General features: G+C 43.8%; 4 protein-coding genes and 2 long non-coding RNA genes across 8 annotated transcripts; 4 read left to right on the forward strand and 2 right to left on the reverse strand.

Annotated features, from left to right (window-relative positions):
• The first annotated feature begins 9,985 nt into the window (after positions 1 to 9,985).
• Positions 9,986 to 12,757, forward strand: LOC127346226 (probable E3 ubiquitin-protein ligase RHC2A). The gene is made up of 2 exons (XM_051372781.2): positions 9,986 to 11,357; positions 12,168 to 12,757. Exons 1-2 carry the CDS (start codon positions 10,192 to 10,194, stop codon positions 12,256 to 12,258), a joined length of 1,257 nt encoding a protein of 418 aa, XP_051228741.1. The 5' UTR covers positions 9,986 to 10,191; the 3' UTR covers positions 12,259 to 12,757.
• A 1,644-nt stretch (positions 12,758 to 14,401) lies between these two features.
• LOC139838676 (uncharacterized) lies at positions 14,402 to 24,058 on the forward strand. 3 transcript variants are annotated; one of them, XR_011756535.1, is made up of 4 exons: positions 14,402 to 14,621; positions 15,056 to 15,372; positions 15,458 to 15,687; positions 23,613 to 24,058. It is a non-coding gene; the product is annotated as an uncharacterized lncRNA (long non-coding RNA). The 3 variants fall into 3 exon arrangements; XR_011756536.1 differs by lacking the exon at positions 23,613 to 24,058 and adding an exon at positions 17,407 to 19,794; XR_011756534.1 differs by lacking the exon at positions 23,613 to 24,058 and adding an exon at positions 17,410 to 19,794.
• A 2,427-nt stretch (positions 24,059 to 26,485) lies between these two features.
• On the forward strand, positions 26,486 to 27,668 carry LOC139838346 (putative F-box protein At2g02030). The gene is made up of 3 exons (XM_071827755.1): positions 26,486 to 26,620; positions 26,673 to 27,020; positions 27,657 to 27,668. Exons 1-3 carry the CDS (start codon positions 26,486 to 26,488, stop codon positions 27,666 to 27,668), a joined length of 495 nt encoding a protein of 164 aa, XP_071683856.1.
• A 347-nt stretch (positions 27,669 to 28,015) lies between these two features.
• Positions 28,016 to 30,466, reverse strand: LOC127346225 (uncharacterized). Its single transcript, XM_051372780.2, has 5 exons — positions 30,177 to 30,466; positions 29,962 to 30,107; positions 29,691 to 29,852; positions 29,237 to 29,352; positions 28,016 to 28,336 (listed from the first exon to the last, which is right to left on the reverse strand). Exons 1-5 carry the CDS (start codon positions 30,349 to 30,351, stop codon positions 28,318 to 28,320), a joined length of 618 nt encoding a protein of 205 aa, XP_051228740.1. The 5' UTR covers positions 30,352 to 30,466; the 3' UTR covers positions 28,016 to 28,317.
• Positions 30,467 to 32,401: 1,935 nt separating this feature from the next.
• LOC127346224 (uncharacterized) lies at positions 32,402 to 40,053 on the reverse strand. Its single transcript, XR_011756537.1, has 3 exons — positions 39,504 to 40,053; positions 39,220 to 39,327; positions 32,402 to 33,163 (listed from the first exon to the last, which is right to left on the reverse strand). It is a non-coding gene; the product is annotated as an uncharacterized lncRNA (long non-coding RNA).
• Positions 40,054 to 40,476: 423 nt separating this feature from the next.
• On the forward strand, positions 40,477 to 41,907 carry LOC127346222 (transcription factor PCL1). The gene has a single exon (XM_051372778.2). It carries the CDS (start codon positions 40,719 to 40,721, stop codon positions 41,529 to 41,531), a length of 813 nt encoding a protein of 270 aa, XP_051228738.1. The 5' UTR covers positions 40,477 to 40,718; the 3' UTR covers positions 41,532 to 41,907.
• Positions 41,908 to 71,587: the final 29,680 nt, after the last annotated feature.

Here is a 71,587-nt window from a genome sequence, read left to right on the forward strand (position 1 = left end):
TTTCAGCTAGGCGCAGAAAGTGTGAATCAAGTATTATCAAGAGACGAAGCATCAACATCAATAGGTATCTTAGACGCTCCCTCATCTGTAGTGGTGCTAAGGGCTTTGTCAATTTTAGGCCTATAATAGTTTTTTGGCTTAGGCACTTTAGAGGCATACACGAATTTTTGCTCCTTACCCACATAAGCTTTCTCCTTAAACTTAAGAGAAGAAAAAGTTGAACCCAAGGTTTCCATAGCTTCTTCAAGTTCACTAATCCTATGGGTTCGATTATCATGAGTAGCATAAGTTTCTAAAACGGCAATTCTCTCATTAATTCCACCTAGAGATTTATCAAGTTTATCAGTGCTATTAAGTAATATTCCCAATTTAGTCTCAATACTTGGAAGATCTTTCTCTATGGCTTCCAACTTTTTCATGACATCTTCAAGAGAGATTTCAATTTTAGCTTCATTAACAGGTGGTATTCCAACTAGACTCTCAATAATGCAACTAGCTTCTAAAGCAGGAGTGCCTAGGAAATTACCTCCCGCAAGAGTATCAAGAACATACCTATTCCAACTAGAGATACCAACATAAAAGTTCCTAAGTAGTATAATAGTGGAGTGTTTCTTAATGCACCTATGATGAGCATCGCTAATTCTATACCAAGCGTCTTTAAAACTTTCTCCCCCTTGTTGCTTAAACGAACGAACTTCAACTTCCGGATTACTCATTTTTAGTAATAGTAAATAAAACAAACTAGATAAAGTAAATGCAAGTAACTAATTTTGTTTTGTTTTTAATATGGAGAACAAGACAGTAAATAAAGTAAAACTAGCAACTAATTTTTTTTGTGTTTTTGATATAGAGAGCAAGCAAAGCAGTAAATAAAATAAAGTAAAGCAAGACAAAAACAAAGTAAAGAGATTGGATGTGGGAGACTCCCCTTGCAGCGTGTCTTGATCTCCCTGGCAACGGCGCCAGAAAAATCCTTGCTGTTGGCGTGGTAGTAGTTACACACGTCCGTTGGGAACCCCAAGAGGAAGGTGTGATGCGTACAGCAGCGAGTTTTCCCTCAGTATGAAACCAAGGTTATCGAACCAGTAGGAGTCAAGGACCACGTGAAGGTTGTTGGTGACGGAGTGTAGCGCGGCGCAACACCAGGGATTCCGGCGCCAACGTGGAACCTGCACAACACAATCAAAGTACTTTGCCCCAACGTAACAGTGAGGTTGTCAATCTCACCGGCTTGCTGTAAACAAAGGATTAGATGTATAGTGTGGATGATGATGTTTGTTTGCGAAGAACAGTAAAGAACAATTGCAGTAGATTGTATTTCAGATGTAAAGAATGGACCGGGGTCCACAGTTCACTAGTGGTGTCTCTCCCATAAGATAAATAGCATGTTGGGTGAACAAATTACAGTTGGGCAATTGACAAATAAAGAAGGCATAACAATGCACATACATATATCATGATGAGTCTATGAGATTTAATCAGGGCATTACGACAAAGTACATAGACCGCTATCCAGCATGCATCTATGCCTAAAAAGTCCACCTTCAGGTTATCATCCGAACCCCTTCCAGTATTAAGTTGCAAACAACAGACAATTGCATTAAGTATGGTGCGTAATGTAATCAACACAAATATCCTTAGACAAAGCATCGATGTTTTATCCCTAGTGGCAACAGCACATCCACAACCTTAGAACTTTCTGCCACTGTCCCAGATTCAATGGAGGCATGAACCCACTATCGAGCATAAATACTCCCTCTTGGAGTTACAAGTATCAACTTGGCCAGAGCCTCTACTAGCAACGGAGAGCATGCAAGAACATAAACAACATATATGATAGATTGATAATCAACTTGACATAGTATTCAATATTCATCGGATCCCAACAAACACAACATGTAGTATTACAAATAGATGATCTTGATCATGATAGGCAGCTTACAAGATCTAACATGATAGCACAATGAGGAGAAGACAACCATCTAGCTACTGCTATGGACCCATAGTCCAGGGGTGGACTACTCACACATCGATCCGGAGGCGATCATGGCGATGAAGAGCCCTCCGGGAGATGATTCCCCTCTCCGGCAGGGTGCCGGAGGCGATCTCCTGAATCCCCCGAGATGGGATTGGTGGCGGCGTCTCTGGAAGGTTTTCCGTATCGTAGCTCTCGGTACTGGGGGTTTTGCGACGAAGGCTTTAAGTAGGCGGAAGGGCGGAGTCGGAGGAGTCACGAGGGGCCCACACGCTAGGGCCGCGCGGCCAGGGCCTGGGCCGCACCTCCCTAGTGTGTCGCCACCTCGTGGCCCCACTTCGTTTCTCCCTCGGTCTTCTGGAAGCTTCGTGGAAAAATAAGACCCTGGGCGTTGATTTCGTCCAATTCCGAGAATATTTCTTTTATAGGATTTCTGAAACTAAAAACAGCAGAAAACAACAACTGGCTCTTCAGCATCTCGTCAATAGGTTAGTACCAGAAAATGCATAATAATGACATATAATGTGTATAAAACATGTGAGTATCATCATAAAAGTAGCATGAAACATAAGAAATTATAGATATGTTTGAGACTTATCAGCTGCCATGCTCCAGAGGTAACTTCAATCAATTTCGTATCGGCATCTTCATCTGTTTTCATTCGACGATATCATCAACTAATCAATAACTCATTTACTCATTTTTTCTTTGCCGGAAAGGGCTTGGAAACGGTTCATCAATACTGTTCCGGGTAAATGGAAACCGGAACTTACATTTAAGGATTACCCTGTAAGTAGTACTATATATATATATATATATATATATAGCTATGTCCATGAATCTCTTTGATATTTTGTTTCAATACGATGCTTGATTATTAATTAGCTTGATCGAATTATTTTTTCGTAAAGTGTTTGAAGCAGGAACCCGGGAATAAATTATGTGGATACTACGTCTGCGAGTTCATTCGTCAGATGGCCTGTCACAGGGATGCGGATGAGGCTATACACGTCACTCGTGTACGTGAACAATTTTTCACAATTAATCTTATTTTATTACCATCAATTATATTGAGTTCCATTCATATATATTGATCTTCTTCTTTTTATATAGATGATACGCCTGCGGGACACTCTCATAACGGAGGATCGCATACGAGCAATTTGAAGAGGAACTCGCGGGATTCTTTCTTAACGAGGCCCTTGCCCCAACTGGAGAACACTATCGGAAGTTCATAGATTTTGATCGCATCGTCGTTAGGCATATATGGGATAGATATAGTAAAGAGGTCCGACTTTATATTGTAAACATGCATTACGTGTACTGTATTTCATGACGATGTCCATATATTCATGACGATGTTTGTGGTTTCTTGAATGTATACATTGCAGAATTGAATGAATAATATAAAACCCTGAAACTCTGCCGCGATAGAGAAACACTGCTCCACCCTAAACCTCTGCCGCGGCAGAGACCCTCCAGTCCCAGTTCGTATCACGAACCGGGACTAAAAGTCCTCGACCACGAGTGTCCTGGCCGCACCACGTGGCAGTCCCTTTGGATCCGGTGCACATTTGAACCGGGACTAAAGGGCCCCCTTTAGTCCCACCTGGTTGGTCCCGGTTCGGGACCCGAGACTAAAAGCCTAAATGAACCGGAACTGAATCTCCTTTTTCCACTAGTGAAGGCCCAAATGAACCGGAACTGAAGCTCCTTTTTTTCCACTAGTGATGACAATCTAGCTATGCATGTTCCGTGTTCACGATCCAGGCTGAATTATTTTGCTTCCACGGTTTAAGCCTGGACATGCATGCACGTCTGTCGTTTGCAACAGCAAAATCCGACGAGTGATGAGTAAATCCGTGGTAGTTTCAAAATATGAAAAAAAATTCATTAATTGCAACGCGTAATTACCTTGGCTTATATTGTATTGACGGTGGAAATCCAATTACCCATGACATGACATGACATGACATGACATGCTCCTTGCACACGAGAAAGCAAAACCATTAATTGCTTAGTCGTCGTGCTCCGGTGAAGTAGAAGTATTACTACAAGATCAAAATAATGATAAGACCAAGCAAAACAGTCTAGAAGGTAGCATATATAGGAGAAAACATGACGCCCGTGTAATAGGAGAAAACAGCGACAGGGTGTCCCACTCCCAGCAACATTTCTTTAGTTATTACTAGTAAGTTTGCACGTGTAACGCACGACCTCTACTTAATTATCTCTTTTGAGCTCACTGCAGCACCCCTCACGCTGGCCTCCTCCACAATACCCAGATTGCAAAACCAACACACATTCCACAATATTAAGTTGTACTTGAACAGAACGTATAAAATTGTAGTAATACCACCAACTGAGTGACTCAAAACTGCCATCATCTTTCTGTTTGGAACATTTGACAACCAGCAGATTGTGTGTTACTACACTTGAATGATACAATTAATAAATTATCGAATCAATGAACCACGACCTATAAAAGTGATTATACACATCTATAGAGGGAAGAACACACCAATAATTATTTGCACGGCACCATCATCGAGTACAGATGTGCATGGAACAAAATACCTGAGTTTATGTGTGTACGGGACGACACATCACTTGACAAACCGAACATCATCCATTATCACTGCTAACTGAGGTATTAGTGTATTACCTGTTGAATGCCTGACACAAGCTATGTTCCTGAGTGATTGATGGGAACAATTATTTAGATTTCTACTGCATAAAAATTACATATCTAAAATGGCTAAAAAAATGAAACATACCTTCAGGAAATATGGACACACTACCAACCTCGAAGTAGATTCAGACTTGCATATGGTCATTGTGCAGAATTATCAAAATGACACAAGATGGTCAGGCATTCTCGGCGAAACCTGAAGTATGAAGATATCAATATGTTCCCATCATTCTAGAAAGCCTAACATGACTTAAAAAAGATCAAGAAGAATCAGTACTATCTCGAACATTCCTTGTAACGATCTAGAAAGATGTGATTGAAGCGGGTAATCAGCAAAGCGACATCAGTGCTCACCTGCTCCCATACTCCCTAGCTTCAGCATTTGCATTGGACTGGTGGTCGACGGAGCTGGCGGCACCAGCTTCGGAGATATGAGAATGATTCCTGACATAGCTAACAAACCTTGCAAAGTGAAAACAATGAGATTACATATATACAACAGGGAGGTTTCTACAAAATCAGCCTTCTCTTGATCAACTAATATTTCAGATATGATCATGTAACCTGCATTTACATGCTCTTCCCTTCTACATGACAGGCTCAACTCGATTCTTCTAAAACCTTGGCTCTACCTGCAGCTCCACTGTCATTGAATCATCAATCTCACCCGAAGGAAAAATTATGTGAACCGTCCCAAGGAAAGTCCAAGTATTTATCAATAATTGCACCATTCAAAAACAATCTTAAATGATCTTCAAGTTTTAGCAGCATCCAAAATTGTGTACCATTGTCAGTTTTTATGACCTTCTCGCATCAGAACCAAATCTAACCATGAACAAAAAATTATAGACCCCAAATAGAAGGATTATCTGGAAAAAAAAAATGGCATCAGTATATTATATAGGATGGAAGACAAACTATACACAACCAACTCGATCAACAGCAAGAACATTACTTCGGTAAGCACTACTATCATTCACTTATAGCTTAAGGATATCCAATTTTCATAACAGAAAATTAAACTTTTTCACTAAAGAAGCAGTGTGACCTGCTGAAGTGGCAACCTAAATTTTATGTTGCAAGTAACAGAGGAGAAGAAATTAAACACCGCAAGTTGAATGAAAGGACATGAGCCAACAAAAAGTAAGAAATATACATCGGAGGTGGACAAGCTTGAATTGACCAAATGGGACATGAACTGCATATGAAACCATGGATAAAAGAAACTCCATGTACTCTTAAAAAATCACCCTGGAGAGGACCGTAAATAGACCTGAGTGGAAAGGCACTCGTCAGTAGTCAGTACATCAATTGCCCCTGCGCACAAAAACATGTATATTGATCATGGCCATCTAACTTCAGATGGTAAAAGCTAACTCTGAGGAAAATGAACACCATAATTTCTATTCAGAAAGATATAGTGTCAAATTCCTTGTTGGCTGTACTAAAATTCATAATTCAGACATCTGGACTTAAAATCTACGGATTAAAATTATGCAGTAATACTCAAGATCCAATATCCAAAAATAAAAAATATATACAACCATAACACACTGTCGCAACCTGCAGACTCCTAGGCACCAGGGGCATCGAAGTAATAATTGTATAAGTGCGGAGTAAGCAAGAATCTGCACACAGGATTAACAAACTCTTAATGGAATGACAGTAAGAAAGCAATGCGATGATTGCTCATTCTGTTTGTCGAACGCCATGCCATCACCGCCTGCAACATGTGTCTCAAAACAAAATGATCAAAGTAACTATTATATCTGACCAAAATAATCGCATTGCTTGATTGCTTCGACCTATTCCAGCAAGATGTCCGGCCTCCGCAGGGCGGCCGTGGCAGATTTTGCATCTCCTGCGTGGCGCTGGTTCATCCATCTAGGCGCAGGATAGTGTGCTGCAGGGCATAGAGGTGTAGGGCACGGAGGCCAACACACAGATTGTGGTCAGCTGGAGTGCACGCGGGAAGGCAGGCTCCCCGAGCGTGGGAGGCTGGTGTGCGGGCGTGGAGGCGCAGGTACGGCGCGGTGGGCGTGGGGTGCAGAGGAGGGCGGCGGCGTGGATCGCGGAGGGTGAAGAGTCAGAAGCCAAAACGCTTAGACGGGTGCGAGGAGAGCGAGATTGGTGGAGTCAGTTTTAATTAGATTGCGGTGACGGCGCGTCTGACGGAAGGAAGGGGACGGGGAGATCTTTTTTTTGCGGGAGGGGACGGGGAGATCGGAGAGATCGTGTCCGTACGATGTGAATGGATGTACGGAGCAGATGTAATTTTCCAACGGCACTTCGTGCCTTTATAAGTAGTAGAGATAGAGATATTAAGGAAAGTACTGGGCGTCCCCCGGGGATTTGATTTTCCAGTCCCCGGGTCCCCGTGCTGACACGTGTCCTTTTTGCTACCGGGTAGCAAAAAAATTCCCGATTTTGCTTCAATGTAGCAAAAAACGATTCATTCAGGAAAAGAAGAAAAAGGCTAATCTCGCCGGAGAACTTCGCCGGAGACCACGCCGGAGACTCGTAGCAATAAACTTGCACTATTGTAGCAAAAAATCGACACCGCCGTAGACATCGACACAGACTTCACCGGAGGCCTCACCGGAGACCTAGCCGGAGACCCCGTAGCAAAAATGCAGAAAAGTTGTAGCAAAAAAATAATCCCTATGTAGCAAAAATTAACAAAACGAAGACCTAATCGACCGAGACCTCACCAGCAGCCAACAACAACACCGCCCAAGGTTACAGCAGCTCTGTCCGCGTAAAACAGCAATGCTCGGAACCGCCTTTAGCAACGACGGACACCTAAGATAGCAAAGTCGGTAGCAAAAAAGCCTCCCTACGCCGGCAGCAATGCTGAACGCCTAAGGTAGCAAAGCCAGCCTCCATCGATAGCAACGCCGGACGCCCAAGGCAGCAGTACCCAGCCGCCAGCAGCAACTCCCGCGGAGACGCGTGGGGGCGGCACAGGGTGAGCGCTACGAGCTCGGCCTCCTTGAGCGCGACTCCTCCGACGTCTGATCTCGACCATGCTGGCGCTGTCGACGGTGCCCGCTCCGTGGCTGCAGGCGTCGCTCGAGGTTGAAGCAGGCGAGCTCCCGGCGGCATGGCGGACGAGCTACGGGCGGCGAGGCGGGGCGAGCTCCGGGCGGGAAAGAGTGCGCCCCGTGGCGCCGTCCAGGACGACGGCGCGGACAGCGCGCAGGCGAAGCTTGGCCCCAAACCTCCACGCCTGCCATCCCCACGCACCCCGCCGCCCCAACTCTGAAGCGCTTCGCCGCCACGGTCGTTCCCCGCTTTCCGGCGGCATATCCTCCCAGGGAGAGAGCCATGGACTGCGGGAGGAAGGTAGGATAAGGGGAAGAGATGGGCCGCCACCGCCGGATTGGAGGGCGACGGAGATGGGCCGCCACCACCAGTGTGGAGGGTTGCAGCATCGGAGATGAGGACAACGGGGATTGGTGGCCGGGAGGGAGAAGTGAGGACTGGCCTCGGGAGAGAGACGAGAAGATAAGATCGTGGTGTGGGGGCCACCCATGACGTGGGCTGCCAGGACAACACGCGCGTGGGCGCGCGATGTCGCTCATCCGACGGCCACGGAGCCGGAGGTTGGAGCGCGTCTTATCCCCGGGGGAATTGGATCATTTTCCTTACATTAAGCTCCAAGTCGTTGGCGTGTAGGGCCCACACCCTCTACCAACTGTACCAGGCTGTTCGCCCGAGGGTATTTCCGTCACTCCATCCAGCAAGGGGCCTTTGACTCCCCTCTCTTTCCGTTGCCTGCCATCCATCACGCCGTTAAGTTGGGCCACGTTCCTCTTTTTTTTTCCTCCTTCTTTTCGTCAACTTTTCTCTGCTTGGATCAAGTGCGGCACGAATGGAAAGATTGTTTTTTCATTTCATTTCATGGCATCTCCCTTTCCGCTCTAGAATCTGATCCATGTAATGCTCACCTCTCCTTTTTGTGAGTGCAACATTTTTGGGTTCCTACAAGTATTATCATGTACTGGTACAAATTAGTTGTTTAATTATGTTATTGTTCTATGACTGAGCACGACTAGTCCGCGTTATGTCGGGGTGGTGGTACATTTTGATTGGCAAGCGCGGAAGGAAAAGGAACAAACGGCGAGGGAGCCGATAGCGGTAGGTGATGAATGCTAGGAGGAGGAGGAGGAGGATCTGTCACCCAAGTTAGGATCGACTATATGAGAATCATTTTTTCTTCTCATCCTACTTCTTAGCTGGGAACTTGTTAATTTGTCCTTTTGATTTCCAATTTAGGTTGGCTAATTCTCAGTCGAGTCAGAAGTCTTTAATCAACCTCAGATAGTTGGTCCAAGATGAAACTCCAAACAATCTTTTGAAATATGATAACTAGCATCACATTTTGTTTGCACTATTTGAGGAACCTCATTACATCACCTCAAAAATTGTTTTATGTATACGTAAACAAATATGTGATCTCGACTGAGACTTAGTTGTTCTATGTCGATCGAGACTTAGACATCCCCGTAGATAAAAGGTTGTAAAGCAAATATTAAAGGATCTCACATTTGGAAAAGGAAGGAATAGAAAACCCTAGGTTAGATCTGGTCCTCTTAAACGTGTTAATCTCTCTTGGATACAATGTTCAACCTTCCTATGTCTGGAGGAATTCGAGTCTTTGGAAATGATTCTCTCGGGATCATGATGTCACTTGGTGGGGAAGGAATTCTGTATTTCCAAAGCTTATGCTCACTTCAAAATTTCTCATGGGCGCCCTGGCTATATGGAAGACAAGGAATGCCTTTATCTTCAACAATCAATCACCGATCGAGCTTATATAGAGCCTAATAATTTTTCAAGGATGGACTTGGGCGGCTGAAGTTTAGAGCTAAGAGAAAATCAAATCATGCTGGCTCTCCTTTTGCAAATTGGGTCGGCAATTTTATTTAGATTCATTTTTTTGGTTGGTAGCTTTGTAGGTCTGTGCATATGTATTTCTTAAACCAAATAATAACTAGCAGCAGCAAGGCTACTAAGGAAAAAAGAAAAACCCTACCTTGAGTGAGGAATTTTTATCATGTGCCTCTTTGACCCTGACACTCTCCCTTAGGTGTATTTCCTCTGGGCCAAATAAATTGTCTTACTGTATAATAATAATAATAATCTAGAAAGATGTGTTGGTAACATTTATGGGAGACCAATATAGTTTTTCTAATATAAATAAATAAATGAATAAAAATGTCAAACTGCATTGGAACGGCGTCGACTGGACGGTGACGTGGAAACGGAGGAAGCGTCTCCACTACGCCAATGCCAATGCCAATGCCACATCCCACCTTGGCCGCCGGACCGAAATATTCCCATTCCCATTCCCATTCCACTCGTCAGCAGCAGCCTCGCCGCCGGTTAAAACTCCACCACCAATCATCCTCCTGCTCCCGCTCCGCCGCCCACTCCACTTCTCTTTCTTCTACCAGAGCGCGCCTCTCTTCGCTGGATCTGGTCTCAGCCACAAACATCCCTGGTCCCGCGCGCTTTTTTCATGGATCGCCCCTCACCAACCGCGCCGCCCCCGTCCTACTGGTGCTACAGCTGCGACCGCTTCGTCTGGCCCGCCGCCGACGACGAGGGCAACCCCGCCGGGGTCGTCTGTCCCGCCTGCCACGGCGGATTCCTCGAGGAGATGGACGCCCCGCCGCCGCCGCGCAGGGCCCCCGCCTACCTCCGCCGCCGCAACGCCGATCCGGTCACCGCCGCCGCTGCCGCTGCCCCACTCCACCGAAGCCGCCGCGTACCACCATCCGGGGACCGCGCGTCGCCCTACAACCCGGTCATCGTGCTCCGCCGCTCAGCGGCCTCCCCTCCTCCACCCGCTGACGACGCCGCCGCCGCCACCAGCAGCTTCGAGCTCTTCTACGACGACGGCGCGGGCTCCGGGCTGCGCCCGCTGCCCGACAGCATGTCCGACTTCCTCATGGGCTCCGGCTTCGAGCGCCTCCTGGACCAGCTCGCCCAGATCGAGGCCGGAGGACCGCTCGGCGCCGCACGCCCCTACGACAACCCGCCGGCCTCCAAGGCCGCCGTCGAGTCCATGCCCACCGTCCTCGTCGCCGCGCGCCACGTCGGGGCCGACTCCCACGACTGCGCCGTCTGCAAGGACGCCTTCCAGCTGGGCGCCCAGGCCAGGGAGATGCCCTGCGGCCACATGTACCACCACGACTGCATCCTGCCCTGGCTCGCGCTGCGCAACTCCTGCCCCGTCTGCCGCCATGAGCTGCCCACGGAACTCGCGCCCAGCGAATCGGACCAGGGCAGCAACACCGGGGCGGAGGCTGGCAGCGAGGAGGAGACCACCGTGGGGCTCACTATCTGGCGGCTCCCCGGTGGAGGCTTCGCTGTTGGTAGGTTCGCCGGCGGCGGCAGGAGGGCTGGCGACAGGGACCTCCCGGTCGTGTACACTGAGGTGGATGGTGGATTCAACAATGGCGCTGCACCCAGGAGGATCTCATGGTCATCCAGAGGGAACCATTCCTCCTCCCAGAGGGGACCGTTCATAAGACGTGTGTTTCACAGCATGTTTGCGTGCTTTGGGCATGCCCATTCGACCAGCGCTCGAGCCTCGTCCTCGAGGTCCGAGTGGAGCTCTGTTTTCACCCGTGGGTTGAGGAGCCGCAGCACAAGCTGGACATCGCAAGATGCAATCGCCAGGTGATGATCACTGCATCCTTCGGGCATTAGGTGTCAGCCAGTCACACTGTTGCTGCTCTTCGCTTTCATTTCATCTTCTATCTATATTATACGTATATGAATCAAGAGAGGAAGGATAAAGGTTATTATTTGTTAGAGCACCAATTGGTGTCTTGTACATACACCACAACTAGAGATGTTGCAATGGAAAATGTCCTTGAGTTTGCTTGCACCTTCTGCATTATCTTCCTCATGCGTTTTCAGCAACATAAATTTGTTACTTGTATAAGCAAGCATTTTGATGGTCTCCCTGTTGCATTTTAGAGTAAGTATCAGCAACATAAATTTAAGCATTTCGTAGCACTTGATGATTTCCTTCACATTCCAATCTGCCCAATCTGACATGGGTCATTCTACCTATAACCTGTTGAGACTTGTAGATGATGCAGCAAAGCATCCCTCAAGATATTTGTTGAATTGGATATCATTCTACTGATCAAACTCATCTCATGTTTTCTTGCTTTCTTCACCTGAGACAGGTGGTTATGTTGTCCTATTCAACAAAGCCAACGAATTGACTGTTTCTCTATGCGCTGTTCCGATTGTCGCCATCCTTGCATTCTTGCCATACATTTTCTGGAAAGAAAACTGGTCACCATTTCTGAAATGTCTTCATCAAATCTGTTGACATATCTTCCAAAAGAGAAACACACAAGAACCTTTCTTTTTTTCCTCGTGTGAAGTAGAACTGCCTTGTACGATGTATTAATTCATTTCAGGTCCATGTGGTTGTCAACATTTTAATTCTGTTTTCCATTGTCTTCGAATTAGGAAAAAAATCTTTCGATGTAACTGCTGCAGAGTCCTGTGTTCCCCTGATTGCCTAATAATGGTTCGGGCCCTTTCCAAGTCCTGCCACTAGATTGGTGAGCTGCAATTTGCAATGTTCTGTCGGTGAAACGAAGATGCCAATTTGTGCTGTCTCTTGTACCGGTGCATGTGATGCCCAATCTGTTCTGTCTCTTGCAGCTGGTGCATGGGAAGATGACAAGATACCAACTATATGGCAAGATTTTTTTTAGTGTTCTTCTGTAGTATTTGGAGGGAACATTTCATTGTCATTTGCAGTTGCAGCCTGTCATTCTGTAACTAGCTTTCTCCAAGGACAGTTTCTTTTCACTCATCATGACCTGTGTCTATAGTGTGTGCAATGAAAATGGTTTTCAATCTGGTAAACGCTGATCTTGTTTCGGTCGGCATCGAAGGACAATAACAATGGCTGATTTTACTAACCAAATGGAGACTTTTGTATAGGAATGGCACAAAAGATGGGATTTATAGTGAAAATGGCACAAGCTGTTTCAGATTGTAGTAGGCCTTGAGCAGGATAATCTGGACAACAATATTTTTTTTAATCGGCATCGAACGGAAAGAACAATCTGATTTTGTTGGTTGATTGCAGATCTGATGGACCAAATCCATTTGACGTGATTGATTTATTTGTCGTTGCCAAGCTATACAGATCAGTGTGGTCTCCGATCATCAATCTTGTATCGATAGGCATTTGTGCTGATTTATTGTTCAAGTTCAGCTGTGCATTTTGGCTGCGATCTTGTCTATATTCATTCTTTTTTCCAGTGTCATAGAATGCAAATATACAAGTATTATTCTAGAAATGGCCCATGTAACTGCTGCAGTGTCTTGTGTTTGCTTGGTGGCCAATGTCCAGCCACGAGGTCTTCTATTGTGGTTGTTGAGCTGTGATGGCAAAATGTTCCGTTGGGTGGTCGGCGAAAGAAGATACCAATCTTCTGTGTCATTTGTAGCTGGTGCATGTGGCTTTCTTTTGAGATTGGCTATGCTGATGCTGCCATAAGGAGATTCCTATAACGAGATATAGCACAGTTTCCATGCAAGGAGAAAAGTGGATTTTGTTTTTCAAGGTATATCGCCTACTTTTGCCATGTTTTAAAGAATTTTGTTGGACCTGGTTAGCTACTCATTTACTCATTCCCTCCCTAAATAGGCGGCGTATAAATTAGATTAAAAAGTCAATGATTTAAAGTTTGACAAAAAATATACATACCAAAATATGTTGATCTATAATACCAAATCAGTATTAATAGATTCGTCATAAGATATATTTTTCATATTACCTATATATATACCTCAAAGAAGGTCGCCATCTGTCGTGGCACGACTGGGTACGGCGGTTGCAATGTCGTCTCCCGCCAAAATTGCTGGTTGGTTCCAATGATGAGCACCTCCACCCTAGGAACATAGTGCTCTGTTTGGTGAAATAAATAGCTTCGGCCGTTTGCCGTCTCAAGATTGCGCTCTGATTTCTGAAAGAAAATGTGTAACCTTGTAGGGCGTTGGAGCGAGGGTCGTGCCCAAGACCGAACGCCCGGTGGCTAAAGGTTCGACTAGGGGTACGGCGCGGTGCAACCCCACCGAGACTCTTCGGCAACTTAAGGACACGATGTGTTGCTGGGTTGATCACTCGCACTACAGACTCGGTGGGCACCAGCACCAGCCCGTCGCAGTGCGCGAAGTCGTGCGTCACTTCCGTGGGGAAGGAACCCATGGGGTGCATGAGGGTAGCTGTATGGTGGACCTCCTCCCACTCGTAGATGTCGGCAGTGGCTACGCTGCCGGACTCCCAGTTGTGGTCTTCGCTAGTGTTGTCATTGTTGTGGACATCGATGGATTCGATTTGCGGGGCAATGAGAAGGTAGGGACCGTTCTTATTGTGACGGTGGAGGCGAAGGTGCACATGGGCGACCTGTCCATGCAGCGGGTATGGTCAGCCCCGCCACCGTGGCACCGCACGGGCAAGGCCCGGCGGCAGGGGAAAGCAGGGGGTAGTGCTGGAGGTGGGCGTGCGGCCCGGCCGCCGGGGGGTGGGGGGGTCGCGAGAGGGGAGGGGTGGTTTTTTTTTGAGCATAAGGTCAGTGGGCACACAATATATGCTGGGCTCTCCAGGTTCAGTTTCCCTTTAATTTGCTTGGGCTGGGCCAAGCCCCAGGCGTAAAAGCCCTCGTAGCCCTGGGCTTAGGCCTGCACTGAGCACAACACAATTTTGACTCGATCAATTGAGCTTCCGGCGCAGCTTGATGGTCTGGTGGCTGGTGCCCGCCGCCGATTTCGAGGAGGCGCCGCCGCCGCGCCGGGCGAGCGAGCACTGCCGCTCCTCTTCGGCCAAGCCCACCGTCCGGCTGACGCCCTCGCAGGCAGCCGCTACGACGGCCGCTGAACTCGCTGCCCCTGAGGCCTGAGATCCAGGTAAAGTAGCTCTCTCATCCAATAGAAAATGTACTAGTTGTAGTCCCTGCAGTGCAGAGTGCTTATCAGTGCAGACTGTAGTAACGATGTCTCGGTTCTAGAGCGATCTCCATTGCCACCGTTGCCAGTTTTTGCTGCGTATCAGGGTTTGCGCTTCCAAATACAAGCAGCTAGAACAAAAATGCCAATAAGGTTCTTGAGGGAGATATATATAGTCCAGTCAAGTGGTTCTGTTGTTTCCATACACACAAACTATATCTACTGTCTCCCCGCAAAAAAAAAAACTATATCTACTGTCTGATCGACTGGTGATAATAACTCCCACAGCATGGTGTCATGATTTTGTTGAAGATTTCAGCCTTCTCCATGTTTCTCCGTTATTGTCATCGGCTATTTCAACAATAATTAACAACCTGAATTGTGTTTTCTTTCAGTTCGACCAATCCTCCATCCTTGAGACTGCCTTCCGGAAAGAAGAGGATCATCGAGGAGGAATCACGCACTATCGCATCCCCCGGACATGCTCAACAATCGCACTCTTCCCTACATTAGACCAACAATCCGATGTACGGTCAAATCTGAAGTAGCATCGGGATGCGGCAATAATTTCAGGACCCATTGCCGTTCCACCTGGCGGCCAAACATGCATTTCTCCATGGGCAAATATGTGTTGTAAGGTTGACGGAGCATCTGGGGGCACAACTCCAAGAAGAAAAGAAACTCCTTCATGTCATCCATGCTATCTTGAAAGGTATCAACCATCCTTTGCAGCTCTTCCCTTATGCTGTTGTTTTTCAGTTGCACCAAACATTAACAATGTTGGTTCACTGTTGCAGCTATCACTGCCAGTGCTAGAGAAACATAGCTGTTTGTCTGGACTGGATTTGGACGACACAAACATTGAGTCGCTCACCTCCTCCTTATTAAGGGCGGCTTGGAATCTCAAGGCATCAAGCACGTAGCGGCCTACATTCACCGCCTCAACATCCCGAGCTGACAGAGCATATGCCTTCGCATCTGGGGGTCACTCGATATGTATATCCAAACTGCAAATCCCAGCCCCTAGGTAAATATTGTCCCACTGATTGCCAATTTTTTTTTGTACCTGATAGGGCCTTTATCCACTACTTACTTTACTAGCATCTTTTTTTCTCTCTAGGTAAATATTGTTCCATTTCCTGTTGGTTGTGTATTACACTCTTTGTCTATTATTTACTGCATTTTTACCTACTTTTAGAACTTTGGTTCTCAACATAAAAAAGAAAAGAAAAGAAAAGAAAGGATAGAAATTGTCAAATAAAATAGCTATATATAGAAGTGCTTACCCGATGTTGTATTAACAAGAAATCGGAAATTACAATATAGCAATAACAATCAACATCACTCAACAACTTCCGCTAACCCCAAATCCTAATTTGGCATTATTATTATTATCATATACCCTCTGTAGAAATCGGATTACAATATAACAATACAAAGAAACATCAATCAACAACTTCCGCTTATCCCAAAACCTAATTTGGCATTATTAGTATCATATACGACCTCTATAGATTGCTGTGCAAGCCTGCCTATCATGGATATACCCTCTTGCGGCTGGAATGCGAGACATGCGATGCGTCCACCCAGCACCGGTTTGTAGAGTGTGCCGTCCACGCCAAGGTTGAACTGTGCGCCGTCGTTGAAGCTGAAGGTTACTTGGGGTATGTAGATCCTGTCAGGGGCATCTGTGAAGTTGAAGCAGCCATTGAATCTAGATGCATTATCTGGAATAAGATACTCCTGAAACTCCTGCCGGAATATCGTAGTCAGCTTGGCGTGAACCTCAGGAGTGATGTAGGTGAACATTGTGCCAGAATCCACAAATGTTTCTTGCTCCTTCTGCACGGGGATACTCATCGCCGACGTATATGTCAGTTAAATCGACAAAATACAAAGACGTGTGGGTCCTATGCCTGAACATCTCGGTGAATGTAATGTCAGTGGAAGGCTCATCCATCCTACCAAAGGTGAGGAACCCTGTATTGTTATTGTTTGTTGATGGGATGCAGTAGGAAAAGCCATTTTGCAGGGTGGGATAGATTTGCTGTGCTAGGGACGTTGTTCCACGTCCTAGCCCAATCAACCCATCTGCCCCACCAGATTGGCCCTCAGGATCACTACTAGCACATCCAAAGATAAAATTGTTGACTGACACACTAGGAGTCAGGGTTAGTGTGTCAGTAAGGATGGTACCCTGCCTGTTTGATGAGTCCATGTACCTTGTGGACAAAGAGCAGTAATAGTCGGCGTTGCTTATGCAGTACCCCCCAGCCTCGTAGCATGTAGGTGATCTGCAGGTTATGAGCTTGGAGCTCTTGGAATCAGACGGGGCATAGCGTACTCCTTCGTCGATCTCTGCAGAATTATTGTCCTTCCAATTACAACGGATCCAGCTGAAGTCGCTGGCCGTGTCGAACATCACCTTCTGATGTCTGATTGGGTCTCCAAACGCAAGGACGGTGGTGAACTGATCTTGATCCCAGGTGCGGTCGTCAGCACTGATACTCACTACTGCCGATGTAGAGAGCGGGGTCGTTCCGAAAAGACGATATATTCGGGCAAGATCATGGGAAATGAGGTCCTGTGGCATCGCTTGCTTCGGTGGCTTGCCCAGCCGAATAAGTTGGACCTTTCTGCCAGATGAAAATGAACCTGCAGAGAATGCAATATCATCAACTCTCTGCCTTACGTTTTTTCTACAAAAGCAATTCACAGAACCATATTCTTTTTTATCTGAAAATAGCAGGTACCTGCTCCTGGTGGCGAAGGTTTCTCACCCTCGTCCTCATCGACAAACTTGAGTATGGGATGTGCCTGTGATGCCAAAACGACCAGCAGCAGCACTGAAATTGTAGTCCATATGAAATTCATATTTCTATATCCAAAACAGAACGATATTTACTGGGGTTGCAGAGGTATGGTCTTCTCTTTATACTAGCAAGCGAGCAAAATACATGTGTTAGAATGTACGGTCTTCACTACTTAAATTGTTATAGACAATGTGATGATCTTTACATGATCTGCATAACTTCATTTCCTGCTGTTAGTTGCATGACTACTCCAGACATCTTTGCATGATGAATATTTATTCATGCTTCCCACATGAACATGCATGTACCTTGTTCTGGTCTGGCCGTTAAGTATTTTCCTGAAAAATATGCGTTGAGAATTTCTGGTAGCTGTTGGACAGAGCGCATGGCTCCTATTTTTTGAAAAATAGAACTATGGGTCCCCTAGTCACCGCAAGCCAATCAGGCAGCATGAAACGGGAATCCTTGGTTGGACGTGCTTGGCTGTGTGGTTTAGGTTAGTCTTATGTTAAGTGTGTTGGTCCTAATTTACCTGTGGTATATGGACCATAGAGGCGATGTTCTATGAAGAATAATCCTCCTGGCTCTATCCTCATATTGGCGACTTTGCAGTGGCTGATAAGTTCCCATAAAATTTTCTCTAAATCTTGCTTGCCAATAAAGACGATGTTTCGGAAGAAAAAGAAGTTCGTCTGCTGATGTGCAGGAAATGCATTTTATACAATGTAGGGAAAAATCGTACACAATTTTCATGAGATGTAGGCAAGACCTGCCTAAGGGGAGCAGCAATGGCTGCCCGTGTTGATGCAAATTTGCGATTTGCAACGCTTGTCAATGAGTCTGATTTGTACTCGTATTTTCTTGGAGAATCCCATGAACTACTTTTTTGTGCAATGTAGGGCTTTTATGTGGAAATGATATGAGCTAATTTGGGAGTAAACAAAGTAGAAACAGCAGCTGAATTCAGATTACCATAAGTTGTTTCCTCAATATTTTCTCAAATGAAGAGGTCACCAATCTGAATGAGCTCATATTACGAGGAGCTAATTTCTCAACATGCACTTATCTCGTAGCCTCTTAGTAGTACCTCGCTAGCGATGAGCAAATGAGAGCTTTGTATACTTGGATTTGTCTTACTCGCAGCTGATGCCGCAACACTGAAGACTAGCAGTCCCTCCAAAGTAAGCAGACATTTTGCCGTCCATGGGCTCAAATGTCTGCACCTTGTAGCAATCAGAGCTAAGGTTGGAATGTAGATCCTGCGGCCTATGCCACTTTTCGCTGATGTCCATCACCTCCAAGCCATGGATATAGGCACTCTGGCCCCAACCATCCGACGGAGGACGGCCGCTCCCCATTTCAGTCGTCGTATACCTGTTACCTATGTTCTTGTTGCAGAGCTGGCCACCCCACAATGCTGCCATACCACTCCCAAACTGCGGAAACTGTTCTGGTGACCAGTACCCCAGCAATTTCTCCCCATACATCACGCACCATCTCCCGGTCGTGTCATCCTGCTAGCTAGCTTATGTTAGTTAATTATATGGGCAGATATAGCGAAACAAAAAATGAGAAAAAATATATCAACTCTTAACATACGGACTCTCACAAAACTAAACCTTCAAGAATACCTTTCTTTATCCACATGGATAGTTTGAAAACTCGGAAATAGAAAGATGTAAGATTCCAATGCATTTTCCTTTTAGAGATGGGCCATATTTTTTCAATACTACGGTTTCTGAATCCTAATTAGTGATTACTCATATTAAACCTTCGACATGGTGCCAGTCACTAAAAAAATCTTATAAAATAGTAGATTGACTCATTTGTGAAATTCATATTGATTATGCAGATCGAACTATCATTCTTGCAAAGAGCACTTGAGTAAACGAGGACTTTAGACATAGAAATGGAGGGTCTCACTTAAGGTTAATTGTAAAAGAGCTATTTTCATTACAAAAATAAACTGAGTTTCCATAAAACTAGACATAATTTTGTAAATGTATATACTCACTATATCTAAAATAGCTACTCATTAGGTCCAACTGGGGTGGTTTATTTCACAAGGTCTCCAATATACAAACTACTTAATGCACTCTGCTTGAACTTTATTACCTTGTATAGTGTGAGTGAAATCTCATACTGCGCGCCACCAAATTGTGATAAAGGAGTTAAGGCCGCACCAAATGCGTACTCATTCGATATTTGGACAAACCCATTGCATTGTAGGTTGAAGCAATCAATGTCATGAGATGGGTCCTGAACAATGAGTTCCATAGGAGTAGTTAATTAGTGTTCAGTTGTATCTTTCTTGTGTTTGATACTCAGAGAGTGGATTTGGTGTTCAGGGGGGTACGTGCGCATGCGTCCATCACCGTTGGATCTAGTCTACCACCGTTGGATTTTGCTTTTGACTAACGGCCACTACACAGCTGCCGTTTGTGATGTTTGTGTTGTCGCTAGCAACCCACTGCGGAATCTTTCTATCCACTCATTCTCTCTCTCAAATTTTCACGGAAAGCAGAGTCAATCCACGACCAGAGTGACGAGAGGCGTCTGTAGCAACCGTAGTAGCATTCTACCAGGCTGCTGCCGCCGGCGAGGGAGTAGGCAGTTGCTTCTTCTTCCGCTCGTCGCCGCTGCAGAACCGCGCGAGGTCGAGGCCGAAGAAGCACCGTTCCGCTGCTTGGACCGCATCCAGGACCTCCATCTTCCCACCGAACGCAAAGTCACCGCCGTCCTACAGATCACATGGATCGAATCGGGACGTGGGGCGCTCGAGTAGGGGTGCCTCCATCGCCAGCGCTCGGGATCTGCCGGAGGATGGGAAGGTAGACCCGTAGATGGCGCTATCGGAGAGGGGATTAAAATCGGGCCGGCCAGCGCGACGGTGCCGGCCAGGAGCGGGAAGAGCACCGGGTAGAGCGCGTTGTCGAGGGTGCCGGACGCCCACTTGGTGAAGCCGACGAGGAAGGGCGCCGTGGGGCCGAAAACGGCGGAGACCCACACGACGTAGCAGGCGTTGGTGGGGAACGCTGAGGCGAGCTCGGCGGTGATGAGCGCCTCGGGCAGGGACCAGAGGACCGGGAGGATGAGGAAGCCGAGGAGGAGCAGCAGCGTGCCGCCGCCGGCGCGGAACGAGTCCTCGATGCCGAACGGGCCGCCCAAGACGTCGTAGAAGATGAGCGCGATAAGGGGGAGGACCGTCAGGGGGCGCCGCCGTGGCGGGGATTCGCCCTCGATCCCTCCGCCGCCGCCGGTCATCGGGTCAACGGCCGGGCGCCGCCGCCCGCCCGCGGGCTGAGGACACCTCCTCCCAATTTCTTTGCTAGGATGTGCAGGGGAATCCCATGTGTAGGACGGTGGTGAGGATAGACATCAAGGAAATGAACGTGGGGTGGTGCTTTCCTTTTTTTAATAAACTATTAACCTCACGGGGCAGACTAACGTCGTTAGACACGTGTCACTTCGCGAACGCGTGCTCACGTACCCATGTGATTACCGAGCTTCATTCGTTGATACTCATGCCCGTAAAAAAAATTAAAGACCATAACAGTGTATGCATCATATGGGCACCCATACTACTAGTATACATTTTTCTTGTATTTCTAAAAGGCCAACTGTATGTTTTCAAAAGAATGGAGAAAAGATAATGCTGGAGAAATATATGTACATGGCAGATTTGGACATACATGATAACAAGTTATCAATATACGTGGCAGATTTGGACATACAGTGAAACAAGTTATCAATGTGTCAAAGCTGTTACATTAAGCTTTCTTTTAACACCAAAGGGTTAAAAACAGAAAGGAACAATACACTGTACTCCCTTTATACTGAATATTAAAGAGGGTTAGCTTCATTGCAGTACATGGGTGCAAGACTTTCCTCTGGTCATTGCATCATGTCAAAAGACCCAAAATAATAATTAAAAAATATGACAAATTTATAGTTCTGCTTAGACATCAATTTTTGGTTTTCCATAAAAACTATGAATTTATAAATAAATAAATTTTGCATATATTTAAGTGTGTAGTAATGTAGTGTGTGCTTTGAGAAAAATGATGGAGAAGAGAACTGAGGACATACCACAGTGCGAATAAATAATCTCGTTTCACCACCATCATCGTATAAAGTTGGACTTACCTGAAGAAATAAATAACACATAGTTTTTCATCCTTTTCACTTTTCAAGCAAATTTGCATAATAGTAATATAACAAAAGAACATGATTCCACGAATATTGGAGGAAGCTTACCATCCAACCATACTGAATGTATGACCCATTTTCGTTATAGATATTAATTGCACTGATGCTCCACTCATTCGGCTCAACATCTACTGACCAGACATTTATGTCGGCCCTTGCTCCATATATATTTCCGTATGTTTCAAGTCCAGCAAACTAGTAGTAAAACATAGAACCTAATCAACATGTAACGTTATCCGAGAGGGCAGATAGTAGTACTGACTACTGAGAGTACACTCACCTCAGTTTTGCATGGGGTGAGCTGTTCCTGTTCCAGCTCGACCTGAGCTTTCCCTGTCATCATTCTAACAGGTATTGTGCCGCTCGGACAATTCCCACTCTTTTGCCAAATTTGATGGACCACCACGCTTGTGGTTGCATTGGTTTTCCTGATTTTATTAAACTTATGTTGTTGCATCTGCTACAAGACAGAAGCACATATTTAGGTTACCTTGAGTGATAGAGGTCATAAGGACATGTAAGAAAATGTTGTTTCTTGACAACAAAAAATGGGAATTTTATTTTAATACTGTAAATTTTTGTAATTCAAATAGAGAAGATCTTAAGAGTACCGTGCCATTTATTATACGTACAATTGCAGAATTGGACATTTCAGTGATAATACTTGTGTTTAGGTGAAAACATAAATGAAAACCAGAAGAGTTACCTCAAATATTGTGTAGTTTTTCACAAGCACATGCTCAAAAGATGGTTGTTTGAAGATATCAACACACTCGATTATATCACCATCTTCACTCTATAAATATAATAGGACAATATGCATTAATTGCTAAGGAAACATAATAAAATAGGGTGAAGTTAGAAGTGTTAATATAAGCTGGTCAACACACACCTTTATAAACTTGGTTATTGCCTGTGTTGTTTCATTGGTGCTGAATAATAAAAACAAAAACATCCAGATAATCATGCCTAAAATCCTTGAGTATTGCTTCATCTCTCTCACCTGCAAGATTATGAATTACTCAACCCTAGAGATCAATAAAATTATATCGGACTCCCAAAAGCTTACAATGACAATAAAAATAAATGAAATGAATTAATTTGTTAAGGTAGACCAAGCAGAAAACTATTTAATGGCATGAAGAAATGAAGCTAAATTACCACTAGCATGAGGTATAACATGGCAATAGTGAAAGTGCATGTCATGGCAGAATGTGCTCAAAACTATGAATAATGCAACTTGAACCAATTTAATAGGAATATGAATGTTTTAAGATATATCAGTTTGATGATTTCCGTAGAGAGATAAATAACTAAATATGGTTGTCATTTAATTTCAAGACCATAAGCTGGCTTTCAAATGATTCATAATTACTGGAGCTCATAAGAATTCAAAGAGTTTATACTTCTACTAAAACAATTTCTGAATTTCTTCTACTTGTTTTTTGAATTATTCTGCTGGAACAATTTCTACACTCAGTAAGTTGTACTATTTACAATAAAGGCCAGTTAAACAAGCCACATCCATTTTTCGGACTCATTAGCTTAAGCAAATTCCAGTATATTCACTAATTTCTGTACCAATTCTCTAAATGAGAGGCGGGGCTCGCTTTGAACTCATTGGAGCTACTGAATAGAGCAACAGAACAATTTTTAATCAAGTGACTCAGTATTGCTCAGCAGCTGTTAAGTTTCACCATTAGCTTACTACTAGTGCAACTACAGGTATGCCAATGAGATGAATATCCACCGATATTTTAGGCAGTTAATCAACTTTCCTGATATTATGTTTAGCTGTTAACTAATCAACGTACTGTGTATATGGCCAGAATCCAAAAACTAGAAGTTTAGAATGGACTACTCGGAAACTAATATACGAGTTCCTGAATATTCAAAATTGTCTCAACATCAACTAAAAAATTGTGCTCAGGTACAACGGTGGCAGGGCAAAGAGAGACACACACACCAGCTTGAACAACCCACGGCAGCAGCAACGGACTTCACGGTGATGCAGATTCCGACTACAGACAGAAGTTGAACAAAGGAAGGTACACAAGCATTAGGATTGTTGTAGAATAGGAGGTCAAGACTCGACCAAGGGCTCACCAGCTTTGACGTATGAACCTCCCAGATCCTTCAACAGTGGAAGACAAGTTTGACTTTATGGAAGAAGATAGGGAGCTTTACTCGCCTCAGGAGGTTCAGGCATCATCTAACTTGAGCCGAGGCATCATGTTATTTGAGCCGAAGGGGAGGCACAGTTATCGGATGAAGCATGCCTTTAGGACATGCATATACAATGCAATGCATGGTGCTTATGCACGAGGGTTAAATGAGAATAGTCATATGATTGTTATAAATATATTTGCAAATTCATCTTCTGCCTTTTTAAGCTCTAGGAACTGCAAAATGTGAATTCTTGGACACTTGACTCCTTAATATCAGCTTGTTTTGCATGCATTTCGTATGTTTGACTACCCTGGGCGTTATAAAACCACCTCTTATTACTTGGCTGTCCCCAACTCTCGATGTTTAGTAAATCAACACTCTGTTTCCAGAACAGCCGCAGCCATTAGCGATGCAGCTACATCACCACCTCTTTCTCCTCCTCCTCCTCCTTGTGCTAGTGCCACAGCTCGTCACAGCGCAGGCTCAGGCGCAGCAGCCAGGAGTCGGAGTAGGAGTAGCCACCCAGCCAGGGGCATGTGTCCCTATCGTATACGGTGCGCCCTGTCTAGGTAATAATACTCTGGCCAAACTAGTTTGGCATGCATGGCCACATATCTCGGTCGGCCATATGGTGATGATTTGATGCTTTACTTCTTTTCTAACAACATTGCAGTTGGCACCAACGGGGTCACCATGCCACCAGCTCCTCGTCTCGGCCGCCCGGAGCACGGGCTTCCGACCACCCCGACGCCGCTCGACCATGATCCGCTGCCACCTCCTTCGCCTCCACCTCCTCCTCCTCCTCCGCCGACGCCGTCATCCGCAGCAGCCAGCCGTTCATCACTGCTAATTGGCACAATCCTGCTTCTGCCGGCTCAAATCCTCCTTGTCGTCGTCTGACCCTCTCCGATCTCCTGAGCTCGGAAGAAATATACCTACTCTAGCGATAGCTTGGTAGCTAGACCTCGAAATAATGTGTGTCCCGCTTCCCGTTTGATCGTGATGTTGTCTCTACTGGCATTGCTAGCGCACTCAGCTGGTCCTACTAGTACCTCCGTGCCTATCGCTCCAAGGCATCTTCAAAAGCTGACGTCTCACGGTACAAGTTACAACTGATTTCAATTGTGCAGATGCTTTTAGACCAAGCACGCATGTCCTTCTACACGGGAAAAGTACTACTCCGATAGAACACTATGATCATAGCGCGCGTTTGCCAATCTGGTGGATACTTTTGACCCTGTGGGATTTTTGACAACCTTCGGTCCATAATTCATGAGGTGGTTTTAGTTCAAATTAAGGAACGGATAGACTAGTACATTACACAAGATATTAGCCGACAATTTATTTCTCAAATCTCTGTCCACCTAGAATTTGACTACATTGGGACGGAGGAACTACATCAAAGTGGGATATTAATTTTCTATGGATATTCAATAAATGTGATTTCATTAGGGTTGTAAATAATAGTCTGCTCGTACAAAATAAATGCTTGAACTCATCACTTTGTCATGTTGAGATGGTACAGACAGGTCACACCAAACATTTTTTGCGGTTACACAACCAGAAGCGGCCACTCTTCCACCCGACCAGTCGACACCGCCACAGGTACCCCTACCCTCCGCCGGACGCGACTGATCTCGGTGTCCATGGTGGTTGCGCCTACTTCGTCCACCACAGAAATAAGGCGCCCCCTTGGGAGAAGTACGGCGTGTTCAGGTACAATCTAGTCAATAACAATGCAAAGTTCAAGAAAAACCGCTACAACAAGGTGCATTTCATTGAACGCCTACCTCAAAGATGGGATTTCAGGTGAACAATTGTAGACTATCCCAAAATTATATATTTCTATAATAGAAAAAGGAATGATTAGTTTTATAACCGATCAAGATATTAATCACCTAAACTATGTATAAGCATCTCAAGTTATCAACATGATGAAATGCCAATTAATTACAGGAAATCACTAAGGGGCGTTGGAGGCTCATGACCTGAAGCAGCATCAACAGATCAATTTAGCTCAGGTTAGCTCAGCGGCTAATACAAATAATACCAAACCAAAGAAAAAAAATCCACAATCTTTACGAACGGAGAAGATATAAGCTCAATACCAATGATCATTTATGTATGTCTACGTTCCTGTATAAAGTAGAGTCTGTGTAATACCAGAATTTATGTGCATATTTGGAAAGAATCTGTATACCTTGCTTATATAGGCCATAGATAGATATCAGCCGCTGACTTTCCCACTTTTCTTCGATCAATGGAGGAACCGAATTGTATAATAATTATATATGGGCCGATGCAAGTTGGCCAACTGATCTGTTTCCGACGATGATACAATCTCCGAACGTCCTATATATATGTTGCTCCGCGCGCGCGCACGCCCCGCCAGCTGCAAACCCTGGCATAAACGACAGCCGCGCGCCATTGCCACCACCGACTTGAACTCCGGCGAACCGATCGAGCCGGCCGCCGTGTCTTGCAAAAGGAAAAGACTCGGAACGCCATACGCAAGGACATCGATCGGTCAGCAAGGACGACGTGAGTGTGAGTTGCTCTCGATCGATCCTCTACAACCAATACAAGATGCACACACTGCCGTGACGGCGCATGAGATCTATCAAATCGTAGGACATGGACGACGGTACAACGGCAGCAGCAGCAGCAGCTCCCGAGAGGACGGCGAGGCACGTGCCGCACGACCTTCTGAGGGAGATCCTGATCCGGCTGCCCGTCAGGTCGCTTCTACGGTTCACCGGCGTGTGCAAGGCCTGGAGAAGCACCATCTCCAACGACCCGTCCTTCAGCCGCGCGCGCACAGCTCCGCCACAACAAGGACGATCCCTTCCTGCTCATCGCCCCGCAGCGCGGAGCCTACACGAGACAAGACAGGGTCACCGTCGCCACAACCGGCCTCTACAGGTGGCGGGAGAGCCATGGGGATGCTGTGCTTGTGCATCCCATGGACTCGCTCCGTTACGAGTTCGTACAACCTTTGGCACACTGCGATGGGCTGGTGCTGGTGGGCACCACGTCTGCAGTCCGCGTCCTCAACCCGGCCACGGGAAGTGTCCTTAAGCTGCCTCAGACCCTTGGCGGTCCTGCAGCTTCGTGCTACACCTATCAGGCATTTGGTCTCGGGCGTGACCCTCGAACCGAGGCTTACAAGGTAGCCCGGCTCTACGAACCATCCTTTGTGGAACCTAACAAACCCCTACACGGCTACACATGGAGATGGAGGTCTTCACCATTGGAGTCGATCAACACTGGCACGAGACGGAGCGACCGCCATACCGCATCACGAGGCGACAGACAGCCACCTTCTTCAAAGGGTCCCTGCTCAGGTTTAGCTTGGAAGACAAGCATTTAGCACCATTGGTTGATCGACATGAAAAAATCATTCATGTCGATCGACTCTCTCGCAGCTACATTAAGTTGATTTTTTAGTTGGAAAAAGGAACATGGTTTCATGTCGATCATTTCTATTTGATCTACCTGCGAGAGAGTCGATCGACATGAATTGATCTACATGAAATTCCAGCGCTTGACATATTGGAAATCACACCTAAATTCTGCTGAAACTCGAAGTTACATACGCAAAAATTCTGCTGAAACTCGAAGTTATAAGCACCCTGATCCTAGCGTACGAAACAGGGCTTGACTGTATCCCGCTCAGTCATGCTCAAGCAGCAAGCTGAGGCATTGCTTTTGTTTTTCTTGCACATGTTTCTTTTTCGTTTCTCTCTTGTTTGTAGTACTCGTGGCTTGGCCTGTGTATAGGCTGCTGGAATCTTAACCTTTCCAGAATTGCATCTGAACCTTTCCAGAATTGCATTTTTTGGGCACTTGTTCTGTACAGACACAACTGATATGCTGCACAAGATCAGGGTTGACTTCCTACCAATAAACCTAACAATAGATCTAAACAAACCAAAATAATCAACATCCAACAAGACTTGTACGGATGTCAATCAATTTTCAAGGCTGAGCTAACATGGCTTAGCATCATAGCGATGAGAAGGAAATATGCCCTCTACCCAGCCAAGAGATTGTTTCGCAGCTCTATTTTTTTCTCTGAAATCCAGACACACAACAAGGATCCCTTGTATAGAGTTGCAGACTTGACATACCATGTTATCGCATCAAAACCTACAAATCAATCTCTGACAAGGGAAGATATGCATTGCAACTTCGCGGGCCTTTTCAAAACATGTCGTATAACAGGTTAGTTATACCAGATACTACAAACGAAATTTCTCCAATTAGTTAGTTATATGCTGACAGTAAATCAATTGTTTAGGAGAATGGTTCTCCCCTCATAACACAGAGCCGCTTATGGCGCTTTACATGTTTTGCAGCCAGGTTTGCAACAATACCGGGGCAGGCCTGCTGTCCAGGTGAAGAGTCACACCATACTTTTCTTCATCATTACGGAGCGAACTACATCAGCGCAAAGGAGTTTCACCTCAGGCAGCTCCACAACACCTACAAATTTTATTCAGAAAACAACAATATTTTCATCACAACGCAACAACAAATTAAATTGCAGAAAGAATATGAATCCATAGTCGAAATAGAAAGGCTGGATCCAGAAAGAACAAAAAAAAATGATCTTCTTGGTTTGGTTCGCTACAACAGGTGGCCACACATAGCTAGTTGTGGTGAATAAATTTGGTTGCCACACATTTGGCAACTTTTGGTCAAATTACAATTAAATAGGTGTCACGTGTGGATTACGGAAGGAATCGAACATCTAGGAGAAGAAAGGTGGCAGTGGAGCGGACAGGGTTTGGAGTTCCATTTACATGTTCAAGTAAGTGAAACACCATTTAGCTAGTGTTCAGATGCACAGGAATGACAAACTAGCAATGGTGAAAGTTTCCATGGATCACAACTTAGCACCTTTTGATCCTTAGTTTAGACTCTTTTTTTTCTTAGTTTTTCCTTCCTTTTTCACATATGTAAAGGTTCTTTCTGTACCCATTCTTTCATTTAATTAAAATTTATACCATAGGGGTTTCCTATGGTTTCCTGGTAAAAAACAAATTTAACCGGTGGATGGTGGACACAGATAACAATACCTTGTACTAACAATTTGCCAAATTTACAAAGTTCCATGCTCCACATTCCATGTAAGCAAGGATGATCAACATATTTGGTCTGAACCATGTACATATCGGTAAACCTATATCCATCTTTTGCTAGATAGCAGTTACCACCGGTTACTTATTTTCCACAGCAGGTTAAAGCATCTACATGTTTCCATGTAAAAGATGCTACTATACACAGAAATTGCAGCAGTCTGATTCCCGAACGGGAGGTAAAACCAATAATATAGCGGCAACAGAACATCATTAATAGTTTTAAGGATAGTATCAGGCGAACCTTTTATATCGTTTCCTTGAACCGCATGGGCAAAGAGCATTCCTGCTTATTTGATCACTCTTTGCCAGGTTAGATCTGAAAACGTCCAACGGCGTCTTGTCCATATGCTTTTGAATCTACAAAGGCAACACAATTCATAGATTTGATTACCTCGTGCAAGGAAAAGGCAACACTTTTGTCATTTTTTAGAAGTCTAAGCCCATCATCATTCATAGAAGAAACAAGTATCGGATAGCAGCAACGAAATCTAAGGTTACTCCTTAAGTTAAGACTTGGATGATACGGAGAACATACACTGCGATTTTTATTAGTCATTGTTGAGGAAGTTAGAGCAAAGATACCACTTTAAATAAGAGAGAGACAGAGGCATGAAACATCATGGCTTGTTAAAAATGAGCAAAGGAAGCAAAAGCAGTTCCTATCTGGCAGTGGCAGTGAAGTAGTCTGGAATTACCTCACTCTGCGACCTTGGAATGGGCTTCCCTTCCTCTTTGAACTTCAACGCAACCTTGTGCGCCTCTCTCGCCCACGTGTACTTGGCCAGTGCGTTCTCCACGTCGGCGACGCTGCACTTGCAGTGCTCGCTGGCACTAATTTTGTCGCTGGTTTTCAGCTTCTACAAAGAAGCAGCCGCACACACACACAAACACACAGAGCACCACCCGATTAACCACCACCGTCAAAGCAGCAAGGCGATGTCTGAACCGATCGTGGTGTCGTGTTACCTCGCCGGTTGGGTCGATGGCGCCGAGGTAACGGAGCACGGCGGAGTGCCTCTCGTGGGCGGCGGCGGCGGCGGCGGCCTCGTGGGAGTTCTTGAAGGTCGCTGCGAAGGAGTCCTTCCGCATCCTGCCCATCGCATCCGCGTACTCTGCGAATCCCGGAGGCCCCGAATCAGACACCTAGGAAAGTAGGAAACGAAGGGAGCCGGAGCGCTTACTGAGGAGCGTGAAGGAGCTCAAGGATTCGTCATGGCCGGTGATGGTGGTCTTGATCTTGTCGGTGACGGTGGTCTTGATCTTGTCGAACCAGCCGAGGGATGCAAGATGCGGGGTCGAGGAGATGCCCCGGGAAGAAGTTAGGAGGTGGAGGGCGCGGCGTGACGCCATTGCCATGGGTAGGAAGTAGCAGGGGCGGGTTACGGTGAGCCGGCGGCGGCGGCGGCAATGGGTTCGCCGAGGAAGAAATGTGGGAATGGAAGATGGGCTATGTTTCCATGGGAGAAACAAGATTGGTGAGAAGCCCGCACCTGCACACTTTGGCAGGCCATGATTCCAGCTCGGCCAGGCCCATCACCGTGGGTGGCATACTTCCGGTTTTTGTTTTTAGGGTTAGGGTTTTTTCGGTTTTCTGTTGTTTTTTTTTTTCATTTCCTCCCAGTTCTGCTGGTTTTTTCATTTTTGCAAGTTACTTTTTTGAACATTTTAATTTTTTACTCACTTTGATCATATTACTTGACACTAATATTGATGTATCTAGATATATTTTAATTGTAGATACATCTATTTTAGTAGCAAGTAATATGGATCAGAGTGAGTAACATTTTTAAATTTTGCATTTTTATTTATTTTTTAGATTTGATTTTTTAAGCTTTTTCAAAATTTGATTTTTTTAGTTTTGAACAATTTTCAAGTTTGAGCATTTTTTAGATTTAAGATTCTTTTATAATTTTAATTATTATAAAATTTTGAACCCCTTTTGAATTTGAAAATTTTGTAATTTTGAACTTTTTGTTAAAAAACCTAAAGTTCTCCAAATGTGCTGTTTTTCAGAGAATAAAATTTAAAAATAGAAAAAAAAACTAGAGAGATGATAGTTACCTAGGCCGGCCCAAGACGCGGGCGGAGCATTGGTTAGCTTCAGCGTCGAGCAATATATAGGAGACCCCCTATTCCCCGACGGATCCTATACACCGACCCCTACCTGGTGGTGCCAAACACCCCTCACATGGGCAGTGCCTAATTCACATTTTTAGGAATTTTGCTCTTTTCATTTTCTCTTTTCTTCATTTTCTGTTTGTTTCCTTTTTTCTTCTTATGTTTCAGATTCGAAACTTATTATGATGCAAAAAATATTTATATTAAAATAGAAAATGTTTAGATTCAAAAACTATTTAAAATACAAAAAATTGTTGAAATTCGAAACAAATCCAAAATATTTAAATTCGAAAAATCTTTAGATTCGGAACTTTATTAAAATTTTGAGAAAAGTTTAATTCATATCTGAAACATATTCAAATTTAAAGTGTATTTAGACCTAACAAATGATTACATTTTGAAAATATTACTGTAGCCCCCAATCGGTGAGTCTGATTCAATAATTTTTTGGATTAGTAAAACAAAACAGAAAAATTAATTTTTCCTAGATATGTATGTATGTATGAATTCAGAGGGGGTATTACATTAGCAGAATATATTCATTCTGTCCACTAGTGCCTCCACGTGCACGGGGTAACCAAATTCCTCTGCATTCCAGCATGACGCTTTCCATGAGCTTTTCCAAAATTAGCCAGCAAATACGTAGGAGATAGAAATTTGCCAAAAATTAGAAAGATTGAGAATAGTAGAGTAGTTTGGATGAGCTTCACCACAAATTGATGAGCCTCATAAGTGAAATGTACTGATACTACCACACACAAAAAAAGAGTTTTTTGGCCCTTAAATTTGTCTAGATACCAAGGTATGTAGGCACGTTTTGTTATAGATACTTTAGTGTGGAATGCAAATAAGAAGTTGAGCACTTGTTTTTTTAATGGATGGTGTACTAAAAGGCCTACTCATATCATAACCTTTTTTCTAAAAATCTAACTAAACTTGTAGAAATATTGGGTTTGAAAAATTGCAGACGTTAATCCTAGAACACAAAGAATATCCTATACCCCCTTGTGAAAAGGTGATGAGGCAGGTATATTCCATAGGACCGGACTTTACCCTTTGTAAAAGAAATATATTCTCGAGCCCAAAGGAAGTATATTTTGCAGCTGTATTATCTAGCCTTTATTTGAAACAAGCAGAAGCATATTTTGCAGCTGTAGGAAAACACAAGATGTGTGTATGCAACCTCATAAGAAGGCTAATTATAACAGTGATGGCCATTATTTTAATTAATGGAAAAAATTATATAAACTTCATATCTATGATGTTGAGTCGAGGGAAAAAAAATATACTCCCTCCGTCACGAATTACATGTCGCAGCGCTAGTGTAAATGAACTTTTGCATTTCCACCCTTTGTATTTCGAAATCAGCACCGACCAATCCCCAATCTAAGCAGGCAACTTCGCGGGCGCCGGCGGACTCGCGCGCTCGGGATCAGAGCTTCCGGCCGGAGACTCACGCGCCCCTCGCGATCGACCGCCGCCGGAATCGCGCCCCTCGCGGTCGACCGCCGCCGGAATCGCGCGTCTCGCGCACGCGGGCGGACGGAGTCTCGCGCACGCGGGCGGACGGCCTCCGCGCCGGCGATCTCTCGCGCCGCGGGCCAACAGCGGCCTCCCGCGCTCTGCCGGCGCCTGGAGCCGCTTCTCTTCGCCGCTGCTGGAGCTCCCCTCTCGCCGGCGATGGAGCTCGAGGAGGATGGACCCGAAGCTGCTGGAGCTCCTCTCTCGCCGGCGATGGAGCTCGAGGAGGATGGACCCGAAGCTGCTGGAGCTCCTCTCTCGCTGGCGATGGAGCTCGAGGAGGATGGACCCGAAGCTGCTGGAGCCGCCTCTCGCCGCCGCTGCTGTAACATGTTGTCCGCCGGTGCTGGAGGTCCCCTCTCTCCGCCGCTGGAGCTCGAGGAGCTCGAGGAGGCAGGCGGCGGTGTTGGGGGACTGGTTCAAGTCCACGATCTTGCCGTCTTGGCCGTCGAAGACCTGCAAGTTGCCGTCATCAATGGAGAGCCAATGCAGGTACCCATTCTGGCATATCATCCATGGAGAGCCCGACCTGCAGATGTGCCATTGTACAAATTCAATTTCTTTGGAATTCCCAAATGCATAGGTTCAAATTCAGTTTCATTGGAATTTCCAAATGTATAGGTTCAAATTCAGTTTCAATGGAATTTCTAAATGTATGGGTTCAACTTCAGTTTCGTTTGAATGTACAGCAAAAATACAGAGATGTTTATACAAATTATACATTTGAATGTATAGTAAAAATACAGATGCTAGTTAATGTTTCTGCTTGTCATGCATATGTTGCAGTAAAACTTCTGCTGGTCCTTTACTAAAAAGATTAGCCATATTCAGGAAAATCTGCAATGATAGTTGTATGCAAAATTTAACATTTCAGTTTCAGTTTCATACTCCCAGTTTTTTACTGAACATTGATTAACTGGAGTTTCAGTTTCAGAATGGAACTAACTTGCAGTTTAGAAATGCAACAAGAGTTTAACAAATAGAGTGCTCCAGCATGCATTTGTAAATAACTGAATATTCAGCAAAGATGCAGCAGGGGATAAAAACAAGGGTATCTGAGCGCATGATCCGCTGACCTGCGCGGGGGATATCCCGTACGCGTTCATGCTGCAGTCGATGTAGTAGCAGCTCACCAGCAAGTCCTCACCCTGCATCAAACATTTTCCACCCAGTCAGGCAGTCAACCAGCAGAGCGAGTGACCAGGCGCTGACACGAACCTCACACGCAGTCAGTGAAACCCTTGAGAAAACACTGGCAGTATCACGGCTCAGACCAAACAACAGTAACAGAAATCGAGCAAGAACGCTCATACATCGACACATGATCTAGAAAGCAAACAACAGTAACAGTTTTTAACTGAACATTGATTAACTAGAGTTTCAGTTTTAGAATGGAACTAACTTGCAGTTTAGAAATGCAACAAGAGTTTATCTAGATCAGTGCATGTACTCCACAAGGAGTAGCAACATATAGTGATTCAGTAGTCACAAGGTCATATCCACAAGGAAGAAAAACAAATAACTAGCAGTATGTTTTTCTAAAAAGAAAAAATACAAGAGCCTCAAATAACTAGTAGTATGTTTTTACAAATAAACTTTAGCTTCATGTATCTGTTTTGTTGTTGTATCTTTATAGCATGATTATTTTTGCAGAAAATGGACAAGAGAACAAGAGAAGTACTACTACCACAAGTCAACAAAAAAAGGAAAATAAACAACAAGATGAGACTCCAATATGATGATCCATTAGTGCTTTTAAATGAGTAAGTACCAATTAGTGCCTACTTTTGTCCTGAGCAATTCTATTCTTTATGTTTTAAAGATGTTGATGCTCATCATGTGAACTAAATTTAATCTTCTCTATGCACAGCTATATGAAAGAACAAATTGATGGCGGCGAACTATGGAAGCTTGTTTCCAAGAGGAAAAAGGTACCCCTTAGTGCAAAAGGTGTATGGAGATATAACAGAATGCGCCAGGAGGACATCTTCTCCAAACCTTTGATCCATATGAGACTTGGATTCCCTCGGATGACAATACATTGTGATAAGATGCTAGAGCAGGACAGAGGCAAGGATGCTATCATTGATCTCAATTTGAGCCCATCACATCAGATGCTAGAGCAACACAAAGTGAACAAAGTTGTCATTGATCTCAATTTGAGCCCATCACATCAGATGCAAGTGCACGAGAGAGGCAAGAATGTTGTCATTGATCTCAATTTGAGCCCGTCACAACAGATGCAAGTGCATGACAGAGGCAAGGGTGATATCATGATGCTGGAGAAGGACAGAGGCAAGGGTGATGACATGATGTTGGAGAAGGACAAAGGCAAGGGTGACGAGACGATGCTAGAGAAGGACAGAGGCAAGGGTGATGAGACGATGCTAGAGAAGGACAGAGGCAAGGGTGATGACATGATGTTGGAGAAGGACAAAGGCAAGGGTGATGAGACGATGCTAGAGAAGGACAGAGGCAAGGGTGATGAGACGATGCTAGAGAAGAACAGAGGCAAGGGTGATGAGACGATGCTAGAGAAGGACAGAGGCAAGGGTGATGAGACGATGCTGGAGCAGGACAGAGGCAAGGGTGATGAGACGATGCTAGAGAAGGACAGAGGCAAGGGTGATGAGACGATGCTAGAGAAGGACAGAGGCAAGGGTGATGAGACGATGCTAGAGAAGGACAGAGGCAGAGAATTGAGAGATGAGGAAAGATATGGTGTTTATTTTGCCTTAGAAGTAATTAGAAGAAGAGATGGAGGGTTTACGAAAGAGGATAAGAAACTCATAGCAGAAATGCTCAACACAAGTATACGAACAGTCGAAAGGGTGTGGAGATTAGGCAAGGATCAGAATGCAAAAGGGAAACAAAGAGTTGATGTTTCGAACCAAAAGAAGGGTCATGTTGGCCGTAAGAGAATAGATTTGGGCCTCTCGAGGGTACCGACAATCCCACTGAATAAAAGGAGGACGATCCGATCTTTAGCGAAGGCCCTAGGTGTTAACCGCACAACCTTACACCGAAGGTTTAAGTGGGGTGAGCTGAATCGACACACTAACACCCTGAAGCCGTTGCTGACAGAAGCAAACAAGGTCCAGAGAATGAAATTCTACCTCTCTATGCTCAATGAGAACTCTTTGTCATCTCCCGAGCCAACATTCAAGGTTATGGACGACATGGTCCACATAGATGAGAAATGGTTCATTCTGAGTAGGGTGAAGAACACATACTACCTTCTCCCCAAAGAACCTAAACCCTTGCGCACAGTGAAGAACAAGAACAACATCGCCAAAGTGATGTTCTTAACTGCAGTTGCTAGGCCGAGGTACGGTGAAGGTGACATAGTCATGTTTGATGGCAAGATTGGAACTTGGGCATTTGTAAAGGAAATTCCAGCTGCTAAAAAAAGTAAGAACAGAGAAAAGGGGACAATCGAGGTAAAACCCGTAAAAGTTACCCGAGATGTCATGAGGAACTATCTCTGCGAGCTAGTGATTCCTGCCATCCAGGACAAGTGGCCTGATGAGGATGTAGGAAGAACAATCTTCATCCAGCAGGACAATGCCAAACCTCATGTGCTCCCTAATGATGAGGGTTTCCGACAGGCCGTAGCACAGACTGATTTGGACATCAAGTTGTTGCAGCAACCTCCAAACAGTCCGGACCTAAATGCGCTAGATCTAGGCTTCTTTAGGGGTCTGGAGCCTCACACCGATACTAGAGCACCAAACAATATTCGAGAGTTGATAGAAGGTGTGGAGGAAGAATATAATAACTACGAGGTCAACAAACTCTCTCGAACCTTCGTGACACTCCAATCATGTATGATTGGGGTGATGGAAAAAGGAGGAGGGATAGACTACGATATCTCTCACATGAATAAGAACCGCCTCCAGGCAGAAGGTAGTCTAGGAATCCCTCTAACTATCTCGGCGGACCTACTTGTAAAAACTAAAGACCTTATCAAAGCAGCAGAGGTAAAGATTCAGATAGACTAATTTGAATTTCAAATCTAACTAGTGTTGCTCATACAATTTGTTTTTTGAAATTAATGCAGGTGCAAGCTAAGCAACAATCAGCACCCATTCCTAAAATTAAGCAGCGAAACTCCCATAAAAAGGAAAATAAGGAAGTTTCCATTTCATTGAGGAAACCCCATTTAGTGGTATGTAACATAGTACTCCTAGTGTAAAATGTTAGTGTTCATTCGTTATTACTTTGTAACACTCCTTTGTGCAGGGAGCTGGCCTTCGGAATATGGGCAACACGTGCTTTCTAAATGCAATTCTTCAATGCATGATTCATACTGTCCCACTATTTCAGAAAATTCGTTGCACTGACCACTCCAGTCCATGCTCATGTATGTATTGTTTCTCCTAATGGCATGATTTATCCTAATGGCTTTGCTTTGCATCATATGTTCTACTCTTACCATGTAGATGATGAAATTGGGTTCTGTTCTTTATGCGCCCTAAAAGCACAGATGGAAGAATCAATTCAAAGCCCTGGGTCTGTTTTAGTGCCAGCAAGGTTCAAAAATAATTTAAGCAGTATCCTTTCGATTGACTATATGTTTCCTCTGCTTTATTTAAGTTTGGTGAATTTTTTACATATTGTCAATTCCTTAACAAGATTTACAAGAATTATCTCCAGCTTTTATACCAGGACAACAAGAGGATGCACATGAGTTATTAAGTTGCTTGCTGGAAAATTTGCAAAAGTGTACCCTTGATCCCAAATCAATTGATGGGGAAAGTATTGTCGAGCAGGTGTTTGGAGGTCAACTGAAAAGCCTGGTATGTACTGTATTTCTTATTTCTTAGTTGTGTTCAAGGATTATTGGGAGTAATACAATTCTCTTCATATACTGTAGTTGACATGCCATGATTGCGGTCACTGCTCAGAGACATTTGAGCCCTTTCTTGATATCAGCTTGGAGATCGATCAGGTTGATGACCTTGTTGCTGCATTGGAGTCTTTTACTAAGGTGGAACAATTAGGTGATGCTGAGAACAAGCTAAAATGTGAAAGTTGTAATAGCCAAGTGTGTAAGGACAAACAGCTTGTGCTTGATACAACACCAGATGTGGTAGCATTTCAACTAAAGCGCTTCACAGTTACCCCTGATGGTAACATTGAGAAAATTGACAAACGTGTGGCATACCCATCACTACTTGATTTGCATCTATTCCACACTAACCCAGACAAAGAGGTGAGATACATGTGCACCATTCGATGTGCACCATTCTTGGTTTATCGATGAAGCATATTTTGATGTTTTTCTTGTATTTTAACATGCATCAGGGCCTAAAATATGATTTGTATGGTGTTGTTAAGCATTCTGGCTTGCCTAACTTTGGCCACTACATGTGCACCATTCGTTCTTCACCAACTAGTTGGCACTTGATGAATGACTCACTTGTAAGTGCTAGTACTTAATTGTTCTTTCTTTTTTCATGCCACGGATATTTTCACCTTATAACACATATTTTCACTTGCAGGTTGATTCAATTACTGAGACAAGTGCACTAAACCAAGAAGCATATCTGCTCTTCTATGTTAGGCAGGGCATGTTTCCATGGTTCTCAAGTTTTCTACAGGAAGCTAATAGTAGTGCCGATAGTGCTACCAAGAGGATGTACCCTGTTAATAATGACCATAATGTGTTTGCCTTTGACAGCTTAGGTAAGATTTACTTGCATATATAATCTGCTTGTAACCAAGAGGAGTACATTTGCAATAACTAATCAATACCTTTCTGCAGTGACTGAACATCAAACGAATATGAAGACGCCAAAGGCTGCATATTTGTCTACATCTTCCGAAAGCTCTTCCCTGGATCAGAATGCATCGCGGGTACCGAGGGGCATGACGTCTGTAAAAAGAAAATGTGGTCTGAAAAAATTAGATTCACCCAATGTGGTGCTTTGTTGAAAGACAACATACTCCATGGTTAGCACAGTAGCTACTTTGATTATGATCAGACAACATACATGGCTATTTATAGTACGGAGTAGCACAATGGGATCGAATATGATCTTTGATTATGATGTAATCTCAATTACAGTAGCACAACACAAAAGGCTCTTTGGTTTTTTCCCTAACTACTCCCTGGAGTAGCACATTGAAATGCCCTGGACAATGCTTAATGGATATGCTTTGTGGATATTAATCTTTCAGTAAATAAGAGCATCAGCTAGCTTCAAGATGCATGGCACAATATTGGGTACATGGGAATAAGCCAATAATCACCTAGCACTGACAGTAATGCAAGCAATTTGGAACACAATAATTTCAATCTAAATTTCCTGATCATAGCCTGGAAACCTACTGCCATTTCTTTAATCAGGGAAGCAAAACTGTAAAAGATTTTCTCCTAATAGCATTTTGGATACTCCTACTCTAGTGAATCTGATCCCTACTCTAGTGAAGCTGATTCCTGTTTTGTACCCAAGGTGGCCAATCTCTCCAATTTTAAGTTGAACCATCTCTTTCATCTTCATAAAGTTTCAGGCTTGCATATCCTTATGAAAGGAAACCACATGAATGACAACCATCTCCTTGTGAGAAAAGGGGCCTCACCTGCAGCATCTTCATGTGGATGTGCTCGACAGTAGCTCGGCGAGGCAGCAGCAGCTCCGGACAGTAGCTTGGGGAGGAGCTTGGGATGGCAATTCCTCTGCGTCTTGGCTGAATATGAAGTGCAGAGTACATTCAGATTATGAAGTGCAGAGTACATTCGGATTATGGAGTAGCATTCAGCTTGTACTCCGTACATGACATTCAGAGTTGCATGGAAGCAATGCTAGCGACTATTCAGAGTATGGCAGTCAGAGCGCACATTCAGGTTATTAAGCAATACATACTGTCGTTGACGAGTCGTGGAAGTGGAGCCTCGGCCTTCATACACGCGCGCCTGGACGATGCTGTCCGGGTCGGGGCAGCTGTCGTCGCAGCTTGGCCCTCTCGCCGCAGCACCACGGCTCCCTCTCCTCCGCGCCTCGGCCGAATCCAGCAAAGAAACCATTTTTACCACGACCTCGGCCGAATCCAGCAACAACACCGGATTGGAGCTCCGCGTTGCCGCCACGAGCAGCAACACAACGATTGGATCTCCGCCAACTCGAATCGAGCTTCGCCGCGCCGTCACCACCGCCACCGCGAGAGATCGATAGAAAAATCCCCAATTTAAGCACTAAATCAGTGGGTGCCGGGCCACGAGGGAAGGAGCGGCCGCCGGCGATGCGGGACAAGGAGAGTGGGGCGGAGGCAACGCCGCGACGCGGGGCGTGCGCGCAAGGAGGCGGCGTGGGGCAGAGGGGAAGCAGCGCCGGGAGGCGGTGGCCGTCGACGAGCGAGAGGAAGACAGCGTCGACGAGCGTGGGACGGTGGGAGGATGGATTGGTTTGTCGGGAATTCATCAGGGACGTTTTCGCGAAAATAACGGTCCGACAACTATTCCGTGACGGAGGGAGTAGTACTGTACTAGCAAAAGGGAATCGGAGTGTGAGTTTGACCTGGGAAAAGATTGGTAGGCCGCCCGATAGCGAGACCGCACTAGCAGGGAATCGCACATAAACAAAGTGTTTTTTTTAGTAAAAAAATAGAAAACAAAGTGTTGTTTTAGGCGGACGTGGCCGCGTGCCCGAATCTCGAGGAAATATCTCCAGTCCACATCACCCCCGGTTATGCCCAGGAAAGCGCGGTGGAATCACGATCGTGCCACGGGCACGGACGGCTGGATGTGGAAAAGCGTATCGAAAATATCCTGGTGAGCGGTCGGTCCACGTGGGCGTCCCGATCTGCGCTTTATTCCCTTTCCGCCCATTAAATTATCTCCCTCTGCTCTGCTCTGCTCCGCCCACCTCACCAAAAATATCTTTTCTTCCTCTTCTATCTCTCCCCGATCGATCCTCTCTCATCCACCCACCGCGGCCGGCCGCCGCTAGCGTCGCCGGGGTTTGCTAGGTACATGGTGCCTAGGTGGCGCGGCACGGGCTGCTGATCGGAGGATCGGTTCGGACCTGAGAAGGTCGCATCCATCTTTTTTTTCTTCTGGCTTTCTGATTGGGGATCCGTCCATGGGGTCGGAGGCGGGCGGGTACGATTTTGACTTCCTCGGCGGCGGCGGGGGCGGGGGCGACGAGTACGAGGGGCGGGTGGCGGAGTGGGAGGCGGGCCTGCCGGGGTGCGACGAGCTGACCCCGCTCTCGCAGCCGCTCGTCCCGCCGGGGCTCGCCGCCGCGTTCCGCATCCCGCCGGAGCCGGGCCGGACGCTCCTCGACGTGCACCGCGCGTCCTCCGCCACCGTCTCCCGCCTCCGCTCCTCCCCCGGCTCCGGCTCCTCCCCCTCCTCCGGCCCCAACGCCCACGCCACCGGCGGCGACGGATCATTCCCCTCCTTCTCCTCCAAGGGGGACGGCAACTCGGCGGAGTCGGCGGGGGAGAAGACCGCCGCGAAGCGGGCGCGCCTGGTGTGGACGCCGCAGCTGCACAAGCGGTTCGTGGACGTGGTGGCGCACCTGGGCATCAAGCACGCCGTACCCAAGTCCATCATGCAGCTCATGAACGTCGACGGCCTCAGCCGCGAGAACGTCGCCAGCCACCTGCAGAAGTACCGACTCTACGTCGCCAGGATGCAGGGCAGCGCGTCCAGCGACCGCCCCTCGCCCTCCGACGACCACATCTTCGCATCCACCCCGGTTCCCCGCGAGCCCGTGCCCGCCGCGCCCATGCCCCCGGCCGTGTACCACCACCCAGCGCCCATGACCATGGGCGGCATCACCGGCGGCGGCCACAGTGGATACTACCAGCACCAGCAGCACGCCGTCTACAACGGATACGGCGGCGGCGGCGGACACTCCTACCCGCACTACCACCACGGCGACCGGTAACGGCAGTCGTCAGATTCCTTCAGTCTACAACAGATGCTCTGTACCTCCTGCTGTAATTGTAACCTGTATAATCGATCCCTCAGTAAATCAGTCGGTCTAGTGGAGTAGCTGTGTGCGTGTCGATGAGATCGAATTGCTACAAATATTGGCCATGCATGCATGCTAGTAGTATAATTTGTCACCCACAAGTCCAAGATTATTAACCTGGGGAGCTCAAGATGGAGAAGCTAGCTCCCCACTAGGGACTAGGGAGGGATATATAAGAAGAGAGTCTGTAACTCACTCTGGGTTACCTATACTGCTGTAATAACTGCATACATCGCGCTGCCCCCATTTGGGCTAATCAACAAGGAACTAGTAAGTAATTTTCATCTTATTAATGGTGTGCAATTTTCAGTATTCGAGTACGGAATGAGCATCAAGTTGTTATTGCTTCCTGCCATACCTAACCCAACAAGGACTTGTTTGGTTGCACACCTAAACCTGCTATGGTAACTTTCTTTTTTGAGTGGTGAGGGGGCCGAATAGTAACACATTCAGTTCATCATGAGTTCATCACCAAAAGGTTAGTACTTATACCACCTCGAATAAGTTTATCATTACCAATCGGGGATCAGGTTCAGTCAACGTCCTATCTAATGGAGGGATTTGAGACCACCTCCTAAATATACACGATCTCTTTAGCGGATCATGACCTTGGTCGACAACATGATGAAGAACAAAGGAGCAGCCCTAAGAAAACTACTTGTGTAGCCATGTCCTAAGCCAGAAGCCCTAAGGAAAGAAAGAGACCCCGACACAGTGGCACACAGCACAATCGTCTCCATGGACGACGGAGATCCCAAGAGATGGAGATCCAAGAAGTGCGAGCATCTTAGAAGGAATCACCTACAATCGAATCGAAGCTATTAGATATGTTCCTATGTACCACTCAATTCGATCGGGCATGGGGGGTAGGGTTTGAGGTGCTTATAACGATCGTATGAATCGTTGAAGAGGATGAAGCCTACTCGCCTGACTAGTCGCCGCCGTCAGTCTCGCGGACCTTGCCAGTGCCAAAGAGACAACCATGTCACTAGAGCGTGAAGGGTGGATGAGCTTCAAATGGGGGATTTTGATTTCGCGGCGAGAGAGCCGCCCCTAAATACGGCTATGAAATTTTGCGTACGGTGACCGAATTCGTCCCACCGCTTTTTAACCGTGACGTGCGAACTCGCGCGGGAAAGCCATGTTCTCGTTTCTGGGCGAGACAAGGGTGGCTTTTTGAAAACACCGATTCGGCCGTTCCTTTTGGGCCTGGCAGTAGGTGCTTTAAGAATAATACAGGGCCTTCTGGACCAAATGGCCCATTTTTTGTCGTCTATGTGCGAGCCAAGAGGCATTCAACCTACTAAACACACCTTTAGTAATAATAACTGAATTACACCGTCTCCCCAATTCTCGCATCCAAAGCAGCTACAACCTCACTTCCTAAATGTTTGAGAGTTATACAAATTTAGATGCATCTAGATTTAGACAAACTTGCAATATCCTTTTATAAGCGAACCGGGTAGTGTTAGTATACTAAAAATTCCTATAGATACAATCGCGACATTTTTTTAATGGAAAGGAGGAAGTACTCGTGTAAACTGATTGCAAGTGATCTTGCACTAATTTAGTAAAAGTATAACCCCATCCGAACTTGCTGCTCCAATCCAAAAGAAGAAGATAACTCCACCTTTGGCTCCAGGACCATTCATCAATAATACTGTACGTAGCAAACGCGTACAATACTACAACTAGGACGCAGCTGCTGGGCTGGGATTGTGGATAAAGATTGCGACGAGATCGAGAGAGATTCAGACACAGCAAGTGGGACAGCTACTGCTACTCATCCCGACCGCTGTAGCTAGCTGGGTAACGAGAGGAGGATACAATGGCACGTAGACTACGTAGTATGTCCCGTCTCCAGGCCGTTATCCACAATGGGCAGACCGCAGACGGAGACTTGTACTTCTCCTTCTTCATCACTTGTGCAAACAAGGTTGTGCATCGAGATGAAAATGAAAATCGTGCATCGAGTAGGGCGAGAGAGAAAAAAATTACGCTAATCATGAAGTTGTTTCCAATCTTTTGAATTTTCATAATCTTTTAGAACTCACCATTCAACGCCTTTTTAAATATAATTTCAGTATTATTCTTTCAACAGCGCAAAATTTCCCAAATCATCGTCCGCCAGTATTATTCTTTCAACAGAGTTAGACGAATCGTGGACTAAATATTTCCTTCGGCTCAAATTAGTTGACAACCCCTACAAACAAATATGTTATGTAATGATACTTAATTTGGACTGCTATTTTTTCCGAATTACGCTTACTTTAGCATGACACATGTCCACCGTTCCACAAGACCTCAACACAAATTTCAAATTGTAGTACCTCAAAAGCAACAAAAAAGGACATTGACTTGACCTTGTAAAAACAGTGCCTAATCTAAATCTGGCTTTGAATTCCACCAACTGGCACTATGAATTTGTCATTTTGCTTTCCGGGATTTTCAACTTTTTTAGGCGTACCTGTTCATCAACAGTACGAAGTGGAGAGCTCGGACTAGTAGCGCCACCTCCACCTAGAAACAACTTAGCATCTTCGTATGTTCCTATTGGCCGGGGGTGAATCAACCAGGTAGGCTTATGCCTCAACCATGGTTGACGATGAAGAGTCAAAACTTGGTTAGTGAGGGGATCAAATAACTACTAAAATAAAGCCAAACTTAAGCCTTATGGCCTACGGTGCATGACCAATTGTTACTCTAGTTCTAAAAAAATCTATTGCAGATCGCGTTCGTGTATCCTTCTGAAATTTTGTTCCTAGTTTTTTCCTACATTTTCACCTTGGATTCGCTGCTGCTATCAACCCCATCTTTATGAGGAAACTTTATTTCTTGTTTACACATATTATAAGCTCCATTCTACGATATTTTTTTTGCATCTTGTAAATAGTTTTGTAGAAAAGGATGTGATGCTTGAATTCAATTATTTGTATGAGGCTCCATGGGATATTTTTGGTGCTTGAGGTGAACGTCGAAGATACCCAGTGGACACATGCTCCCTCTCTACTTTGTGATGTCTTTTACTTGGAATAAAACATCTTTTATAAAAGATGTAATGTATAATGGAATCTACTTGTACCCTTCTCTAAATATCTACATGATATTTTGGGAGATAAATGTTGGAAATGTTCAGAAACCGAAATATATCCAAAATTAGAAATTAATGGGAGAATGGAAAAGATTGTGGATTTGGTTCTCTTAATTACAGTGTGGGAAGTTGGGCACTAAAAATCAATATGGGTGAAGCTTGTAACCATGCGAGTAATTATTTTCATAAGTCGCTTGGACTTCATCTATATTAGTTAATATAAAAACTATATTCGTGGTCAGGAATCTTCAGTTTTACTTTCAATCATTATAAAGCTATCTTCATGGTTTGAATTGTGATGTTAAGGTTTATTGATCATGGGCCAATAATTGATTTCTCACTATGTATTGATATTAAAATTTGTGTGTTAGTTCTTTATTTGTTGCAATTCATTTTTTTGAAATTATATCATTGTGTAATTCCACCATAATGGTGGGACACAAATTCGAATGCGAATTCAGAAATGGTCAACATGATTTGTCTTTCCTATGAAGTTATCTTTACAACCAAAACTATTTATATTGATTAACTACGTCATAATAATAATTGATGTTTAGAGATTTTAAAATTTCGTGTTGTACGATTAATCTTATATGTACTTCATTGTCTCGAGGGTTGCCGCGAGATTTTGTTTCCGTGAAAGGACTCAGTCGTGCGTTGCAAGGAGAAAGAACAAAGTTTGTGTACATGACAATTAGTTGTGGCGATAGCCCGTAAACGATGATGATGACAGCGAAGTGGCAGTCCAGCCGGGCGGAGCTGGGAAGGTGTGGCGGCCGTGTGTGAGATACGAGGGAGAGAATATCGCAGTGTCGGGCGATGGAAACAACCATAGGTGATTGAGCAGACGAGGGAGAGAGGATGCATTCAGGATAGGGCAAGGTCGGTAGTTTCGAGGTGGTGGTGGCCAAGACGGGCGACGCAACATTGTATTTCCGCACATCGATTTTCTGTGAATTAAGTCACGTAAAGCGTCACATCCCCGGCGTCGCTCCTAACCGCCGCACCGACCTCTGCGCCTTGCAAGGCCCTCTTGCGACTGACCATATACAAATCCCCTGTCTTTGTCCCTAACCCCGTCCTCTCTCCCATAGCCGGCTCCCACGTTTGTCGATGGTGTGCCGGAGGAAGGTCCGAATGTTGAGTTTTTATTTCTGTATTGAGAGGATTGATATGTGTTGCAACAAGGAAGATAAATTTAAAACAAACCTAAAATATTTCAAAATTCTACAAACCAAAAACCAAGTTGAATATAGGAAATTTTGAGTGCTAAAAATGACATCATATTGTTTTGTAGATTTGTGAGCACATATTGAATTGTTTTAGACTGACAACGGACAGGCACTTTTCTTTCTAGTATTCTTATATGTACTTCACTATCTCCAGGGTTGCCGTGAGAATTTTTACTGTGAAAGACAGCAGCTCAGGTGTGGGATGCAAGGAGAAATAATAGAATGCGTTTGGTAGGCTGCACAATTTTCTTGGCCAGATCTAGCAACGCTGGGTGGGCATGGCTGGGTAGAAATTGGCACTTAGCCATCTTTTACAACCCGTCTGATAGCATGCATGAAAATGGCTCGTACTGTATTGATTTGTCCACTATCCGCACTTGTTTGGTAGGTTGTATATCTTCTGTTTGGTTCTTGCAATACAAAATAATCTTGTTTGGGTACTATAGACCTGTTACGATCAGCATGTACACAATTTGGTGAGCTTACCATTAATTTACAGCATAAGCAAAATCTTTCTACGTAACAGCTTGAGCAAAAGTTCTAACTCTACAACTACAAACTAAAATGTGAGATAGTCGAATCACTTCTTATAGATTAGCTTGATTCTTTTGAACTTAATCTCAATTTCATGATTCCAGTTATTCCGTCTCACCTTCATAATCTCTGCTTGAGATTTCTGCACTTGCTTTAGCATATGAATCTCATTTTTTAACTACTTCCTCTCTATCTCCCCCAACTCCTTCTCAACAGTTGAAGTATTATCCTTAGTACAGGCCAAGTTCTCCTTCACAGCCCTTTTCTCAGCATCATCCATCATTTTCTTCACTTCAACAACAAGACTATTGTAGTTCTTATCAATCTTGCTCTTCTTAGCAACTATCTCCTTCACCAACTTTGCATTATCGACCCTTTCGGAGATCCTTGCTCTGATGCAGTCATGATACATTCCCCAAAGTCTTCTGAGACCATTTTTTTGCTGTCAACGGCCATCTTGATCCACCCAACCCATAAATCTATATTAGTTCTCTACCTCCCGCACATAACAACACAACCGGGTTATATATGGCTACGATGAACAAAGTTCGAATGTGCGGGCAATGCAAAGTAAGCATGAATTTGCTGATAACCGAGAAAGCTAAATTTTGAGGCTTACATTTTGCACAGGCTAGTGTTGCTTCCTTCAAATGCAACACACCTCATAGGCTCAAGCTTGTGCATGCGGCACACCTCCAATCGCGTGCTATGCCAAAGAATGAGTTGTCTTCAAAGAAGTCTGGAGCATAGTCAATGTCGGGAAGGCCTAATACACACGAAACTGCAACCGATTGGAGTTTATGACACTCATATCTAGCAGAAAATCCCAAAGTAGGAGGGCGACGGGGTCAAACTCACGCTATCATTCCAGCTTGGCATGACGACTTCAGTGTCCAGACGGATAGCTCGACGACGATGAGGCAGTACTGTCGGCCGCTCTCAACGGAGGATGTGAGGAACTGAACTGGTAAGACTCGAAGGGGGAAAATGTGCGTTGTGGTTTTGGTGGTGATCACTGAGTGAAGAATGAGGTGGGTTTTGACAGGAGGTGACGGAATTTCACCCGTCCCCTTTTTCGATGCACATCATCTCCTGGCCGCGCCATTGCCAGCTGCACTGATCAGGGAGCTCTGTCTTTTGCATCGCCGAAGGGCATCTCCAACCGAGCGACCCAAACGGACGCGCTGGGTCGTCCGTTTTGGGGCGTTTGGGTGGCCGCGCGGACACGCGGACAGCGGCCCGCATCCGCGTGTCTGTTGGGGTCGCACGCTGCGCCCAACGCGGCGACCCAAACAGACGCCTCGTGGTTCGTCTTCCTTGCGTGGCGCTGCGCCATGGCAGGCCTCGACGGGATAGCAATGGTGGACGGTTGATACGTCTCCAACGTATCTATAATTTCTGATGTTCCATGCTTGTTTTATGACAATACCTACATGTTTTGCTCGCACTTTATAATGTTTTTATGCATTTTCCGGAACTAACCTATTAACAAGATGCCGAAGTGCCAGTTCCTGTTTTCCGTTGTTTTTGGTTCCAGAAAGGCTGTTCGGGCAATATTCTCGGAATTCGATGAAACAAAGACCCAGTATCTTATTTTTCCCGGAAGATTCCAGAACACCGAAGGGGAGACGAAGATGAGCCAGGGGGCCCCACACGACAGGGCCGCGCGGGCTCCACCCTAGCCGCACCGGCCTATGGGGAGGGAGCCCTGGCGCCCTTCCGACTCCGCCGCTTCGCCTATAAGACTCCTTTCAACCTAAAAACGCGATACGAATTGACGAAACTCCAGAAAGACTCCAGGGGCGCCGCCGCCATCGCGAAACTCCAATTCGGGGGACAGAATCTCTGTTTCAGCACCCTGCCGGGACGGGGAAGTGCCCCCGGAAGCCATCTCCATCAACACCACCGCCTCCATCATGCTCCGTGAGTAGTTCCCCCATGGACTACGGGTTCTAGCAGTAGCTAGTTGGTACTCTCTATCCCATGTACTTCAATACAATGATCTCATGAGCTGCCTTACATGATTGAGATCCATCTGATGTAATCGGTGTTGTGTTTGTTGGGGTCCGATGGATGATACATTATGATTAGTCTATCTATAAAGTTTGTGAAGTTATTGTTGCTGCAATCTTGTTATACTTAATGCTTGTCACTAGGGCCCGAGTAGCATGATCTTAGACTTAAGCTCTATAATTATTGCTTAGATTGTATCTACAAGTTGTTTGCACATATTGCTGTCCGGAACCCGAGGCCCCAAAGTGACAGAAATTGGGACAACCGGGGGGGAAGGCTGTGATATGAGGATCACATGTTTTCACCAAGTGTTAATGCTTTGCTCCGGTGCTCTATTAAAAGGAGTACCTTAATAGCCAGTAGATTCTCTTGAGGCCCGGCTGCCACAGGCTGGTAGGACAAAAGATGTTGTACAAGTTTCTCATTGCGAGCACGTATGACTATATATGGAAAACATGCCTACATGATTAATAATCTTGATGTTCAGTCTTAATGCTATTTCAATCCTATCAATTGCCCAACTGTAATTTGTTCACCCAACACTTGCCACTTGTTATTGGAGAGTTACCACTAGTGTAGATCGCTGGGAACCCCGGTCCATCTCTCATCATCATATACTCGTTTCTATATGACATTGGAAGTAGTATCAACTATTTTCTGGTGCCATCGCCTCTGTGTTATTGCTACTACTGCTGTGTTACTGTTACTATTGCTCTCATATTACTGCTGCTTTCACATCACCCCTGTTACTAGTGCTTTTCCAGGTGCAGCTTATAAGTATTCTTTACCTCCCCTTGTGTCGAATCAATAAATTTGGGTTTTACTTCCCTCGAAGACTGTTGCGATCCCCTATACTTGTGGGTTATCAAGACTATTTTCTAGCGCCGTTGCCGGGGAGGCATAGCTCTACTCATAAGTTCACCTGGGGAGTACACTCTACCTCTCTCTCTGTTTTTTTTTTGCTTAGTTTACTTTTGTCTAGTTTATTTGTGCTTAGTTTATTTCTGTCTAGTTTCTTTTTGTTTTGTTTTACTTTTCTCATATACCCAAAAATCCATAAAAATTTGAAAAACCTAAAAATTTAAAACTGTTGTTATGGGAGAACCCACAACCTATTTGGAGCTCATAGAATTATATAATAATTATAGAGAATCAAGAACGGGTAAAGTCATGAGTGTTGTGATAGAAAAATTGAATTCAATTGCTAAAATCTTGCTTAAACGCCATGATATAAATTGTTGCTCTAAAGAGGATACTAAACATCTGAAATTCCAATGTGGCTTTAGTGAGGAAGCTTTAATTAAGAACTACAATTGGAATAACTATATTCATCTTGGGTTCGAAGAGGTAGAACAATTTGTTTTATTTATGGGAGCCTCTGAGATCGAATCCTTCATGGCTAAAAATTATGAAACTTGTGTTGTTTGTAAAGACCTTAAAGATTATGTCTCTTCTATCCTTAATTTTTGCATAGAAAGTTACAGCGATAATCCTTATATCATTGATTATAAAGAGAGACTCATTAATGCACAAGAATGCACTCACAATTTGCAGGAACCTGTGGAAGAAGAAATTAATGAACCTGAAAGCTCATTGGATGAAAAAGAGGAGGAAATTGATGAACCTGAAAGCTCATTGGATGAAAAAGAAGAGGAGAGTGATGAACAAAAGGAGGAAGAATGGATTAGCTACCCATGCCAACCTTCTAATGAGAGTAACTCTTTATCTCTTACACTATTTGATTGTCCTCCATGCTTACCAAAGGAGGATGAATGTTATGTTCCTGTGGATTCTCTTGAAATATTCCCTATGAGTAAAACTTGTGAAAATAATTATGCTACTGTTATCTATGATAATCCATGCTATTTTGATAAATCTTATGATAATGCTTTGTTTGTGCCTGATGTCGAAATGCATGGTACTAAAGAATTTTGCTTGGCAAATGTTTATGATAAATCTCTAGATGATGGTCCTATGTTTCTTGATAATATTAATTGTACTACTAATGAAAATGGGATTGGAGAATTTTTGACTTTATCTAGGAGTCCCATATCTCTTGAGAATAATCAATCATCTTGTTATATTATTGATAAAAGTGGGTTCGAAAGTTTTAATCCCACTATTTTTGAGCTTGATAAGAACTATATGTTTGTGGATCATGAAAAGCATGCTTTATGTGATAGTTATATTGTTGAGTTTGTTCATGAAGCTACTGAAAATTATTATGAGAGAGGAAAATATGGTTGTAGAAATTTGCATGGTACTAAAACACCTCTCTATATGCTAAAAATTTTGAAGTTACTCTTGTTATATCTTCCTATGATTGTCACATTGTTCTTCATGAATTTATTTGTGTACAAGATTCCTATGCATAGGAAGTGGGTTAGACTTAAATGTGTTTTGAACTTGCTTTTTGATGCTCTCTTTTGCTTCAACTCTTACTTCTTGCGAGTGCATCATTAAAATTGCTGAGCTCATCTTAATGGTTATAAAGAAAGCACTTCTTGGGAGATAACCCATGTGTTTAGTTTGCTACTGTTTTGTTGTGTCTTGGAAGTTGTTACTACTGTAGCAACCTCTCCTTATCTTTATTTTATTGCATTATTTTGCCAAGTAAAGTCTCTAATAGAAGGTTGATACTAGATTTGAATTTCTGCGCAGAAACAGATTTCTATCTGTCACGAATTTGGGCAGGGTTCTCTGTAGGTAACTCAGAAAAATCTGCCAATTTACGTGCGTGTTCCTCAGATATGTACGCAACTTTCATTATTTTTGAGTTTTCTGATTTGAGCAACGGAAGTACCTCTTAAAAATTTGTCTTTACTGGCTGTTCTGTTTTGACAGATTCTGTCTCTGTTTTTTGCATTGTCTCTTGTGGACTTTAAGTGAGGCTTTCTAGACGTGGAGAGCTGTAGCTAATGTTTTATTGAGTTCTTGCAATGTGTCACTACAGGACCAAAGTGGATTAAAGTTTTTTGAGTACTAACCCCTCTAATGAAGTTTATGAGAAGTTTGGTGTGAAGGAAGTTTTCAAGGGTCAAGAGAGGAAGATGATATATGATCAAGAAGAGTGAAAAGTCTAAGCTTGGGGATGTCCCCGTGGTTCATCCCTGCATATTTCAAGAAGACTCAAGCGTATAAGCTTGGGGATGCCCAAGGCATCCCCTTCTTCGTCAACAATTTATCAGGTCACTTCTATTGAAACTATATTTTTATTCGGTCACATCTTATGTGCTTTACTTGGAGCGTTTGTGTGTTTTTATTTTTGTTTTTGTTTGAATAAAGATGGATCCTAGCAATCCTTGTTTGGGAGAGAGACACACTCCGCTTTTTCATATGAACACTTGTGTTCTTCGTTTTACTTCTAATGCTCAATGGTAAAAGTTGGAAGCTATTGTACTTGTTGTTATTTGGTTGGAAACAGAAAATGCCTCATATTGTCTTGGATAATTTGATACTTGGCAATTGTTTTGAGATCTCAAGTAGATAATGTTTAAGCTCTCAAGTAGTTTGAACCTATTAGTGTAGAACTGCCGTAGAGCTTGTTGAAATTGGTTTGCATGATTGGTCTCTCTAAGGTCTAGATATTTTCTGGTAAAAGTGTTTGAGCAACAAGGAAGACAGCGTAGAGTCTTATAATGCTTGCAATATGTTCTTATCTAAGTTTTGCTATACCGGTTCATACTTGTGTTTGCTTCAAACAACCTTGCTAGCCAAAGCCTTGTACTGAGAGGGAATGCTTCTCGTGCATCCAAAACCTTGAGCCAAAACCTATGCCATGTGTGTTCACCATACCTACCTACTATGTGGTATTTCCTGCCATTCCAAGTAAATACTTCATGTGCTACCTTTAAACAATTCAAAAGTTATCATCTCTTATTTGTGTCAATGTTTTATAGCTCATGAGGAAGTATGTGGTGTTTTATCTTTCAATCTTGTTGGGCAGATTTTTCACCAATGGACTAGTGACTTCATCCGCTTATCCAATAATTTTACAAAAAGAGCTGGCAACGGGGTTCCCAGCTCCAATTAATCACAAATAGACACTCCTCCATGGTATGTGAAATGTTGGAAGGCACCCGAGGATTCGGTTAGCCATGGCTTGAGAAAGCAAAGGTGGGTAGGAGTGTCATCTAAATAAAACTAAAATAAATAGACACTCCTTCATGGTATGTGATTGTTGGAAGGCACCCGAGGATTCGGTTAGCCATGGCTTGTGAAAGCAAAGGTTGGAAGGAGTGTCACCCAAAAATAAAAATAAACTACATCATGGGAGCCGCTCTTCGAAAGTCTGTTTGGCAAGGGGGTTAGAGTGCCCACTACCATTCGTTGACAACAACAAACACCTCTCAAAACTTTACTTTTATGCTCTCTATATGATTTTAAAACTTAAAAAGCTCTAGCACATGATTTAATCCCTGCTTCCCTCTGCGAAGGGCCTTTCTTTTACTTTATGTTGAGTCAGTTTACCTACTTCCTTCCATCTTAGAAGAAAACACTTGTGTCAACTGTGCATTGATTCTTACATACTTGCTTATTTTCATTCATCATATTACTTTGTGTTGACAATTATCCATGAGATATGCATGTTGAAAGTTGAAAGCAACTGCTGAAACTTATATCTTCCTTTGTGTTGCTTCAATGCCTTTACTTTGAATTTATTGCTTTACGAGTTAACTCTTATGCAAGACTTTTGATGCTTGTCTTGAAAGTACTATTCATGAAAAGTTTTGCTATATGTTATCTATTTGTTAGCAACTATAGATCATTGCCTTGAGTCACCGCATTCATCTCATATGCTTTACAATAGTATGATCAAGATTATGTAAGTAGCATGTCAGTACAGAAATTATTCTTTTTATCGTTTACCTACTCGAGGGCGAGTAGGAACTAAGCTTGGGGATGCAGATACGTCTCCAACGTATCTATAATTTCTGATGTTCCATGCTTGTTTTCTGACAATACCTACATGTTTTGCTCGCACTTTATAATGTTTTTATGCATTTTCCGGAACTAACCTATTAACAAGATGCCGAAGTGCCAGTTCCTGTTTTCCATTGTTTTTGGTTCCGGAAAGGTTGTTCGGGAAATATTCTCGGAATTCGACGAAACAAAGACCCAGTATCTTATTTTTCCCGGAAGATTCCAGAACACCGAAGGGGAGACGAAGATGGGCCAGGGAGCCCCACACGACAGGGCCATGCGGGCTCCACCCTGACCGCGCCGGCCTATGGGAGGGAGCCCTGGCGCCCTTCCGACTCCGCCTCTTCGCCTATAAGACTCCTTTCAACCTAAAAACGCGATACGAATTGACGAAACTCCAGAGAGACTCCAGGGGCGCCGCCGCCATCGCGAAACTCCAATTCGGGGGACAGAATCTCTGTTTCGGCACCCTGCCGGGACGGGGAAGTGCCCCCGGAAGCCATCTCCATCAACACCACCGCCTCCATCATGCTCCGTGAGTAGTTCCCCCATGGACTACGGGTTCTAGCAGTAGCTAGTTGGTACTCTCTATCCCATGTACTTCAATACAATGATCTCATGAGCTTCCTTACATGATTGAGATCCATCTGATGTAATCGGTGTTGTGTTTGTTGGGATCCGATGGATGATACATTATGATTAGTCTATCTATAAAGTTTGTGAAGTTATTGTTGCTGCAATCTTGTTATACTTAATGCTTGTCACTAGGGCCCGACTGACATGATCTTAGATTTAAGCTCTATAATTATTGCTTAGATTGTATCTACAAGTTGTTTGCACATATTGCTGTCCGGAACCCGAGGCCCCAAAGTGACAGAATTTGGGACAACCGGAGGGGAAGGCTGTGATATGAGGATCACATGTTTTCACCAAGTGTTAATGCTTTGCTCCGGTGCTCTATTAAAAGGAGTACCTTAATAACCAGTAGATTCCCTTGAGGCCCGGTGATACGTCCAATTTGCATCACTATTTTATATCATAATTTGCTGTTATTCATTGATATATTTCATATTGGGACACAATACTTATGTTATTTCATCTATTTTGCATGTTTCATCATTATTGGAGGATCAAGCACCGGAGCCAGGATTCTGCTGGAAAAAGCACCGTCAGAACGCAATATTTCGGAAGATCAACTGTGGAAGGAAATTATACCAAAAATCCTATTTTTCAAGATGACGAAGGAAGCCAGAAGGAGGAGCTGAGAAGGCCCAAGGTGGGGCCAGACCACAGGCCGGCGCGGCCCATGGCCTGGCCGCGCCACCATGTGGTGTGGGGGCCCCATAGCCCCTTTCACCTCCTTTTCTTCGCGAAACCCTTCGTCCCGAAGACCTAAGCCACAGAGGGTACCTCACGAAGAGTTACAGCCGCCTCTGCGGGGCGGAGAACACCAGAGAGAAAAGAGCTCTCCGGCGGGCAGGAATCCGCCGGGGAAATTCCCTCCCGGAGGGGGAAATCGACGCCATCGTCACCGTCATCGAGCTGGACATCATCTCCATCACCATCATCATCATCTCCACCATCATCACCGCCGTCTCCACCACTGGACACCGTCACCGCCGTAGCAATTTGGGTTTGATCTTGATTGTTTGATAGGGGAAACTCTCCCAGTATCGATTTCTACTTGTTGTAGATGCTATTGAGTGAAACCATTGAACCAAGTTTATGTTCAGATTGTTATTCATCATCATATCACATCTGATCATGTTCCATATGATGTCTCGTGAGTAGTTCGTTTAGTTCTTGAGGACATGGGTGAAGTCTAACTGTTAGTAGTGAACTATGGTTGAGTAATATTCAATGGTATGATATTTAAGTTGTGGTGTTATTCTTCTAGTGGTGTCGTGTGAACGTCGACTACATGACACTTCACCTTTATGGGCCTAGGGGAATGCATCTTGTACTCGTTTGCCAATTGCGGGGTTGCCGGAGTGACAGAAACCTAAACCCCCGTTGGTATATCGATGCAGGAGGGATAGCAGGATCTCAGAGTTTAAGGCTGTGGTTAGATTTATTCTTAATTACTTTCTTGTAGTTGCGGATGCTTGCAAGGGGTATAATCACAAGTATGTATTAGTCCTAGGAAGGGCGGTACATTAGCATAGGTTCACCCACACAACACTTATCATAACAATGAAGATTATTTAGCCGTATGAAGCGAAAGCACTAGACTAAAATCCCGTGTGTCCTCGAGAACGTTTGGTCATTATAAGTAAACAACCCGGCTTGTCCTTTGCGCTAAAAAGGATTGGGCCACTCGCTGCAATTGTTACTCTCGCACTTTACTTACTCGTACTTTATTCAACTGTTACATCAAAACCCCCTGAATACTTGTCTGTGAGCATTTACAGGGAATCTTTCATCGAAACTGCTTGTCAACACCTTCTGCTCCTCGTTGGGATCGACATTCTTACTTATCGAAAATACTACGATACACCCCCTATACTTGTGGGTCATCACCCGGCTACCACCGGCTGGTAGGACAAAAGATGTTGTACAAGTTTCTCATTGCGAGCACGTATGACTATATATGGAAAACATGCCTACATGATTAATAATCTTGATGTTCTGTCTTAATGCTATTTCAATCCTATCAATTTCCCAACTGTAATTTGTTCACTGATACGTCTCCAACGTATCGATAATTTCTTATGTTCCATGCCACTTTATTGATGATAACTACATGTTTTATGCATACTTTATGTCATATTTATGCATTTTCCGGCACTAAACTATTAACAAGATGCCGAAGAGCCAGTTGTTGTTTTCTGCTGTTTTTGGTTTCAGAAATCCTAGTAAGGAAATATTCTCGGAATTTGATGAAATCAATGCCCAGGGGCCTATTTTTTCACGAAGCTTCCAGAACACCGAAAGGGAACCGAAGTGGGGCGACGAGGCGCCGCCACACTAGGGCGGCGCGGCCCAGGGGGGGCCGCGCGGCCCTAGCGTGTGGGGCCCCCATCAGCCCTCCGACTCCACCCTTCCGCCTACTTAAAGCCTTCGTCGCGAAACCCCCAGTACCGAGAGCCACGATACGGAAAACCTTCCAGAGACGCCGCCGCCGCCAATCCCATCTCGGGGGATTCAGGAGATCGCCTCCGGCACCCTGCCGGAGAGGGGAATCATCTCCCGGAGGACTCTTCACCGCCATGGTCGCCTCCGGAGTGATGAGTGAGTAGTTCACCCCTGGACTATGGGTCCATAGCAGTAGCTAGATGGTTGTCTTCTCCTAATTGTGCTTCATTGTTGGATCTTGTGAGCTGCCTAACATGATCAAGATCATCTATCTGTAATGCTACATGTTGTATTTGTTGGGATCCGATGAATAGAGAATGCTATGTTATGTTGATTATCAATCTATTATCTATGTGTTGTTTATGATCTTGCATGCTCTCTGTTATTAGTAGAGGCTCTGGCCAAGTTTTTGCTAGTAACTCCAAGAGGGAGTATTTATGCTCGATAGTGGGTTCATGCCTCCATTAAATCTGGGACAGTGACAGAAAGTTCTAAGGTTGTGGACGTGTTGTTGCCACTAGGGATAAAGCATCGATGCTATGTCTAAAGATGTAGTTGTTGATTACATTACGCACCATACTTAATGCAATTGTCTGTTGTTTGCAACTTAATACTGGAAGGGGTTCGGATGATAACCCGAAGGTGGACTTTTTAGGCATAGATGCATGCTGGATAGCGGTCTATGTACTTTGTCGTAATGCCCAATTAAATCTCACTATACTCATCATATCATGTATGTGCATGGTCATGCCCTCTTTATTTGTCAATTGCCCAACTGTAATTTGTTCACCCAACATGCTTATTCTTATCGAAGAGACGCCTCTAGTGAACTGTGGACCCCGGTCCATTCTTTTACATCGAATACAATCTACTGCAATACTTGTTCTACTGTTTTCTGCAAACAATCATCATCCACACTATACATCTAATCCTTTGTTACAGCAAGCCGGTGAGATTGACAAGCTCACTGTCACGTTGGGGCAAAGTAATTTGGTTGTGTTGTGCAGGTTCCACATTGGCGCCGGAATCCCTGGTGTTGCGCCGCACTACACTTCGCCGCCATCAACCTTCAACGTGCTTCTTGGCTCCTACTGGTTCGATAAACCTTGGTTTCTTACTGAGGGAAAACTTGCTGTTGTACGCATCACACCTTCCTCTTGGGGTTCCCAACGGACGCGTGCTGTACGCGTATCGAGCTCTTTTTCTGGCGCCGTTGCCGGGGAGATCAAGACACGCTGCAAGGGGAGTCTCCACTTCCAATCTCTTTACTTTGTTTTTGTCTTGCTTTATTTTATTTACTACTTTGTTTGCTGCACTATATCAAAAACACAAAAAAATTAGTTGCTAGTTTTACTTTATTTGCTATCTTGTTTGCATACTCTATATTAAAAACACAAAAAAAATAGTTACTTGCATTTTACTTTTGTTACCATGTCTAGCTCTGCACCTGTTACTTCTTCACCTGAGGAATTAGTCTTCACTTTTAAACAAGGGGATGAGGAGAGTTTTAAAGATGCTTGGTCCAGAATTTTTGATTCTTATCGTAAAGCTGAACCTCAAATGACTCTAAGTTTGCTCCTTAGTAACTTTTATTTTGGGCTTATGATTCGCTATAGATATGCCTTGGATGCTGTAGTGGGAGGAGATTTCCTTCATTGCAATGGGGATCAAGCTTTTAATGCCATAAAGAAATTGGTTGCATCACATGATTTAACTAATAACTTTGATTCAGCTCTTATTAGCATTTATAATAGATTAAACACTCTTGAGGCAAGTGCATCTTGCTTGAACGAAAATTATAGCTATGTTCGTAACCGTCTTGATCAAGTTTTAGCGAACTCTGAGCCTTCAATATGGGACCCTACTATTAAAATTGTTATGAATGCAGCGATCAAAACAATGTAAATGACATGAGTAAACAACTGAATCATATAGCAAAGACTTTTCACGAATAGTACTTCAAGACAAGCATCAATAAGTCTTGCATAAGAGTTAACTCATAAAGCAATAATTCAAAGTAAAGGCATTGAAGCAACACAAAGGAAGATGAAGTTTCAGCAGTTGCTTTCAACTTATAACATGTATATCTCATGGATATTGTCAATGTAAAGTAATATAACAAGTGCAATATGCAAGTATGTAGGAATCAATACACAGTTCACACAAGTGTTTGCTTCTTGAGGTGGAGAGAAATAGGTGAACTGACTCAATAATAAAAGTAAAAGAATGGTCCTTCAAAGAGGAAAGCATCGATTGCTATATTTGTGCTAGAGCTTTGGTTTTGAAAACAAGAAACAATTTTGTCAACGGTAGTAATAAAGCATATGTGTTATGTAAATTATATTTTACAAGTTGCAAGCCTCATGCATAGTATACTAATAGTGCCCGCACCTTGTCCTAATTAGCTTGGATTACCGGGATTATCGCAATGCACCTGTTTTAACCAAGTGTCATAAAGGGGTACCTCTATGCCGCCTGTACAAAGGTCTAAGGAGAAAGCTCGCATTGGATTTCTCGCTATTGATTATTCTCAACTTAGACATCCATACCGGGACAACATAGACAACAGATAATGGACTCCTCTTTTATGCATAAGCATGTAGCAACAATTAATTTTCTCATATGAGATTGAGGATATATGTCCAAAACTGAAACTTCCACCATGGATCATGGCTTTAGTTAGCGGCCCAATGTTCTTCTCTAACAATATGCACGCTCTAACCATAAGGTGGTAAATCTCCCTTACTTCAGACAAGACGAACATGCATAGCAACTCACATGATATTCAACAAAGGGTAGTTGATGGCGTCCCCAGGAACATGGTTATCGCACAACAAGCAACTTAATAAGAGATAAAGTGCATAAGTACATATTCAACACCACAATAGTTTTTAGGCTATTTGTCCCATGAGCTATATATTGTAAAGGTAGAGGATAGAAATTTAAAGGTAGCACTCAAGCAATTTACTTTGGAATGGCGGGGAAATACCATGTAGTAGGTAGGTATGGTGGACACAAATGGCATAGTGGTTGGCTCAAGTATTTTGGATGCATGAGAAGTATTCCCTCTCGATACAAGGTTTAGGCTAGCAAAGGTAGTTGAAACAAACACAAGGATGAAGTGGTGCAGCAAAACTCACATAAAAGACATATTGAAAACATTATAAGACTCTACACCGTCTTCCTTGTTGTTCAAACTCAATACTAGAAATTATCTAGACTTTAGAGAGACCAAATATGCAAACCAAATTTTAGCATGCTCTATGTATTTCTTCATTAATAGGTGCAAAGTATATGATGCAAGAGCTTAAACATGAGCACAACAATTGCCAAGTATCAAATTATCCAAGACATTCTACCAATTACTACATGTAGCATTTTCTGTTTCCAACCATATAACAATTAACGAAGAAGAAACTTCGCCATGAATATTATGAGTAAAGCCTAAGGACATACTTGTCCATATGCTACAGCGGAGCGTGTCTCTCTCCCACATAAAGAATGCTAGGATCCATTTTATTCAAACAAGACAAAAACAAAAACAAACCGACGCTCCATGCAAAGCACATAAGATGTGACCGAATAAAAATATAGTTTCAAGAGAAGGAACCTGATAATTTGTCGATGAAGAAGGGGATGCCTTGGGCATCCCCAAGCTTAGATGCTTGAGTCTTCTTGAAATATGCAGGGATGAACCACCGGGGCATCCCCAAGCTTAGACTTTTCACTCTTTTTGATCGTAGTATATCATCCTCCTCTCTTGACCCTTGAAAACTTCCTCCACACCAAACTCAAAACAACTCATTAGAGGGTTAGTGCATAATCAAAAATTCACATGTTCAGAGGTGACACAATCATTCTTAACACTTCTGGACATTGCCCAAAGCTACTGGAAGTTAATGGAACAAAGAAATCCATCCCACATAGCAAAAGAGGCAATGCGAAATAAAAGGCAGAATCTGTCAAAATAGAACAGTCCGTAAAGACGAATTTTATTGAGGCACCAGACTTGCTCAAATGAAAATGCTCAAATTGAATGAAAGTTGCGCACATATCTGAGGATCACTCACGTAAATTTTCATAATTTTCTGAGTTACCTACAGAGAATTTTGCCCAGATTCGTGACAGCAAAGAAATCTGTTTCTGCGCAGTAATCCAAATCTAGTATGAACCTTACTATCAACGACTTTACTTGGCACAACAAAACACAAAACTAAGATAAGGAGAGGTTGCTACAGTAGTAAACAACTTCCAAGACACAAATATAAAACAAAGTACTGTAGCAAAATAACACATGGGTTTTCTCCCAAGAAGTTCTTTCTTTATAGCCATTAAGATGGGCTCATCAGTTTTGATGATGCACTCGCAAGAAATGGTATTTGAAGCAAAAGAGAGCTTCAAGAGGTAAATGCAAAACACATTTAAGCCTAACATGCTTCCTATGCAGAGGAATCTTGTACACAAATGAATTCATGAAGAACAAAGTGACAAGCATAAGAGGATAAAACACGAGTAACTTCAAGATTCTCAACATAAAGAGGGGAAACTTAATATTACTGAAATGCGTATAACCATATTTCCCTCTCTCATAATAACTTTCAGTAGCATCATTGATGAAATCCACAATATACTGATACGTCCAAAACGTATCTAGTTTCCCGAACACTTTTGCTATTGTTTTGCCTCTAATTTGTGTATTTTGGATGCAACTAACACGAACTAACGCTGTTTTCAGCAGAACTGTTCTGGTGTCTCGTTTTTGTGCAGAAATCCAACTTTCGGGAAAATCCTCGGAATTTATGCAGAAGGCCCTATTTTCCCAGAAAACTGACGGAGCCAGAAGGACAAGTCAGGTGGAGGCCCGAGGGCCCCACACCATAGGGCGGCGCGGCCCAGGGGGGGCCCGCGCGGCCATGTGGTGTGGCCCCCTCGGCCGGCCTCCGACACCCTCCTTCGGACTATTTATCGGCCTCGACCTAAAAACGCACGGGGAGAAGTCGAAGTCGCCAGAAACCCTCCAGAACGCCGCCACATCGCGAAACTCCGTCGCGGGAGCCAGAAGTCTCCGTTCTGGCACTCCGCCGGGACGGGGAATTGGAGGAGATCATCGCCGCCATCACCGCCAACGCCTTGATACGTCTCCGACGTATCGATAATTTCTTATGTTCCATGCCACATTATTGATGTTATCTACATGTTTTATGCACACTTTATGTCATATTCGTGCATTTTCTGGAACTAACCTATTAACAAGATGCCGAAGTGCCAGTTCTTTGTTTTCTTGTTTTTGGTTTCAGAAATCCTAGTAAGGAAATATTCTCGTAATTGGACGAAATCAAAGCCCAGGGCCTATTTTCTCACGAAGCTTCCGTAAGTCCGAAGGAGAGACGAAGAGGGGCCACGGAGGGGCCACACCCTAGGGCGGCGCGGCCCCCCCTTGGCCGCGCGGCCCTGTGGTGTGGGGCCCCCGTGCCGCCTCTTGACCTGCCCTTCCGCCTATAAAAAGTCTCCGTGACGAAACCCCCAGTACCGAGAGCCACGATACGGAAAACCTTCCAGAGACGCCGCCAACGCCGATCCCATCTCGGGGGATCCAGGAGATCGCCTCCGGCACCCTGCCGGAGAGGGGAATCATCTCCCGGAGGACTCTACGCCGCCATGGTCGCCTCCGGTGTGATGTGTGAGTAGTCTACCCCTGTACTATGGGTCCATAGCAGTAGCTAGATGGTTGTCTTCTCCCCATTGTGCTATCATTGTCGGATCTTGTGAGCTGCCTAACATGATCAAGATCATCTATCTGTAATTCTATATGTTGCGTTTGTTGGGATCCGATGAATAGAGAATACTTGTTATGTTGATTATCAAAGTTATATCTATGTGTTGTTTATGATCTTGCATGCTCTCCGTTACTAGTAGATACTCTGGCCAAGTTTTTGCTATTAACTCCAAGAGGGAGTACTTATGCTCGATAGTGGGTTAATGCCTGATTTGACTCCTTGGACAGTGATAGAAATTTCTAAGGTTGTGTTGTGCTGTTGCCAATAGGGATAAAACTTTTGTGCTATGTTCAAGGTTGTATTCACTAGTTACATTACGAACCATACTTAATGCAATTGTCTGTTGTTTGCAACTTAATACCGGAAGGGGTTCGGATGATAACCTTGAAGGTGGACTTTTTAGGCATAGATGCGGTTGGATGACGGTCTATGTACTTTGTCGTAATGCCCAATTAAATCTCACTATACTCATCATGATATGTATGTGCATGGTCATGCTCTCTTTATTTGTCAATTGCCCAACTGTAATTTGTTCACCCAACATGCTGTTCGTCTTATGGGAGAGACACCTCTAGTGAACTGTGGACCCCGGTCCAATTCTCTTTCTTGAAATACAATCTACTTTGCAATACTTGTTTTACTGTTTTCTGCAAACAATCATCTTCCACACAATACGGTTAACTCTTTGTTACAGCAAGCCGGTGAGATTGACAACCTCAACTTTCGTTGGGGCAAAGTACTTTGGTTGTGTTGTGCAGGTTCCACGTTGGCGCCGGAATCACTGGTGTTGCGCCGCACTACATCTCGCCGCCATCAACCTTCAACGTGCTTCTTGACTCCTACTGGTCCGATTAAACCTTGGTTTCTTACTGAGGGAAACTTGCCGCTGTGCGCATCACACCTTCCTCTTGGGGTTCCCAACGGACGTGCCAACCACACGCATCGAGCAAATTTAGGCGCCGTTGTCGGGAGATCAAGACACGCTGCAAGGGGAGTCTCCACTTCTCAATCTCTTTACTTTGTTTTTGTCTTGCTTAGTTTTATTTACTACTTTATTTGCTGCACTAAATCAAAATACAAAAAAATTAGTTGCTAGTTTTACTTTATTTGCTATCTTGTTTGCTATATCGAAAACACAAAAAAATTAGTTTACTTGCATTTACTTTATCTAGTTTGCTTTATTGTCTTGCACTCTATATTAAAATACAAAAAAATTAGTTACTTTTGTTACCATGTCTAGCTCTGAACCTGTTACTTCTTCGCTCGAAGAATTAGTCTTCACTTTTAAACAAGGGGATGAGGAGAGTTTTAAGGATGCTTGGTCTAGAATTTTTACTTCTTATCGTAAAACTGAACCTCAAATGACTCTAAGTTTGCTCCTCAGTAATTTTTATTTTGGTCTTATGGTTCGCTATAGATATGCTTTGGATACTTTAGTGGGAGGAGATTTCCTTCATTGCAATGGGGATCAAGCTTTTAATGCCATAAAGAAGTTGGTTGCATCACATGATTCAGCTAATAACTTTGATTCAGTCCTCACTAGCATTTATAGTAGATTAAATAATCTCGAGATAAGTACATCTCGCTTGAATGATAATTATTGCCACGTTCGTAATCGTCTTGAACAAGTCTTAGTGAACTCTAAACTCTCAATGTGGGATCCTGCTGTTAAAATTGTCATCGGTGATCGAACTCTCCACGCCTACTGTGATATTATGTATGAATTTTGCCTTATGCCTGAAAGTATTTATAAATATTTGAAACTTTGGGGAGTCGAGGAAGGAGGAGAAGAAATAACTCTCATTGATAACTCTACTATAATTCCTAAAGGAATAGCCGCAGGTGTGCATACAACCATTCTTGGAAGAACAATATCCATTGATTATCTTGTTGTTGAAACAGGAAAACTCACGCTCGGAAGATCCCTGCTGAAACTATTGGGAGCAGTCATTGATGTTGGAGAAGGCACTCTGAAATTCACCTCTATACCGGGGGAAACTCATACATTTCCTAAACCAAAGGGAAAGAAAAACAATAAGAAAGGTAAGGGTAAAGCCCAAGGTAATGTTGACACTTCGTCTCTTGATAATACTTGATACACACTTTCTGCGCCTAGCTGAAAGGCGTTAAAGAAAAGCGCTTATGGGAGACAACCCATGTTTTTACCTACAGTACTTTGTTTTTATTTTGTGTCTTGGAAGTTGTTTACTACTGTAGCAACCTCTCCTTATCTTAGTTTTGTGTTTTGTTGTGCCAAGTTAAGCCGTTGATAGAAAAGTAAGTACTAGATTTGGATTACTGCACAGTTCCAGATTTCTTTGCTGTCACGAATCTGAGTCCACCTCCCTGTAGGTAGCTCAGAAAATTAAGCCAATTTACGTGCATGATCCTCAGATATGTACGCAACTTTCATTCAATTTGAGCATTTTCATTTGAGCAAGTCTGGTGCCATTTTAAAATTCGTCAATACGAACTGTTCTGTTTTGATAGATTCTGCCTTTTATTTCGCATTGCCTCTTTCGCTATGTTGGATGAATTTCTTTGATCCACTAATGTCCAGTAGCATTATGCAATGTCCAGAAGTGTTAAGAATGATTGTGTCACCTCTGAATATGTCAATTTATATTGTGCACTAACCCTCTAATGAGTTGTTTCGAGTTTGGTGTGGAGGAAGTTTTCAAGGATCAAGAGAGGAGTATGATGCAACATGATCAAGGAGAGTGAAAGCTCTAAGCTTGGGGATGCACCCGGTGGTTCACCCCTGCATATATCAAGAAGACTCAAGCGTCTAAGCTTGGGGATGCCCAAGGCATCCCCTTCTTCATCGACAACATTATCAGGTTCCTCCCCTGAAACTATATTTTTATTCCATCACATCTTATGTGCTTTTTCTTGGAGCGTCGGTTTGTTTTTGTTTTTTGTTTTGTTTGAATAAAATGGATCCTAGCATTCACTTTATGGGAGAGAGACACGCTCCGCTGTAGCATATGGACAAGTATGTCCTTGGTTTCTACTCATAGTATTCATGGCGAAGTTTCTCCTTCGTTAAATTGTTATATGGTTGGAATTGGAAAATGATACATGTAGTAATTGCTATTAATGTCTTGGGTAATGTGATACTTGGCAATTGTTGTGCTCATGATTAAGCTCTTGCATCATATGCTTTGCACCCATTAATGAAGAAATACATAGAGCATGCTAAAATTTGGTTTGCATATTTGGTTTCTCTAAGGTCTAGATAATTTCTAGTTTTGAGTTTGAACAACAAGGAAGACGGTGTAGAGTCTTATAATGTTTTCAATATGTCTTTTATGTGAGTTTTGCTGCACCGGTTCATCCTTGTGTTTGTTTCAAATAAGCCTTGCTAGCCTAAACCTTGTATCGAGAGGGAATACTTCTCATGCATCCAAATACTTGAGCCAACCACTATGCCGTTTGTGTCCACCATACCTACCTACTACATGGTATTTTCCGCCATTCCAAAGTAAATTGCTTGAGTGCTACCTTTAAAATTCCATCATTCACTTTTGCAATATATAGCTCATGGGACAAATAGCTTAAAAACTATTGTGGTATTGAATATGTAATTATGCACTTTATCTCTTATTAAGTTGCTTGTTGTGCGATAACCATGTTCACTGGGGACGCCATCAACTATTCATTGTTGAATTTCATGTGAGTTGCTATGCATGTCCGTCTTGTCTGAAGTAAGAGAGATCTACCACCATATGGTTAAGCATGCATATGTTAGAGAAGAACATTGGGCCGCTAACTAAAGCCATGCTCCATGGTGGAAGTTTCAGTTTTGGACAACAATCCTCAAATCTCAAATGAGAAAATTATTAATTGTTGGTATATGCTTATGCATAAAAGAGGAGTCCATTATCTGTTGTCTATGTTGTCCCGGTATGGATGTCTAAGTTGAAGAATAATCAATAGCGAGAAATCCAATGCGAGCTTTCTCCTTAGACCTTTGTACAGGCGGCATAGAGGTACCCCTTTGTGACACTTGGTAAAAACAATGCATTGTGATGATCCGGTAGTCCAAGCTAATTAGGACAAGGTGCGGGCACTATTAGTACACTATGCATGAGGCTTGCAACTTATAAGATATAATTTACATGATGCATATGCTTTATTACTACCGTTGACAAAATTGTTTCATGTTTTCAAAATCAAAGCTCTAGCACAAATATAGCAATCGATGCTTTTCCTCTATGGAGGACCATTCTTTTACTTTCAATGTTGAGTCAGTTCACCTATTTCTCTCCACCTCAAGAAGCAAACACTTGTGTGAACTGTGTATTGATTCCTACATACTTGCTTATTGCACTTATTATACTACTCTATGTTGACAATATCCATGAGATATACATGTTACAAGTTGAAAGCAACCGCTGAAACTTAATCTTCTTTTGTGTTGCTTCAATGCCTTTACTTTGAATTATTGCTTTATGAGTTAACTCTTATGTAAGACTTATTGATGCTTGTCTTGAAGTGCTATTCATGAAAAGTCTTTGCTATATGATTCACTTGTTTACTCATGTCATATACATTGTTTTGATCGCTGCATTCACTACATATGCTTTACAAATAGTATGATCAAGATTATGATGGCATGTCACTCCAGAAATTATCTGTGTTATCGTTTTACTCGCTCGGGACGAGCAGAACTAAGCTTGGGGATGCTGATACGTCTCCGACGTATCGATAATTTCTTATGTTCCATGCCACATTATTGATGTTATCTACATGTTTTATGCACACTTTATGTCATATTCATGCATTTTCTGGAACTAACCTATTAACAAGATGCCGAAGTGCCGATTCTTGTTTTCTGCTGTTTTTGGTTTCAGAAATCCTAGTAAGGAAATATTCTCGGAATTGGACGAAATCAAAGCCCAAGGGCCTATTTTCTCACGAAGCTTCCAGAAGTCCGAAGGAGAGACGAAGAGGGGCCACGGAGGGGCCACACCCTAGGGCGGCGCGGCCCCCCCCTTGGCCGCGCGGCCCTGTGGTGTGGGGCCCCCGTGCTGCCTCTTGACCTGCCCTTCCGCCTATAAAAAGTCTCCGTGACGAAAACCCCGCACCGAGAGCCACGATACGGAAAACCTTCCGCAGACGCCGCCAACGCCGATCCCATCTCGGGGGATCCAGAGATCGCCTCCGGCACCCTCGCCGGAGAGGGGAATCATCTCCCGGAGGACTCTACGCCGCCATGGTCGCCTCCGGTGTGATGTGTGAGTAGTCTACCCCTGGACTATGGGTCCATAGCAGTAGCTAGATGGTTGTCTTCTCCCCATTGTGCTATCATTGTCGGATCTTGTGAGCTGCCTAACATGATCAAGATCATCTATCTGTAATTCTATATGTTGCGTTTGTTGGGATCCGATGAATAGAGAATACTTGTTATGTTGATTATCAAAGTTATATCTATGTGTTGTTTATGATCTTGCATGCTCTCCGTTACTAGTAGATACTCTGGCCAAGTTTTTGCTATTAACTCCAAGAGGGAGTACTTATGCTCGATAGTGGGTTCATGCTCGCATTGACACCGGGGACAAGGATGTAAAAGTTCTAAGGTTGTGTTGTGCTGTTGCCACTAGGGATAAAACATTAGTGCTATGTTCAAGGATGTAGTCACTAGTTACATTACGCACCATACTTAATGCAATTGTCTGTTGTTTGCAACTTAATACTGGAAGGGGTTCGGATGATAACCTGAAGGTGGACTTTTTAGGCATAGATGCAGTTGGATGACGGTCTATGTACTTTGTCGTAATGCCCAATTAAATCTCACTATACTCATCATGATATGTATGTGCATGGTCATGCTCTCTTTATTTGTCAATTGCCCAACTGTAATTTGTTCACCCAACATGCTGTTCGTCTTATGGGAGAGACACCTCTAGTGAACTGTGGACCCCGGTCCAATTCTCTTTACTGAAATACAATCTACTGCAATACTTGTTCTACTGTTTTCTGCAAACAATCATCTTCCACACAATACGGTTAACTCTTTGTTACAGCAAGCCGGTGAGATTGACAACCTCACTGTTTCGTTGGGGCAAAGTACTTTGGTTGTGTTGTGCAGGTTCCACGTTGGCGCCAGAATCACTGGTGTTGCGCCGCACTACATCTCACCGCCATCAACCTTCAACGTGCTTCTTGACTCCTACTGGTCCGATTAAACCTTGGTTTCTTACTGAGGGAAACTTGCCGCTGTGCGCATCACACCTTCCTCTTGGGGTTCCCAACGGACGTGCCAACCACACGCATCACGCCTCTACATCAACCAGCCATGTTTCCCCCATCCATGTGTGAGTAATTCCCCCGCTGTAGGCCGAAGGGGATGGTAGGGATTGGATGAGATTGGTCATGTAATAGCATAAGATTGTTAGGGCATAGTGCCTAGTGTCCGTAATTGGTACTTTGATGATATTGTTGCAAATTGTTATGCTTAATGCTTGTCACTAGGGCCCGAGTGCCATGATCTCAGATCTGAACATGTTATTGTTTCATCATGATATTCATTGTTTATTGATCTTACCTGCAAGTTGTATACACATGTTGCTGTCCGGAACCGATGGCCCCGAAGTGACAGAAATCGGGACAACCGGAGGGAATGGTAGCGATGTGAGGATCACATGTGTTCACGGAGTGTTAATGCTTTGCTCCGGTACTCTATTAAAAGGAGTACCTTAATATCCAGTAGTTTCCCTTGAGGCCCGGCTGCCACCGGCTGGTAGGACAAAAGATGTTGTGCAAGTTTCTCATTGCGAGCACGCACGACTATATATGGAACACATGCCTATTGATTGCTTTGTACTTGGACACCGTTTTATTATTATCTGCAAATGCCCTGCTATGATTGTTACATGAGTTTCTCTCATCCATGCAACGCCCGTCATCCGTCCCCGTGCCTACAATATTTTAATCCTGCTGTTTACTAAAATCACTACTGCTGTCTCTCATTACTGCTGTTATTTCACTACTGCTACTGCTATAAAACTGTTACTATCGATAAACTCTTGCGAGCAAGTCTGTTTCCAGGTGCAGCTGAATTGACAACTCCGCTGTTAAGGCTTCCAAGTGTTCTTTGTCTCCCCTTGTGTCGAATCAATAAATTGGGTTTTACTTCCCTCGAAGACTGTTGCGATCCCCTATACTTGTGGGTCATCAAGACTATTTTCTGGCGCCGTTGCCGGGGAGCATAGCTTTATTTGGAAGTTCACTTGGATTAATATTGTTCGCTGCAAATTCTCCATCATGGGTAAACCTCGCGATACTAAGGTCGCCATATTACCATCCACTACAAGAAAAGGTACAATTCTGAATACCTCCGCTACACTCGATTCACCATCTGTGATTGATAAACTTGTTTCACCGCCACATGCTTCACATGCGGGTACTTCTGCTGAATCTGAAAACTCTCATAATATTGATAATATTTCTGCTGTGCTTGATGATAGTGGTTCATTGGGATCTTTTCTAGATGCTACAATTGCTAGGTCTAGATAAATTGAAAATACTGAAACTCCTAATGCTACTACACCTGTTAGTTCACCTGAACTTGATTATTTTAGTGATGATCCTGATGAAGATTATGTGGAGCTTAATGATGATTTTATTGAAAAATGCAATGCTACTACTGATGCAAGAAAAATTAAAAAGTTGCTTGCAGAACATGCTGTTAGATATAAACTGTCTCCTGATCCTAAATTTGCTACATCTCCTATAAACATTAAGGATAAAGATTATGATTTTTCTCTTGATCTATCTCATATAGCTATTGTTGAGAAAACACCCTTTTGTGGTACTGAAAAAGAAAGTGCTGTTGAACACATGATTGAGTTATCTACTCTAAGTAGTTTGTTTTCTGATGATGTCAAGATGCGTACTTACTTTGTTGCTAAAATCTTTCCATTCTCATTAAAGGATGACGCTAAAACTTGGTATAATAGTTTGCCACCTAATTCTATTAAAAGTCCAAAAGAATTGCTTGATGTTTTCTTCCGTAAATACTTTCCTGCTAGTGCTCAACATATTGCTTTGCAGAGAATTTATAATTTTAACCAGGAAGATGGAGAGAAATTGCCTGAGGCTTGGGCGAGATTTTGCTCTCTTATTAGAGCTCGGCCTGATCATGATTTGGAAAAGCATGATTTACTTGATATATTTTATAGTGGACTAACCATTGAGTCTAGGGCATACCTGGATAGTTGTGCTGGTTGTGTTTTCAGGAAAAGAACTCCAGACGACGCTGAAGAATTATTGGCTAAAATAGGCCGGAATCATGATGATTGGACTACGCCTGAACCAACTCCAACGCCAATATTGAAGAAGAGGGGTTTAATTAAATTGAATGATGAAGATATGAGGGAAGCCAAGAAGTCTCTCAAGGAGAAAGGTATTAAATCTGAAGATGTGAAGAATCTTCCTCCCATAGAAGATATATGTGAGATAATTCCCCCTTCATCCATGATTGAGGTAAACTCCCTTCAACGCTTTACTAGGGAAGATATTCCGTATTCAAAACCTCCTGCACAATGCTTAGATGAGTTTGATAATTTTATTGTCAAGCAAGAAAATTTTAATATGAGAGTAGAGAATCATTTAATGGAAAATTCTCGAGCTATTAGTGAACTGCATGATATTGTAGAGAGAACCTCCAATGATGTTAAGATGCTTGTTAAACATTTTCATATGGTTCAAACTCAAATTGATCAACTCACTAAAGTGCAAAATGACTTGTTAGGGAATAATTCTAAAGAGAAACATGCTTATGAAGTAACAACTAGAGGTGGTGTCTCTACCCAGGATCCTCTATATCCTGAAGGGCATCCCAAAAGAATTGAACAAGATTCTCAACGCATTGAACCTAGTGCTCCTTCTAAGAAGAAAAAGAAGAAGAAACATAAAAATGTTGTAGAATCCTCTGAACCTGCTAATGATCCTAATAGTATTTCTATTTCTGATGCTGAAACTGAAAGTGGTAATGAACATGATAAAGATAATAATAAGAATGATGCTCCTGATAAAGAAGAGGTTGAAGAAGAACCTGAAAAGCATGCTAAAAATAAGAAGTATACTAAAGAAGATTTTATTGCTGAGAAACATGGTAATGAAAGAGAACCTTGGGTGCAAAAGCAAATGCCTTTTCCTGCTAAGAAACTATAATCAAAGGAAGAAGAACACTATAATAAATTTTGCGATTGGATGAAACCTTTATTCTTGCAAATCCCTTTGACTGATGCTATTAAATTGCCTCCTTATTCAAAGTATATGAAAGATATTGTTACTAACAAAAGGAAAATCCCCAAT

The sequence above is a fragment of the Lolium perenne genome, chromosome 3, assembly GCF_019359855.2.
Source record: "Lolium perenne isolate Kyuss_39 chromosome 3, Kyuss_2.0, whole genome shotgun sequence".
Classification (NCBI taxonomy): Eukaryota; Viridiplantae; Streptophyta; class Magnoliopsida; order Poales; family Poaceae; genus Lolium; species Lolium perenne.

What these genes read in the sequence shown, in the direction of transcription:
- LOC127346226 (XM_051372781.2), top strand. Translation starts at nt 10,192, where the DNA reads ATGGATCGCCCCTCACCAACCGCGCCGCCCCCGTCCTACTGGTGCTAC. An exon ending in TCGCAAGATGCAATCGCCAG is followed by an intron (nt 11,358 to 12,167) that starts GTGATGATCACT and finishes TCTTCGAATTAG; the next exon opens with GAAAAAAATCTTTCGATGTA.
- LOC139838346 (XM_071827755.1), top strand. Translation starts at nt 26,486, where the DNA reads ATGGACGACGGTACAACGGCAGCAGCAGCAGCAGCTCCCGAGAGGACG. An exon ending in GGTTCACCGGCGTGTGCAAG is followed by an intron (nt 26,621 to 26,672) that starts GCCTGGAGAAGC and finishes GCGCGCGCACAG; the next exon opens with CTCCGCCACAACAAGGACGA.
- LOC127346225 (XM_051372780.2), bottom strand. Translation starts at nt 30,351, where the DNA reads ATGGCAATGGCGTCACGCCGCGCCCTCCACCTCCTAACTTCTTCCCGG. An exon ending in GAGCTCCTTCACGCTCCTCA is followed by an intron (nt 30,108 to 30,176) that starts GTAAGCGCTCCG and finishes CGGGATTCGCAG; the next exon opens with AGTACGCGGATGCGATGGGC. An exon ending in CCATCGACCCAACCGGCGAG is followed by an intron (nt 29,853 to 29,961) that starts GTAACACGACAC and finishes GCTTCTTTGTAG; the next exon opens with AAGCTGAAAACCAGCGACAA.
- LOC127346222 (XM_051372778.2), top strand. Translation starts at nt 40,719, where the DNA reads ATGGGGTCGGAGGCGGGCGGGTACGATTTTGACTTCCTCGGCGGCGGC.